Raw genomic sequence first — 72,089 nt, 5'->3', positions numbered from 1 at the left:
ATGGCGAACCACTGTTGCCAGCATTCTCGCAAAGAAGAGAACAGCTGTCAGTGTGCCGAGGAACCTTGATGTGTGGATCCAGAGTGGTGATTCCACCCAAACTCCAGGATAAAGTGCTAAAGGAGCTTCACGAGGGGCATCTGGGTGGAGTGAAAATGAAGAACCTAGCTAGGGCGTTTGTATGGTGGCCAGGTATCGATGGAGACATCGAAGACATGACCAAGAGCTGCCTAGGATGCCAGAAGGTCCAAAATGCTCCGCCACAGGCCCCTCTACATCCATGGGAGTGGCCCTCATCTCACTGGCAAAGGGTGCCCATCGACTTTGCTGGTCCATTTATGGACTCAATGTTCTTAATCGCAGTTGATGCACACTCCAAGTGGCCGGAGGTAATAAAGATGTCCTCCACCACCACGGAAAAAACCATCACAGTATTAAGGACCATATTTGCCAGGAATGGGCTGCCGGAGCAGATATGTTCTGATAATGGACCGCAATTTGTGTCCGAAGAATTCAGAAAGTTCTTAAAGAACAATGGGGTAAAGCACTACACGTCCGCCCCATACCATCCCGCCACCAATGGATTGGCTGAAAGGTTTGTCCAGACCTTCAAGAAGGCCATCAAGGCCATGGGTAATGAAGACATAAAACTTCAGCACAAGGTGGATAACTTCTTATTTGCATATAGGAATGCAACGCATATGGTTACTAACCAAACTCCCGCCATGATGTTCTACAATAGAAACCGAAGATGCCGGCTGGATTTGGTCAAGCCCAACATCCGAAGGGACGTGGAGAACCGACAGTTTCAGGGCATGAATGAAAGGCCAACTAGGGCCTTCCAGATAGGCCAACCGGTTTTGGCCCGGGACTACCGTACCGAGAAATGGCAGCCTGGAACTATCTGCACACGATTAGGACCACTGATGTATACCGTGGACATCGGAGACAGCATAATAAGGCGCCATGCTGACCAAATCATCAAGTCATCCGAAAAGGGACAACCTACACCACCACTCTATACATCTAACGATGAAGTAGAGATACCCATATCTACCTCCGATCCGGTGATACTGGAGCCCGATGAAACCGACACTGGTCTTCAAGCCGAATCAGCCTTGCCAGAAGAACCTACGACACCACCAGAAACTACTACACCCCCGAGGCGTTATCCGGACCGAGTCAGGAAGCCTCCTGAGAGACTAACTTATAATTAATTAATACAGCAATGTATATTATTTTGCATATAACATGTAATTAATAATTACTTAAAATATGATGTACTAGTTAGCTAGAAGGGGAGGAATTGTGGTGTATGTGCCTTTAAGAGCAATTATGGTGTATGTGCCTTTAAGAGCCCCAGGTGTGCGTAATGCCGGTAATTGCCACTTGGGCTATATAAGCCTGTGTATTGTGTATATCCTTTAGAAACCCCCCCAGACTTGCTTAGTAAATACCTATGAACCAACTCCTGTCTTCAGTGTCTTTATCTACACACGGACACTACATCCACCATCTTGCAGAATGTAGAGATACAATTTCCGCACTTTCTTGCCGTTGTATTCAACAGGCACCCTTATTTTTCCTCTGGGGTATACGTTTTGCCCCGTATACGTCCTCAAGACAATGGATGTCTCTCTCAAGGGTATGTGTGAGAATAGCCGCTCGTAGTTTCGTCGATTCATGATGGTTAGAGCTGATCCTGTACCCAATTCCATTTTGACTTGGGACCCTGCTATCATGAGGGTGACCCAAATGGTTCGGTGATCCTCTTTTGTGATTACGTTGTGAAGTTTGAGACAGCTTAGTCTCTTGTTCCCGGATTCACTATCGCTCATCTGGTCTTCGGAACTACTGTCCGTCATCTTTTGTACTTTCCTGTACGGTTCCTTAGTAGCCTTTTTGTTGTCGTTGGTCTTCTTCCCAGACCTGCAAACTCGTGCAATGTGTCCCATCTTTCCGCATTGCCTGCATATTTTGTCCTTGGACCAGCAGTCCTTCTGGTTATGGTTTGCTCTGCTGCAGCGATAACATTTTGCAAATCCCCGTTTCATTTCGTGGGTGCTGTATTCCTGTGGCTTTTGTTGTATTTCCGCAGCTCCCCTTGCTGCTGCTTCGTACGATACTGCCACGCTGAAAGCCTTATCTAGCGTCAGCTCTTTCTCTGAGAGTAACCTCTTCTGGGTTCCTTCACTCAGGAGTCCACAGACAAATTTGTCCCGTAAGCTATCTGCCAGACCTGCTCCGAACTGGCAATGCTTTGATAGCTTGCGTAGTTCCGTTAGGTAATCAGCATTGCTCTCATTTTTATGCTGATTTCTCCTGTGGAATTTAAATCTTTCTGCTATCAGCAGCGGTGTAGGATTTAGGTGTTCCTGTAGGATAGCAACATTTTCGTTAAAACTCTTCGCCTTCGGTTTGGCTGGAGTAATCAGGTCCCGCAATAGGCCATACGTTCTTGTGCCCATTAAATTTAGCAATACCGATGCCTTTTTCTCATCGGCTATTTCGTTTGCCTCACAATATACCTCGACTCTTTCCACATACGTGGTCCAGTCTTCTATTGCATTATCGAAGGCAGTGATATCGCCAGTCTTTGGCATCTTGAAAATCTAAGATGGTGCCTCCCGCGCTTGGCCTTCGTCCCCGATGGATCAAAATGGCGCCTCCCGCGCTTTTCCTTCTTCCCCGCCGAGTTAAGATGGCGCCTCCCGCGCTTTCCCGCCGCTGCCGCTGCTGCCAACGCTGTTGCTGGCGATTATATTTATTTTACTATCCTGTAATGGCGACGCCCTATGGTATTCGCGCCTCCCCGATCGCTGCAGCCAATGCCGCTCTCCGCGGTATTTTTATTGTTCTATCGCGCTTCAATATTTGCTCCATTAATTGAAGAACCATTCCCGTCGTGGAGTGGACCCTCTGGGATACTTCCCTCCCTCTTCTTAGGTCCGAATGCTGCCCGGCTGCGAAGCACCGGCCGCGCCCTGTGTGCTCCACCCTCTCTCTCCCTCTTTGCTTCCCGATTCGCTGCCCGGCCCCGTTGCAGAGCCATCCGATCGAGCTCTAGCCCGCCGCAGCCCAGGAAGGATCAGTGCACTACCTGCCACCAGCCCGATTAGCTGGGAAACCACAGACTGGAGACCAAGCCTGGCTCTCGACAGTCTCTCCTGCACTTTTCAATTCGATGATTTGGAGGGCGGTTGCCCACGGTCGACGCCCGTTACTCGAGTTTCTTTGGATTATTTTTTTTTTTTCTTTCTTCTGGCTTCGACCTTCAATAACATCGTCTGAGGTGCTGCCGAGCTGCAGGTAAGTTCGTTTCTTACTCGTCGCCAGTATTATGTCCGTGTATAATTGAGACACGGACTGCAGGAGTTGATTATAACAAGCCTTTACTGAATGGAGACAACCTGGAAACTGAAACTACAGAAGCCTGCTAGGGCCTTTTATACAGGGGTGATCACTGCCGGTACTGCAGTCTGAGACCAGTTATTCCCTTAAAGGTACATACACAACAACTTCCACCCTAATTGGCCTGCTGAGCCCGCAGGGTGGACTTAACAAGCTCAATCAGAGGAAAATCCCTTTGATTGGTTAGGTGAGGATGGAGGCGGGACATTGACACGACAAGCAGCAGTCCCACCTCCAACTCGCCTCGATTCACAAAATCCAGCCCATAGGGTCAGCTATCACATGTACGCTGACAACACCCAGGAAAGTAGGCACAGACTTGCATAGAACACTGCTGGTCATCGCAGACCATTTGTATATTTGTGATTGATGAAAGCTACTACATTATGGGCAGGAGCACACAGGCATGCATTCTGAACTTGGGGGAAACCAGAGCCCTATTTTGCTACTTCCAGATGCCAATGGAGAAAATGGGGTCGATTTTAACTCAGGTGCGGGCAATTGTCGGGTTCCCCGAATTTCGTGATTCCCACACGAATCTAAATGGATGTGTGAGATTGATGCAATTTTAACTCAATTGGCCAATTGATTTCCAACGTGTGGGAAGCCTTTGCAAATGGGTTTTTCGTGACTGCAAGTCCCCTCTGATGATGTCATCATTGCTGCTGCATTTAAGGTCCACAGCAAGCCTTGCTTCCTCTGCAGGCTTCCAAGCTTTCCCCTTATGATAGCACAGGAGCCTGCAGGAACAATGGCCAGTGGGAGGGCAAGAGCTGTGCCTAAATTTGATGAAGCATCACTGCAGGCATTGTTGGATGGGGCTAGGGCCCACAGGGTGGTCCTGTTCCCTTCTTCAGGGAGGGAGAGGCCTCCCAGTCAGACCAAGGCTGTGTGGCTACAGGTGGCTGGGGAGGTCAACTCTTTGGGGCTCACACGGCACACCTGGATGCAGTGCAGGAAAAGATTCCATGACCTTCATCGCACTGGAAAAGTAAGTATGAAGTTTCCATCACCCTCAATCTGATCCCCATTGCCTTTCCTCACCAGCACTCAGCTTTAGCAATCTCTTCCTTCACATTCCACTTGACACTCACATCCATGCACCCTTAGCCATTCCCTCTCTCTCTATGCTCACATTCACCTAATGATTCGATCATGCAGCCCTCACGCCCCCTCTCACTCTGATGTTTTGAACACAACTGACAACACACAGGGAGGGCCCTTGGTCTTGCAACCTCACTCCATCATTGTCTCCTTCTAAGTATCTATGCTATGCAATCTCTACACTCACTCCTTCATTCTCACTCAACCTCCACTTGTCTCCCTCATTGCAGGAGAAGAGAGTTCACAACAGGAGAGAGCGAGCCAGGACAGGAGGAGGGCCACCCTCATTAGCCCAGCTCACCCCCTGGGAGGAAGCCGTCCTGGAGATTGTCGGGGCTGATACAAATGCGGAAGTTGGGAAAGGACAGACAAGTGCATCCCCGCAAGCTGGTGACAGAATAGTTTTCCTTCTCTCTCACTGACATTGCATGAGTCGCTGATAATGATTCGGAAGCTATATCATATGGACTTATGATCATCTGCAAAATGCAATGTGCATGTAACCTTGGCATCACATCTTTAACTTTTACCTTGACTCCCCCACAGGACCATCGAGAGCCCCCATCCCCACTGTGCAGGAGGAAGAGCCTGAGATTCCAGACACCTCAGAGGAATCTGCAACCTCTGAGGGCGCAGCATCAGCAGAAATAAGCGCACCCAGCACCAGCGCAGACAATCACACCTCGGGGGGACCTTCGGGACATAGAGTAGTGTTGTCACCTGGTGTATCACAGCTCACAAGTGAGCATCAGCAGATTGTGGAGAAAGGAACAGCAGTGTAGAGTCCTCGTCGGAGGGTGCAGGACTCTGCCAGCTCGGCTCAGCTGCATGTCGACCCTCTGCCTCTGGGTCCATCCATAAGATCAGAGGTGATGGAACTCCATGCACAGATGCAGGAGTCTCTGGCAGGTTTTGTCTCCAGGGTCGCTGCGAGTGTGGAGCGAATGGAGGAGACATGGCGAACATGAGCAGAGCCCTTGTGGAGTCAGTGGCGCATCAACGCATCAACACGGAAAGGATGGCTACCTACATGGAAATGATTGCTGCCTCCGTGGTAAGGCTGGCTATGGTAGAGGAGAGGAGTGCTATGGCCATGGAGGAGGTTAGTCGCCAGGATATGGAAAACATGGTGAGTGTTCTGAATAGAATGACATCTCTTGAGGAGCGATGGGCATCTATTGAACAGAGAAACCAGACCTTCATGGAAGTCCTTCTGAGTAGGACTGCCATTGCAGAGACGGGTCCCCATGGCCCCCCTGATGTGCAGCAAGGTGCTCTCAAGCCACTTGCAGGTGCGGAGGGGGAGCTGACCCATGAGAGGGAGGTTGGTGGCAGGCCTCAAGGAAGTGGGGGTTCCTCTCCAAGCGCTCACACTTCCATGCCACTGCAGAGCCCTCGGTCAGAGCCGGAGTCCACACCCAAGTGAGATAGATGTCTCAACCCCTGCACAGCCACAGGAGCAGCAGACTGCTGACGAGCCCTCACAGGCTCGCCACCCCAGAGGACACCCGCCAAAGGTGTCAAGACAGGAGCAGCAGGAAAGTGAGCAAGAGGCCTCCACATCTGCTGAAGCCGCAGGGGAACCACTACGTAGGATCACGCGTAAGAGGAAAATAAAGCACAAGTAGTCACAAGGGTAGTCACTTGGGTGAAATGTTGTGTATATTGTAAAAATGCCATCAGTTGGTTCTTGTGCATAAAAATTTTGATGGCAACTGTTGCAGTTCTGGCGTGTGTCATTTCGCGAATGGGGCTTTCACATTGAGGGCTTAGGATTACTTACAGTTGTCAGGATGCTGGTCAAATAGCTAGGAATCCGCAGGGTTTGGCCATTGTCGATGCTCAGGTAAGAAGCTGCGAGGCTAAAGAGTTTGATTTACTAGGCTAAGCAAATCTGGCCAGGATGAGTGCGTTCCTTGCATCCCGGGCAGCAATGTTCTCGCATAATGCTGCCGCTGGTTGATGGGCCTCTGCAGGATGCTCGTTTTCGCCCTCCTCCTCATCATCATCATCATCATCATCATCTGAGGAGGGTATGTGAGGAGCCACTTGGTCCTCAGGAATCTGCAAGCCACGACGCTATGCCATGTTCTGGAGTGCACAGCAAACCACGACAATTCTGGAGACGCTGGCTGCTGAGTACTGTAGGGCTCCACCTGATCTATCCAGGCATCTGAAGCGCATCTTCAGCAAGCCAATGGTTTGCTCGATTATGGATCTGGTGGAAATGTGGCTGGAGTTGTAGCGCTTTTCAGCTTTGTTGGCTGGCCTCCTCAACAGCATCATTAGCCAAGTCCTCAGGGGATAGCCCTTGTCTCCATGTAGCCATCCGTGAAGTTGGGCTCGCGGCCTGAATAGCGGAGGCACACTAGACTGGCGCAGTATGAAGGAGTCATGGCAACTGCCAGGGTACTTGGCACAAACATGCAAAATCTCCTTCTTGTGGTCACACACCAGCTGAACGTTAAGGGAGTGGAAGCCCTTGCGGTGGACAAAAATACCTGGATTACAATGGGGTGCCCTAAGGGCCATATGTGTGCAGTCAACGATGCCCTGCACCCTTGGAAAGTCTGCCAGATGAGCTAATCCAACCGCTCGCGCCGTCACATTTGCGTGATCCCTGGTGAAGTGGATGTAACTGTGCGCGAGGGCAAAGAGGGCATCAGTTACCTGCGTGATGCAAGTGTGTGAGGCCGACTGGGAGATGCCGCTGATGTTTGCTGATGATTCTTGGAATGAGCCGGAGGCAAAATTTGAGTGCGGTGGTGACTTTGATGGCCACTGGTAAGGAGTGTCCACCTGGTCCTCTGGACAGCAGGTCTTGCTGTATCATTGCGCAGATGTCAGACACTACCTGTCGCGAAAGTCGGAGCCGCCTTTGGCACTGCTGCTCAGTCATGTTGAGGTAGCTGACCCTGTGTCTGTAGACCCTGTTTGGGGGTTATCTCCTGCGCCGACGGGCTCCCATGCGCTGGCCCCTTCTGGCCTGTGCTGCCTCAGGTGGGTGAGCAGCAGCCTGTCACACCTGCTGCTGCTGCTGCTTTTGCTGGTGCTGCTGTTGTTCCTGGTTCTGCTGCTGCCGCACCTGGTGCTCGAGCTCCTCTAATGCCCAGAAGGGAAGGAGAAAAATGGTCTCCCATGCTTTTGTCATATGCCTCCGCTGAGGAAGCGCTGAATGAGGGTGGCGAGAGGGGTTTCCCAGGAGTTCACACTGGAGATGTGTGTGAGGCTCCAACCTTCCACAGGTGTGGTTAAGCCTGGTAAAAGTTGCCCCAGACCTGAAACAACAAAGTCCTGCCACCTGCAAATGATGACTGATCAAATCTCCTCTTTAACGGTTGACCTGCAGCTGATAGTCAGCAAGCCAATAGTGCTTACACCAGGTTTCACAGGCGTGATCCCCACCAGGCGTGCTTTACATGGGAAAAGGGTTAAAAATGCAAGGGCCTGTTAAAATGGCATTATAAAGGCCAATTATTGCTGATTAAGGGCCTTAAAGACCAGTCCCGCCTGTTGAAGGTGGGACTGATTCGGGACCATCAGACACGCCTGGGTTAAAATGGCTCGAGGTCGGGAACCAGGCCGGGGCGGGTGGTCCTGCCCGCCAGTTTTAGTGATTTTAACCCCCCGCACACCTCATAGCTGCCTCACGGCTCAGTTAAAATCAACCCCAATGTGTTTGCTGCAGCAGACAAGGCATTGGTTGCCTGTTTGGTACTAACATGGATTGCAGATTGGTTAATGTTACTGCTATGCCCTAGGAAGCCTGGAAGGAGCCAGAGACAAAAAAAATCAGTGCTGTAGTAATCTGGAATGCAACAGGGAGTGCTGTTTGCCCTGGCTGCAGATCATCTTGCATGATGTGAAACAAGTTTGTCAATGCTTCCCTGGAGAACTGTAGGTATGTTCTCCTGCCCCTATACTATGACAACAATAACAACAACTTGTATTTATAGAGCGCCTTTAACGCAGTAATACGTCCCAAGGTGCTTCACAGGAGCGTTATAAAACAAAATTTGACACCGAGCCACATAAGGAGATATTAGGGCGGATAGCTTGGTCAAAGATGTAGGTTTTAAGGAGCGTCTTAAAGGAGGAAAGAGAGGTAAGGAGACGGAGAGGTGTAGGGAGGGAATTCCAGAGCTTAGGGCCTTGGCAGCAGAAGGCACGGCCACCAATGATGGAGCAATTGAAATCGGGGATGCTCAAGAGGCCAGGTTTAGAGGAGCACAGATATCTTGGTTGGGAGGATAAGGGCCTCTTTCCCCTGTTAGGCCCTCCAGCAGCAACTCCGTTTTTGGACTCATTCAAGAGACAGAGGATTTAATGCAGTGGCAGATGTAAGTTTTTTATTCTGGATGGATGAGTTAAGATGGGCCGAATGGCCTCCCACATCTGTGATCCTGTGAGTTTCATTTCATTTAACCAGCTGTGCAAGCAGTTGTGATAACATCTTACTTTACACCACAGTAGATATAAAATCATAGTTCTTTTCTGATGACAAAATGCTCCAATCATCGTCAAAGAAAGGAACAGCCTTTGTCTGACAACTGTATCTAGAACATAGAGGTGATTAAACATCAGGCAATTATTCCCTAAGATACTGCTGCTGTTATTGCATATTAGCAACAATCCAATGACCAGCTGCCAGGTGGAACAAGAGACATTATCCAATAAATCATTACTGACTAAAAGCTTACAGGCATGCAAATTGGATTTCAGTTAAAAGTGTATCAAATTTCAGAGATAACAAATTATACACAGAATACATGGAGTTGGTTCACATTATGTAACAAACAATAGAATTGTGGACAGGCAGATATAATAAAACCAATTTCTATTTTATTTTTTAAAATAATGCTATCAATGAAAAATAACTTAGGAAGCTACAGGTATTTTTTATTGACTGATAGTTTGACTGTATTTTTTTTAAATTCACTTATGGGATGTGGGCGTCGCTGACAAGGCGAGCATTTATTGCCCATCCCTAGTTGCCCTTGAGAAGGTGCTGGTGATCCGTCTTCTTGAACCGCTGCAGTCCGTGTGGTGAAGATTCTCCCACAGTGCTGTTAGGTAGGGAGTTCCAAGATTTTGACCCAGCGACGATGAAGGATTGGCGATATACTTCTAAGTCAGGATGGTGTGTGACTTGGAGAGGAACTTGGAGGTGGTGGTGTTCCCATGCGCCTGCTGCCCTTGTCCTTAGGGGTGGAAGAGGTCGCGGATTTGGGAGGTGCTGCCGAAGAAGCCTTGGTGAGTTGCTGCAGTGCATCTTGTAGATGGTACACACTGCAGCCACAGTACGCCGGTGGTGGAGGGAGTGAATGTTTAAGGTGGTGGATGGGGTGCCAATCAAATGGGCTGCTTTGTCCTGGATGGTGTCGAGCTTCTTGAGTGATGTTGCAGCTGCACTCATCCTGGCAAGTGGAGAGTATTCCATCACATTCCCTACTTGTGCCTTGTAGATGGTGGAAAGGCTTTGGAGAGTCAGGAGGTGAGACACTCACCGCAGAATACCTAGCCTCTAACCTGCTCTTGTTGGCATAGTATTTATGTGGCTGGTCCAGTTAAGTTTCTGGTCAATGGTGACCCCCAGGATGTTGATGATGGGGGATTCAGCGCTGGTAACGCTGTTGATTGTCATGGGGAGGTGGTTAAACTCTCGCTTGTTGGAGATAGTCGTTGCCTGGCACTTCTGTGGCACGAATGTTACCTGTCACTTATCAGCCCAAGCCTGAACGTCGTCCAGGTCTTGTTGCATGCGAGCATGGACTGCTTCATTACCTGAGGAGTTTTGAATGGCGCTGAACACTTTGCAGTCATTAGCAAATATCCCCATTTCTGACCTTATGTTAGAGGGAAGGTCATTGATGAAGCAGCTGAAGATGGTTGGGCCTAGGACACAGCCCTGAGGAACTCCTACAGCGATGTCCTGGGGCTGTGATGATTGTGCTATGTTGGCCATAAAACAATAAAATAACTCCAAACATAGATACCCATAAAAAATATAGCCTTTCTAAGGATTTCAATAAGAATTGGATTACAGCAAAATCTATATATATAAATCGGTACTTCTGTCATTCTGTCATTCTGTCTGTCTATCTGTCATTCTGTCTGTCTATCTGTCATTCTGTCTGTTATCGCCTGTGCGTCCGGCGGGCTATGCGCTCGAAAGTTACAGGGCGTAACTACGCGCGCGTTACCTCCAAAGAAAGGTTACGCTTCCGAGACGGTTTTAAGCGTATTTACGTTTCGGCCGGGCTAAAATTGCGCCCGCGGTATCCCAAAAACCTTCAACGTTCCGCTCATTAGCATCTCATTATCCGCTCATTAGCGACAGAGTGACCTCGAGCTCGACCAATCGTACGCCGGGTTGCTGGCGTGTGCCGCCGGGCCAATCGGTGCGTGTGTGGCCGGGCCTTATCGTTCTGAACCGAGGTGAGTCGCCGCCATCTTGATTCCAAACTTTTCCTTTCTTTTTCCCGCTTTCTGCGTCTTAAAAAAAAACATTGCTTTTAAAACACATATTGTTTTAAAAAAAAATGATTTAGAAATGAATTAACTTATCTAATTTCATTAATTTTCCTACCTTTCCCCGTTTTTCCAGGTAGGCCTCGAAGCCTCGGCTTCTCCTTCGCACCCACGCCCGAGCTAGGCACCTCCCGGCCCCACTCGAAGGCTGGAGGGCCGAGCCTCAGCCCAGCGCCGCTAGGGTGCGCGCGCAGCAGGAGCTGAGACGCGGCGTCTCTCTCTGTCTCGGCCGAGGGGCGGGGCTTGCTGAGCGTCAACCGTCACCCTGGCAACCGGCCCCCCGGCCGTCTCGCACAGCCGCAATCGGCGGTCTTCACCTCGGGGGAGGGCGCGACCCTCGGGGGGGGGGGCCCGCGACCCTCGGGGGGGGGCCGCGACCCTCGGGGGGGGCCGCGACCCTCTGCGGGGGCCGCGACCCACGGGGGGGGCCGCGACCCTCGGGGGGGCCGTGACCCTCGGGGGGGGGGGGCCGCGACCCTCGTGGGGGGGGGGGGGCGCGACACTCGGTGGGGGGGCCGCGACCCTCGGGGGGGGGTGGGGCGCGACCCACGGGGGGGGGCCGCGACCCTCGGGGGGCCGTGACCATCGGGGGGGGCCGCGACCCTCGTGGGGGGGGGGCGCGACCCTCGGTGGGGGGCCGCGACCCTCGGGGGGGCCGCGACCCTCGGGGGGGCCCCCCCGCCCTCCCCCCTGCCCCCCCTCCCCCCCTCTCCCCCTTCCCTTCCCCCCTCCCCTTCCCCCCCTCCCCTTCCCCCCCCCCGCCCTCCCTCCACCCCCCCAGTCGCTCTCTCTCTCTCTTCCAACAACAACATGCCCTCGAAAAAGCCTCGGCACCGCCGGGCACTTCAGCTAGTATGCTATAATCTAGTTTCTCAACATATATGAATCTCATAAAGAATAATGTGATTACTTTTTATAGAGATTGGCTGTGCTTTATTTTTGGCGAAATTATTAATTGTTTTTGCCCCTAATCTTTTGTTGATCGCCCATTCATGTAGTATCCTTAGTTAAAAGAGTAAAGATGATTTAATCCCATGTTCTTCTGATATTTTTCTATAACCTACCAGCCAGAGTTGGGCTAGAGTGTCCTGAGGTAACTGTATCCTTGATTTTATTTATCTGATGTCGGAATATTATCTGGCCTCTGTTTGTCCCATGATGGTATAACGGAGATCAGAAATTCAGCGAGCAAGGAATCACGGACAATTCCAATGTCCCACCAATAAGTAGCACAATGCATTGGAACAATGAGATGTCAGACCACTGCATTGACCATTAAGCCAATACATAAGCTGGGAAAGTCCTCGGAGCTACTTCGGCACAGCTGCCATTACTTCACTAGAAATGCTGCAAACAGGGCTTGTAAGGAAAGACATATGTTTGGAGGGCGTTGGGAAGATGTAAACAAGATGGCTTTGGTCTTCACAATGTTTAACTGAAGGAAATTGCAACTCATCCAGGACTGGATGCCAAAGAAGCAGTCTGACAACACAAACGTATTAGATGGGTCAAGATTGGAGATGGAGAGGTAGAGCTGGGTGTCATCAGCGTAAATGTAGATCCTGACCCCATGTCTTTGGATGATGTCGCCAAGGGGCAACATGTTGATGAGGAAGAGGAGGGGGAAAGCCATAGATCCTTGGGGACTCCAAAGGTAATGATGTGGGGCAGGAAGAGAAGCCATTGCCGGAGATGCTTTGGTTACGATTGGATAGGTAACAGGTGTCTCACTCAGCTGGCTAATGGTGAAATGGTATGCAGGAGGATGGTGTGATTGAATATGCTAAAGGCTACAGAGAGGTCAAGGACGATGAGGAGGGATAGCGCACCATGATCATTTGATTTGTGACTTGGTTGGGCCCATTTCAGTGCTGTGGCATAGGTGGAAACCTGATTGGAGAGATTCAAACATAGAGTTGCGGGAAAGATGGGCTTGGGTAGTGACAACAAAGGTAAAGAAGAATGCAGCAAAGGCAGATGAATAGATGGTCTGAATCTTAACAACAAGGATATCCATGAGCTCATTGCATTTGATGTAATATATAATTAACTGCTATAATTTACAAAATGTTGTTTATAGAAATCCTGGGGGGAGTTTTTTGCGGGGCTCAGTGGGCGCGCTCGGTGGCGGGTTGGGTGGGAAAAAATGTTTTTGGACAGTGGGTCAGGACCCCGCTGTCAACCTGCTGCCACATGCCTTTCCCAGATGTCAGGTCTGTCAGGGCTGAACAGACCCAACACGTAGCAGCGAGGGTGGTGATTCAGGTCAGTATGACCTTGTTAACAGCCCATTAAGAAGTACTTTGAACTCACCTTACCATTTTACAAGGTTGTCCATGGGGTCCACACTGCTTGGGGATCACGTCAGGTAAGGAGGTCGGGAGTTGTATGATTATGGAATCATCTCTTTATTTGACAGCTGCAAATGTGCTATAAAAGCTCCCATCTCACAGCTGTTCATTTTCCAATCTCAAAAGCTGTTGCTTACTGCATTTGGAAGACAGATTGAGCTTTATGTAAGTTGCAAGTGTTTGGAGCAAACTCTCTATCCAGTGTCACCTCATTGGAATAACCTTTCACCATTGACAGATCGCTTCTGTCACCTCAAGTTCACCTGCCATCTATTACATCAGCATTGGTGCCCTTGAAACGATCTCACCTTGGTCCTCAGAATCCCATCACGATCAGCCCCAACACCAGCATCACCAGGCACATCAGCAGCAGCAACAACAACACCAACCTTCTCCGCAATCAGCTAATGCTGCACAGGACAGAGGGCATCAGCACCCAACCACATTGCTGCCCAGGTCGCCAGGGATGGCCTTACCATGGTCAGATTTACATCACGTGACGCTGTACACCCTGGCTACCACATGATGCGCCAGGTTGGCACCAGCCTACACCAACACCATAAAGCATCCCTACAATGCCCAAGCCATTCCTTTCACACTCATCACCATTGCGGGAGGTACCGTTATGTCTCACCATTCACTGCAACTCACTAAGCCACTTTCAAAGGTGCACACAGATCTGTCCAAGAATGCAAAGTGTTGAAAATATTTTTGCACCACATTAACAGTAACTTTACATGAACATTGCATAAAACACCCAAGTGCCTACCCTTGTGTGTTGTTAGTTGGTATGATTGGACTAAGATGAGGGTGAGTGTGAGGGGTGGCTAGTGAGATGGGGAAGTGATAATGTAGATAGAGAGGGATGGGTGGAGGTGCAAGGTAAGTTGGTGTAAGGTTGTGCAGGAGTATGGTAGGGAAGGCAGGGTGATGGGGATGTGATGAGTGGCACAGCAGGATGAGGTTGTGTATGGCTTTGCAGTAACGTTTCGTGATCTACTGAGATCATTGAAAGGTTTGCGCCACTGCAGCCTGGTCCTCCTGATGACATCCCTGCTTGTGTCCTCCTGTGCAATATGTAACAGGGCTGCATTGGTCTCCTGGGGAGATGTCTTCTGCCCATGGGAAGGGAAGAAAACCTCCCTGTGTGCTGTGACTACATCCATAAGCATATGGAGGGAGTCATGGGAGCCTGGGTGCAGTGCTTGTCAGTGTTTGCAGCACCTCAATGCTGTAGAACACTGACAGCACAAATGTCAAAATTAATTTGCACATGGTCCCTTTAAGGAAACCGGCTGATGATGCGTCATCAAATGACGTCATCAGAGGCGATTCCTTCAATTGGCCGGCAAACGCGCTGGGCGGGCTTAACAAGCCCAATCAGGGGAAAATCATTTTTGACAGCAGGCTGGAGCCAGCAGTGAGGCCAGAACCTGCCACTGATGTCGCCCGCCACAGACCCGCCGAGGTAGGGGGAATCGCGGCCCTTGTTTCAAGTAGAACATTTAGAACTACAGAACCATAAAAGCTTACAGCACAGAAAGAGGTCATTTGGTCCATCATATCTATGCCAGAGTTTTTGCTAGAGGAATCCAAACTAATCCCAATGCACAACTTTCTACCCATAGCCCTATATCTTCTTTTCATTTAAATGTTCATCTATTCTTCCCTTAATTGATGGAATGGTTTCTGCCTCAACTATCCTCAAAAGGATTATATGCACCAACAATGCTCTATGTATAGAAATTTCTCCAATTCTCTCTCCTAACTCTCAGTGCAGGTTTTAAATTGATGACTCCTCATGACTGATGCCCAACTAGGGAAAATAGTATTTCCTTATTCATCCTATCAAAACCCTTCATAATTAAAAAAAACCTCTAATAAATCTCCTTTAGCCTTCACTGCTACAGCAAAAATAACCTTGGTATTTCAAGTGTCTACTCAGAACTAATTTGTTACTCCTCGTATTATTCTGCTGAATCTACTTTGTACACTGTGGCTTTAGTGTCCTTTCTGTACTGAGATGCCCAAATCTGCACAAAGTACTCTGTGGCTTAACCTTGTACAATTTTTTTAATGTGTTCTTAGGATGTGCGTGTCCCTGGCGAGGCTGCATTTATTGCCCATTCCAAGTTGCCCTGAGAGGTGGTGGGCCTTCTCCTTGAATTGCTGCAGTCCTTGTTGCTCCAACAATGGTGTTGTGGGGAATTCCAGGATACTGATCCAGTGACAATGAAAGAATAGCAATATATGGTGAGGTCGGCGATCAGAGCGTGGGGGGGTGGAGGAGAGGCCATCGCGGGGGGCGGGGGGGGGAGAGAAAACCGTAATCAGCACAGGGGAGGCTGACGACTTTCTTGAGGCACTGGGGGATGCATTCCTGCTCCTCCTGGCCCACAAGGGCCCTGGAAAAGACACTTACTTTCTTGAGCTGGCAGCTCCCACCTCCCTTTTGCTGCCAGGTTTCCCGAGCCCTGGGAAACAAGCGACGCATCTGTAAAATTTAAATCGGGCTCCCAATTACACTGTGGGAGCCCAATTTAAGTACGTCATTGAAGTTTCCCATCTCTCCATGGCGGGACACTCGATCACCATGATACCTGCCACTGTAAAAATGACGTACGTGGCGTGTTGGGGTCGCGTTCCCTGTTTTTTCATTTTTAACCACCCACCAACCCCCCCACCCCATGACCCTAACCCGCCCATTGGGGGGTGGGGTTAATATTAAGGCCAGAGTCTCCCACTGCGGATCCACTAACCCGTTTGCTGACATGTCCGCCCCCCACAGTTTGAACCATATCCTTTCATATCTCACTGAACAGTGCCTTTTTCCAGTCCAGTCTATTTTCATATTGAACCAAATTACAGGAAACTTTGTGTTATCCGGAGGCTAAATGTCCGGCAAGCTCGAGCCACTGGCAAAAATCAGGAGCCGTTTTTTTTCTTTTTGTTTCTTTTCGTTGCTTTTTTCTCAACAGTCAAGCTCTGCAAGGTCTGTAACTAAGCAACAGCTTCAGCTAGAGACGCTACAGAGATGCTTGCCGACTGTTTAGAAGCTGTTGCTAAGCAACAGGGTTTGTTGATTCACACGGAGCTGAAAATCTCCGTATGTTTCAAAATTAACTCTGGAGTGTCTGGCAGTTTTGAGGGAACGGCAACAGCTCGGTCCCGTCGGTGCCGGATAGCACAAAGTTTCCTGTATATTGTGACTGCTAATTCCAATCGTTCTCCTGCTCTCACATTGGTCATTTGTTATTTGTTCCACTTCATTCCCCAGAATTAAGTCAAGCAAGCAGGTTTAACTATACAAAAATTATTGGAACACTAATTTGAATGTTTATTTTGTAACTCCAGTGTTTCAAACTACAGCTTGGGTAATCGCAAGACATACTGTTCAAATTGAAATAAATTCAGGAATCATTTCGTAAGTATTCAAGATGAGCTTTCACAATATCAGATGATCAACCCATATTAGTGCAGGATTGGCTTCACTGAACAACCAGAGTTGTGCCATATCAAAGTCAACCCATGAATTATATTAACTATTGCTGCATGTTTGAGCATCTCTTTCTGAACGCTGCTCTCTCAGTGAATGACATCATGCCTCTTGCCTAGAGACCTTTGACAATAAAGGGGAAGAAATTCACTATCGCCCCGTTTGGGGCGCTAATTTTTAAAAGTTTGAAATCATTAGCACTAGGCGCTAACGATTTCAAACTTGTGAAAAATTTGCTGTTTGTGCTCCAAGAAGGAGGTGGATGCAAATCAAGTGCTCCACTTCCTTCTTGGAGCGCAATCGGCAGCAGGCGGGGCTGAGACTTCAGCAGCTCTGCACACTGGGCCGTGAAGCATTACCGCGTTCAAAGGCTCCTTCCCTCCCTTAAAGGGAAGGGCCATCGCTGCAGGCTCTGCAATAGAAAAATTACCTACCTGGATCACCAAGACAGCCGTGATCCCGCGCAATCAGCCCGGCACTCAAGCCCCCGAAGCGGCCGGCCGCCCGATGCACGCCTCCTTGTTTTTGACCGGCGCTGCTGCAGGGGGCGGAAGTCAATTTCGGGTCTGGGGCGTTAACAGGGCGATGCACACAGCAATGATGTCACGATCTCTAGGCGAAGGAGGTTGGGGCGCAATGCCGTAGCACCGCCACAAAACTCACTCCGAGTTGATGTCAGCGCCATGCCCGGTTGCAAAGTCATTTGCACTCTGTTAGCGCCCCCGGGGGTACTAATGGGAGGTGCAAAGACCCCCTGTTGCCTGGAGAATGCATTTAGGTCCTAGCCGGATTCTGTACATGTGCCTTTGAGAAGGATTTGAACATTTAAGAGCAATTGTTGGGATTTGAAAAAGCCAAGTAGCTGTTAAGTACAAATGATAATATTATTCTTTATTTCTAGTTACTTTTTAAAAAACTTTGTTCTTCCTCACCTGTAAAGTGATGTTGTCATGTTACAGTGAAGCCACAAAGTAAAAAAACAAGTACTGAAGGCACCAAAGCAAAATTTCAATAACACTGGACCTAAATAATCAGGATTGTGCACACTTGAAGCAGTCAGTTTCTGGTGAGATAACACTTAGCGAGATGCGAAGAGGATGATGGGGAATTAGGGAAGATGCTGTGGTGCTATTCACTTTGGAAATAAATTAAGTTAATGTTCAAAGAATCATCGAATATCAATGTGAACATCAATAAAGAAACAATGGGCCCAATTTTTAACTTCAGGTCTAAATAAATTCTAAATGGTAAAGAACGAGTGTAAACCTTAGCTGAAAGGTCAAGTGCAACTGGCCTTGGGCACCTGGAGCAATGGATCGGGGCCAGCTGCCTCTAGGTCAGCTGAAGACAAAATCAATATTTTCCTGCATTCAATTACACTCCCTTAGGAGATTTAAATTTAAACCTCCCACCCCGGCCAACCCCCCCCCCCCCAGCCCCACCTCCAGCATTTCTTGCATCCAGTGTTGTGAATGACAGGAAACATGTTATATAAAGTTTTTTCATCATTGCTGTATTATTTGAATATGCATGCACAGATTTGGGCAAAATATTCAGCACCTGCAGTCACTTCAAGTGGAACATCCCTGAAGTGGAGGCAGGTTATGGGAAGCCAGCAGAATGGCTTCCTGCCTAAATTTCCACTCCGGATCCAGGAGTAGAAGATCAGCCAAGAATGCTTTACCATAAGTGACTATCGAGGCAGGGATTGTAGGGTTGAAATTCCTTGAGACCCGATGCTATCCAGTGCTGACTCCACCAGAGTTTGCGGGGTCTACTTCAGGCACATCTCCAGGGCGTGCCTGCTACATGTGGCCTGCTACTCCGGCATCGGCCTTCCATTGAGGTTGGGTTACCCAGATCCCACCCACCTCCCCCAATCTCCACTTGGCCCCCTGAGAGAGGGGACCAATCTAGAATTTATTTTAAATTACACGGCCCCCATCTGTCCATTTGGAGGCCAATACCCCTCAGCTCACTGGACATACCGTCCCCCACAGATACAGTCTGACTGGGGCCAGTGAGTGTGAGCTTCCCATGCCTGGGCCCATCCCCTTGGCATAATTTGCCTTGAAAGGCGCAGACGAAAGTCTCACCCATCATGAGACAAATCAGAAACTCCCAGAAATGGTCACATCATTTAAACGGGAATTGGATAAATATTTGAAAAGGAACAATATAAAAGGGTTTGGGGTAAAGGTAGGGAATGGGATTAGAAAGAACAGCTCCAGTTGAAGAGTTGGTATTAGCATAGGGATGATAGGTCAAATAGCCTCCTTCACTGCTGTAATTTTTATATTTTACATTGGCCCAGAAATTTGGGTCGGGGGCTTCCCGCGGGTGCTTTAAAGTATTTAAAAATAATAAACCTGTGGAAAAAATGTTTTAATTTTAATTAATTGACCACTTACCTTTTAAAATGCAGGCCTTATGCCTGGTTTTTACATTTCTAAAATGTAAAGACTTACCCTCACGGAAAAACCTGTAAAAAAAAATGTAAGTTCAAAGTGCACGTGCAGACTCCTGCGCGCATGCGTTCGACCTCTGAACCCCTTCCTTCGGAGGAACGGAAGTGTCGGTTTCCCGCGCATGCGCAGTGCATGCAAGAAACCGGCACTTCCATTGGGTCCACGCGTGAGTACCCCGTGCGTACTCACGCGTTGGGACCCGAATTTCTGGGCCATTACTTTCTTTTCCCATGGCCCTTCCTTTTAGGACTGGTGGATTGTCTGCACCATCTAACCTCTGACCTATGACTTCTTCTAAGTGCATTTTTTGTGAAAGGAGTAAGTATATTATAGACTAGCTGTAGGGTTTCAGTGAATCAATTAGCTCTTGGGTTGCCTCAAGAGACAGGCCTGCAACTGATTCAGCCACGTCGGGTGCTGCTGCGGCTAACTGGCTCAGCCTGCTTTCTGATAATCTACTGTCATTTGCACATGGAGGTTGGAAAATGGCTGCACATAACGTCACCCTGAAGAGGTGGGCACTGATCTGCAATAGGAACAGATTTGTCGACAACAACAAGGACTGTGAATGCCTGCCATGACGTTTCAATCTGATCAACCAGGGTGAAGCTGGACAATGGAGCCTCAAGCGAATTGGAGCCTATGGACTCTACAGCAGCAGTCGACGCATTCGTGAGAGATACTCCCACTGTGCTTTGGGCCTGTAAAGCTGAGGCTCTGTTGAATTATAACATTCTCCCGTGATAGCTGGCAGTGTCGACAATTACCCTTCTATGATTGCACCGATTCAGCTAATGGACCTCTCCATACTCCTTGCTAGTCCTGACTGGGTATATTGCATTGATTTGGGCTGCACAGCCACGAATGAGTTTAATTTCCACTGTGCACTACTTCTAGTGCATCAGTTTATACATTTGCATAAATTTTCTCTGCATTATTTTGATGCACTCAGTAATCAGTTTCAAATAGATGAGCTAACAACTATGTTAAAATAGTACAGAGAGGAACTTACGCAAACATGTTAACTGGTGCACTAAAACAGGCACACAGAGGAAATTAAATCATTAGGAGATGTGTAAACCTACAGTTGACTTGCACAAGCCACTAGGATATGTGCAAGACCTGGGATGACTTGTCCTTTAGATTATCTTACCCTGTAAAGGGAATTGGTCCACCAACATTCTGTGATTCCCTCATATACAAGCTTAAAGTGGGAACTCATCATAAGGGGAGGCTTTCCTGGATCTTCACCCAATTGCACTGGATCACCTGGGTTCAGCAAATATTGGAAAATTGGACAGGTTGGAGCACATGCCTGTAAAGGAATCAGTTGAATTTTCCGATTTTACTGCATCCAGATGATCACTACACCTTGGCACAGACCCAGAAAAATCTCCCTTAGAAGTTTTCTATTTGTTCTACAAGCACAAAGTGCATGTTGTGTTGTTTGCTATACCATTGGACAGATATCCAAGTATTGCTTAGTAAATGAGCCATATGGAGCAGGGAAGTCCCAGGTTAGATTCACAGTCTGTTCTGAGTTAGCTTTAATCAGCTGGAGCAGGGATCAATAATTGTCCTCACCGCCTCTGCATTCAGGAGTGGGAAATTGGCCAGGATTCTATTATGTCCGTGTATAATTGAGACACGGACTGCAGGAGTTGATTATAACAAGTCTTTACTGAATGGAGACAACCTGGAAACTGAAACTACAGAAGCCTGCTAGGGCCTTTTATACAGGGGTGGTCACTGCCGGTACTGCAGTCTGAGACCAGTTATTCCCTTAAAGGTACATACACAACAATTCCTCCCCTTTTAGATAAACAGTACATAACATTCATTTAACAACTAAATAATAACTAATTACAATTACAATTACGGTTGCTAGATACATTGGTTGAAGTTAAGCAATTATAAGTTCAGTCTTTGAGGAGGCTTCCTGATTCTGTCTGGATAACGCCTCTTTGGGATATCAGGTTCTTCTGGCAAGGATGCGTCGGGATCAATGTCGTTGTTTGGTTCGTCTGCTTCCAATATCACCGATTCTGCGGTAGATGCAATTGGTACTTCGGTTTCATCGCCAGGTGTATCAGATCGTGGTGTGGAGTTGACGTTTTCCAGTGACTCTAGAATCTGGTCAGCATGGCGTCTTACAATGCTCTCTCCAACATCCACGGTATACATTAGAGGTCCTTGCCGTGTACAGATCGTTCCTGGCTGCCATTTCTCTGTGCGGTAGTCCCGGGCCAAAACTGGTTGACCTATCTTAAAACTCCTGGTCGGCCTTTCATTCATATTCTGAAACTGCCTGTTCTCCACATCTCTTCTGACGTTTGGCTTAACCAAATCCAAGCAGCATCGTAGTCTTCGATTGAAGAACATCATGGCTGGAGTTTGGTTGGTAACCGCATGTGTCGCATTCCGGTAGGCAAACAAGAAGTTATCCACCTTGTGTTGTAGGGGTATATCTTCATTACACATTGCCTTGATAGCCTTCTTGAATGTTTGAACAAACCTCTCGGCCAATCCATTAGTGGCTGGATGATATGGGGCAGATGTGTAATGCTTAACACCATTGTTCTTTAAGATCCTCCGGAACTCTTCAGACACAAACTGTGGTCCATTGTCAGAGCAAATCTGTTCAGGCAGCCCACTCCTGGCGAATATGGTTCGTAAGACTGTGATAGTGTTTTCTGTGGTGGTTGAGGACATTTTTATTACCTCTGGCCACTTTGAATGTGCATCCACCGCAATTAAAAACATCGAGTCCATAAAGGGACCAGCAAAATCAATGTGCACCCTTTGCCATGGAGATGAGGGCCACTCCCATGGATGTAGAGGGACTTGTGGTGGGGCGTTTTGGACCTTCTGGCATCCTGTACAGCTCTTGGTCATCTCTTCAATTTCTCTATCGATTCCCGGCCACCACACAAATGCTCTGGCTAAGTTCTTCATTTTTACCCCTCCCAGATGACCCTCATGAAGCTCATTGAGCACTCTATCCTTCAATTTGGGTGGAATTACTACTCTGGATCCACACATCAAGGTTCCTCTGCACACTGACAGCTGTTCTCTTCTCGGCGAGAATGCTGGCAGCAGTGGTTCGCCATGTGCTGGCCATCCCTTCACCGTTAAATCATAGACCCAGGAGAGTGTCGGGTCATTTCGTGTTTCCTTTTCTATGTTTGCATTCGTCACACGAAGACATTCGACTATAGTCGAGTGGAATAACTCCACTGGATCCACTGCCAGTTCTTCTTCCACCGTCGGCAACGGTAGGCGTGACAATCCATCAGCATTCCCATGCTGTTTAGTTCCTTTGTACTCGATGTCATATTGGTGTGCCCCTAGGAAAAGGGACCACCTCTGTAGCCGTTGTGCCGTCATTATCGGTACGCCCTTCTGAGGGTTGAAAATGGAGATGAGAGGTTGATGGTCAGTTAGTAGAGTAAATTTCTGTTCGTGCATGTAGTGATTGAACTTTTTCATCCCCCACACCAGGCTGAGGGCCTCTCTGTCAATCTGGGCGTAGTTACGCTCGGCTGAAGTTAACGAGCGTGACGCAAAAGCTATCGGCCTCTCTGAACCATCAAGGAATTTATGTGACAGTACCGCCCCAATGCCGTAGGCAGACGCATCACACGCCAGTCTTATCGGTAATGATGGGTTGTAGTGAGCCAATACTTCTCTTGAAGTGATTAGGTCCTTACTCTTCTGAAAGGCCCGCTTACATTCATCGCTCCATTTCCATGCTACTCCCGTTCGTAGTAGGGCGTTCAGTGGATGCAGAATTGTGGACAAATTCGGCAAAAACTTATGGTAGTAATTCACCAATCCGAGGACTGACCTCAGTTGCGACACATTTTCAGGCGCTGGAGCCTTAATTACCGCTTCAATTTTGTCAGGGGACTTATGCAACCCCTCTTCATCAATCACGTGGCCACAATACGATATCTGTTTCTTAAAAAACTCGCACTTGGGGCGATTGGCTCGTAGCCCATGTTCACCTAGTCTAGTGAGCACCTGCTCCAGGTTGGCAAGGTGTTCACTGTCATCTTCACCTGTCACTAGGATGTCGTCTAAGTAACACTGAGTCCCCGGAATCCCTTGCAGGACTTGTTCCATCGCTCTTTGCCATATCGCCGGAGCTGATGCTACTCCGAATACCAATCGATTATACCGGTAAAGACCTTTGTGAGTGTTTATCGTGAGATACTTCCTAGAGGATTCTTCAACCTCCATCTGCAAATATGATTGTGCTAGGTCAATTTTTATAAAACGCTTCCCTCCAGATAGTGAGGCGAAGATATCTTCTATCCTTGGAAGAGGATATTGTACTGTGTGAAGGACTGGGTTCACCGTCACCTTGAAGTCCCCACAGATGCGAACCTTCCTTGGCTCATCAGACTTATTGTTTAACGTTTTCTTCATGACAGGAACGATGGGTGTCGCCCACTCGCTCCAGTCTACCTTAGATAACACGCCTGCATTCTCCAGATTCTCCAGCTCTGCCTCGATGGCTGGGCGAATTGCATATGGTACCGGTCTTGCTTTGAAAAACTTGGGAATTGCATTCTCCTCTATTTTTATCGATGCGGTTACGCCTTTAAGAGTGCCCAGTTCTTGTTGAAATACCTCTTTGGCGTCAGCTAAGATTGTTGACAATCGTCCAGGAGTGACGTCGTCATCCTTTTTACCAGCCACCATCAGTGCCTGAATGGAGTGCCAGTCTAAACTTATCTTTCTGATCCATTCGCATCCCAATAACAGTGGTCCACCATCTTGCAGAATGTAGAGATACAATTTCCGCATTTTCTTGCCGTTGTATTCGACAGGCACCCTTATTTTTCCTCTGGGGTATACTTTTTGCCCCATATACGTCTTCAAGACAATGGATGTCTCTCTCAAGGGTATGTGTGAGAATAGCCGCTCGTAGTCTCATCGATTCATGATGGTTAGAGCTGATCCTGTATCCAATTCCATTTTGGCTTGGGACCCTGCTATCGTGAGGGTGACCCAAATGGTTCGGAGATCCTCTTTTGCGATTACGTTGTGAAGTTTGAGACAGCTTATTCTCTTGTTCCCAGATTCACTATCGCTCATCTGGTCTTCAGAACTACTGTCCGTCATCTTTTGTACTTTCCTGTACGGTTCCTTAGTAGCCTTTTTGTTGTCATTGGTCTTCTTCCCAGACCTGCAAACTCGTGCAATGTGTCCCATCTTTCCGCATTGCCTGCATATTTTGTCCTTGGACCAGCAGTCCTTCTGGTCATGGTTTGTTCTGCCGCAGCGATAACATTTTGCAAATCCCCGTGTCATTTCGTGGGTGCCGTATTCCTGTGGCTTTTGTTGTATTTCCGCAGCTCCCCTTGCTGCTGCTTCGTACGATACTGCCATGCTGAAAGCCTTATCTAGCGTCAGCTCTTTCTCTGAGAGTAACCACTTCTGTGTTCCTTCACTCAGGAGTCCACAGACAAATTTGTCCTGTAAGGTATCTGCCAGTCCTGCTCCGAACTGGCAGTGCTTTGATAGCTTGCGTAGTTCCGTAAGGTAATCAGCATTGCTCTCATTTTTATGCTGATTTCTCCTGTGGAATTTAAATCTTTCTGCTATCAGCAGCGGTGTAGGATTTAGGTGTTCCTGTAGGATAGCAACAATTTCGTTAAAACTCTTCGCCTTCGGTTTGGCTGGAGTAATCAGGTCCCGCAATAGGCCGTACGTTCTTGCGCCCATTAAATTTAGCAATACCGATGCCTTTTTCTCATCGGCTATTTCGTTTGCCTCGCAATATACCTCGACTCTTTCCACATACGTGGTCCAGTCTTCTGTTGCATTATCGAAGGCAGTGATAGCGCCAGTCTTTGGCATCTTGAAAATCTAAGATAGCGCCTCCAGCGCTTTGCCTTCATCCCCGATGGATCAATATGGTGCCTCCCGTGCTTTTCCTTCTTCCCCGCCGAGTTAAGAAGACGCCTCCCGCGCTTTCCCGCCGCTGCCGCTGCTTCCAACGCTGTTGCTGGCGATGATATTTATTTTGCTATCCTGTAATGGCGACGCCGTATGGTCTTCGCGCCTCCCCGATCGCTGCTGCCAACGCCGCGCGCCACGGTATTTTTTTTTTCTATTGCACTTCAATATTTGCTCCGTTAATTGAAGAACCATTCCCGTCATGGAGCGGACCCTCTGGCACACTTCCCTCCCTCTTCTTAGGTCCGAACGCTGCCCGGCTTCGACGCACCGGCCGCGCCCTGTGTGCTCCACCCTCTCTCTCTCTCTTTGCTTCCCGACTCGCTGCCCGGCCCCGTTGCAGAGCCACCCGATCGAGCTCTAGCCCACCGCAGCCCAGGAAGGATCAGTGCACTACCTGCCACCAGCCCGATTAGCTGGGAAACCACAGACTGGAGAACAAAGCCTGGCTCTCGACAGTCTCTCCTGCACTTTTCAATTCGATGATTTGGAGGGCGGTTGCCCACGGTCGACGCCCGTTTCTCGAGTTTCTTTGGATTTTTTTTTTTTCTTTCTTCTGGCTTCGACCTTCAATAATGTCGTCTGAGGTGCTGCCGAGTTGCAGGTAAGTTCGTTTCTTACTCGTCGCCAGTATTATGTCCGTGTATAATTGAGACACGGATTGCAGGAGTTGATTATAAGAAGTCTTTACTGAATGGAGACAACCTGGAAACTGAAACTACAGAAGCCTGCTAGGGCCTTTTATACAGGGGTGGTCACTGCCGGTACTGCAGTCTGAGACCAGTTATTCCCTTAAAGGTACATACACAACAGATTCCACTTGTGATCTCTATCCAGTGATGCCAACTGGAAGTGCGCTTGCACATTGGGGTAGATTTTGACTTTGTGCGATAGTGTGAAACTGGTGATCGTGAATCGGCAGCCTGCTTTACATCTCTCCTGATTTTTATTATCATTGACTTCAATGGAAATACAGCAGAGATGTAAAATGGGCTGCTGATTCTGTCACTCATTTTGCACTATTACGCAAAATCAAGACCCACCCCATTGAGTGAGAACGGGATCAGTTTTGGCTATGATATCTCTGAGTTCAAAAAGTCTGCCTATATTCACCATCAATGCCCACACATGATTAAGGTTTAATATTGAACAATGTGATGGCATCAGCTATAGTATCCAATTACTTACTCCACAAACTGATTAAACATTTAACCAGATAGCCTAGAAAGTGTGAGTTGAAATCTCCAATTTTTTGATAGATATTTAGAAATTGTAACAGGAAATATTTGATTGAAGCCAAATATCTGGCTATTTACAGTGGGTTTTACAGTTACTGACTTGTCCTTCATTAGCAACATCCTCCTTTATGTAGCTCAGTTTACAAAGTTCATTCTTGCAACATTTTTAATGGAGACTTTAGCTTTTTTTTCTGAATTGACCCAAGTATTTCCTTAACTATTCATAAAAGTACTTACAAACGTTCCTGTACTGGAGCCTGTGATTTAGATGTAAGTGGTTACTTTCCTGATCAGAGATTAGAACCAGTGTGAAATGGCTCCCAAATGGCTGAGGAGTATCAGTGACTGGATAAGATGTGGAAGCAGAAGGCTGCCTTGCTGGAATACTTACAGCTAACACTGCCGCACTTACTAAATTCAATTAAAGTGAATTCTCCTGCGTGTAACTGTGGCGGCCATATCTTATCTATTACAATTAAGGGAAATTTTAGCATACAGTCTACTCCAGGGCTACAGAAACCCATTGTTCCCGTTCTTAGTTTCACATCATCAGGAAAAGTTTTAGATAAGGCACAGTGAACTATGAACTATTACGATATCACATTTAGTCAAAGATACAATATCAATGCTGTCTGTACGTAGTTCACGGATTGTGGGTTCTTGGTCTGCTTTAGAACAGCAGCAAGTTTAACAGAACTTACATTAGAAGTATTTTAAAATAGCAGCAGCATTAATGAATTTTTGCCTTCCAATTGTAAAAAAAATGTAATTATCCGCACAAGTATATTGGCCGACAATCATTTCTTCAGAATATATGCCAAAGAATTTGAATCACTGCCTAAATATGAAGGATGGTTACGATCCACAGACCCTATCCTTTGATGCAAATTTAAGATTAATGTCCAGTAAAGTGTTTGGTCAAAAGTTTCCGCTCTGGGCACAAGCGATGGTTCTGGCGCAAATTTTGCACAAAATTGAGTCCGTTTTGAAAAGTGTTTATTTTTCCCAAGTTTCCGTTCAAACTAATTTGCATATTGCCAAATACAATCTCTGCCATGAACCACTGCAATTGGGCAGCATTTTAAAACGTTTTTAAAAAAAAATTTGCTTTAAAAAGTATTCTTTGACATATTTAAGAGTGGTAACTTGGTAAAGTTTGATTAATACAGTTGAGCATGGATTTATCACAAAATATAAGCATTTTAAATCACAGTGTCAATCCACCACCTGTGAGTAATCTGATTTTAAATGACTTTAAAAAAAATATACAAAACTATTTTCTAGCTATATTGGGGTACAGTAGTCAGTTCCTTAGAAAATTCAAAAAAAAATTAATTCAAAACCTTTCAAAGCATACCTACTCGTGCCCTTGCACCCAAAAGACCCAGCTTAATTTTTGGAGCCTCCTTGAAGGCTTGCAATTAACAGAAACTCCCAAAGGTGATTAATCCAGTTTTGTGGGCGGGGTCTTTTTTTAGCACGATGTTTTTTAAAACTAGCGCAAAAGATCGCGGAAACTCGAGTGGTGCTGAACACAATTTGCGCTTAAAATTCAATTTCAATTTTATTTCAATTTCAATTTTATTTGTCACATAACCAAATACAACAAGTGAAATCCAGTCAGTGAAATGCTTTTTCCTTAACGAGCCGAGCGCACCAAGCAGCAAAGGACACTTAGCTGCTGGTACGCACGGAGCTCGCAAGGACGGCAGCCATCTTCATCGGCGCCATCACAATAGGGTCCGCTCTTGCCTCGCTCTGCCTTTCCCGCACTTCTGCCCGACAGTCTTCAGCCGCCGTGGTACAGACGCCATCTACTGGGCCGACAGCGACTCTTTAATGTCCTCTCCATGGCGCTGGTGACTCTAATAGCCTGCGTGTCTCCTCCACACACCTGGCCTGCACATTACCCCTGGCTGTCCCACTTGGCGTGTGATCTTTTGCGCTGATTACGCCGATATTGGGCGGATTGTGCTGAAAAAACCAGCGTAATTGAGCAGAAACTCCAAATTGAATGTTTTGTTTTATTTTTGGGCACTATTTGTGTCTGGATTAATATTTTATAATTTAGTGTAAATGGTCAGACGATCCAAGTAAGGAAGTTCTTACCTGGTTTGGTGAAAATTTTATAAAGAAATCAGTAAGTGTGAAATGCTACAACAATCATTAAATCTTAATACTTTCAGTAATTTGCTCTCCATCTTTATTCTCTATGTAACTGAATGAAACTTAAACCAGATGTCAAATTCTCTACATAAATATAAGCCGTATTTACAGGCTGATGTGATATTATGAAGATAAAACCATTTTATAATTTTTATAAAAGTGTATTGGTTGATTTAAATTATCAGAAAGAAAGGTGTTTTGGTGCAGATTTGGATTTCAGTAACACCTGTATAAAACATCTATGGTTGCAGTAATATATTTAAAAACACAGGGTCAGGTTTTGCTGTCAAATAATGGTGAGGCTAATGGTGTTTGCTGTTATTTATTCACAAATGGTACAGCAATGTCAGGCGAGGGGCAGATGCGCGGTTAAACTCAAAAATTCAAAAGTTGCTGTCCGACTTGCGCTGCTTCGCTGTTAGCTTCACAAAAAACGGCATCACACTGTCTGCCTCACCTTTGAAAAGCATTGAATGGCATGAAGTTGCTGTATTTATGTGACAGATGTGAACCAAACTCGCCACAGCAAATTAAGTCGTCATTTGAAGTCTAAGTACGCAATTAACGAAGTGATAAGTGTTAATTACTGCCAATCAACCTCTCTGGCACTAAAAATTAACTATTACATGAATAGAGTCTCATTCCTTCAGGTTTTAACTGTTGGAGATTTTTTTAAATTTACTTTTCCTTTCTGTCTCTTTTCTCTCTCTCTCTTAATCCAATCCTGCTTTCTCTCTCTTTATTTCTCTTTCTGTACCTGATTTGACATTGAATTCACCCATTCTAATTTACACTTCCTTCTCAGTCCTTTCACTGGTTATTTCACAATCCTTCCATCTGATTGGTTAAGGTGATATATAGTTGCTTTCCCTGTTCACTCAGGTCCCAGATGTCCTGTTTCCCTCACTGCAACATTATAAGGTCCACTTTCAGCAACTTACCACATAAAAAAATTAAAAACATAAATGTGCAAAGGCAAGTCTAACTAATAGCAGACACCTTTAGATGCCCTGCTACAGCAAAATTTGGTCCTCTTGGCCCGGATTTTGTGGCCAGCGGCGAAGGAACGATGCTCGCCGCTGACTTCGAAGAAAGCTGCCCACAACGTTTAGTGGGCTCTCAAGCATTGATTTGCCCGATTACGACATCAATTCCAATCTGGTGCCATCTATGGAGGATCTGTGGCATCCAGCCACAGTCATGTTATCAAGCAGGCTGAGCAGCCAGTCAGATTGTAGAATTCTCATAGACAACAAACCAGGAAGTAAAAAGCACCAATTATAATTCACTTTTTAATCATTTTACAGAATGCAAAATAAAGATTGGGACATACACATGGGATTAAGGTAGCAGCTGAAATAGCATAAACAAACTTTTAAAAATTAAAATTAAAATTATTTTTTATTATTTTAAAAATCATTGAATTTTTATCATGGAATGGAAGGAATGACACTCCACACTTATAAAATTAGTTTTTTTTAGGGCTAGAGAGGTTGTTCAGCAGTAATTATGACTTAGTACACTTTTAAAAGCTCAGCTACACCTCATTCAACAAGGCTTAACATTATCAATGTTTTTTACTGCGAGAATAATGCATAAAAAGTTGAAGTTCACGTCAAATCACTGATTTTGTGTTGATTGCATCTGCAAAGACTGCAACAGCACACCCAGTAGAGTAGCAGGATATCACTGACAACAACTTCCGGATTTCCACATTTAACTAGTTCCACTGGTTCCCCCTTACCTATTCTGCTAGTTGCACCAGATTCATCAAACATGATTTCCCTTGCAAAAATCCATGTTGACTCTGCCTAATCCTATTATTATCTTCTAAGTGCCCTGTTACCACGTCCTTACTAATAGATTCTAGCATTTTCACTTCTACTGATGTCAGGCTAACTGGTTTGTAGTTCCCCATTTTCTCTCTCCCTCCTTTCATAAATAGGGGGGTTATATTTGCCACCTTCCAATCCGTAGGAACCGTTCTAGAATCAATGGAATTTTGGAAGATGACAACCAATACATCCATTATCTCTATAGCCACCTACTTCAAAACCCTAGGGTGTAGGCCATCAGGTCCAGGGGATTTATCGGCTTTCAGCCCCATTAATTTCCCCAATACTATTTTTTTTACTAATACTAATTTCTTTCAGTTCCTCATTCTCACTAGACCCTTGGTTCTCCACTATTTCCGGGAGGCTTTTTGCGTCTTCACAGAATCACAGAAACCCCACAGTGCAGATAGAGGCCATTTCAGCCCATCGGGCCTGCACCGACACATATCCCACCCGATCCCCGTAACCCCTACACCAACACATATCCCACCCTATCCCCGTTACCCCACGTATTTAATCCCCCTAACACTAAGGGTCAATTTATCATAGCCAATCAACCTAACCCGCACATCTTTGGACTGTGGGAGGAAACCGGAGCACCCGGAGAAAACCCACACAAACACGGGGAGAATGTGCAAACTCCACACAGACAGTCACCCGAGGCCGGATTCGAACCCGGGTTCCTGGCGCTGTGAGGCAACAGTGCTAACCACTATGCCACTGTGTTTTCTTCTTCCATGTTGTGTCAGCATGTGATGATTTCTAAAGTTGACAGCTGCAAATAATCTGTTAAAGCTCCCATTTCATAGGTCTTCACTTTGCAAGGTTAGGAGCTGTTGCTTACTGCATTTGGAAGAGAGATGAGCTTTATGCAGCTTGCAAGTGTTTGGAGCAAACTCTCTATCCAGTGTCACCTCATTGGAACAACCTCTCTCACCATTGACAGATCACTTCTGTCATCTCAACCTCACCTGCCATCTATTACATCAGCATCGGTGCCCTTGAAAAAAATCTCACCTTGGTCCTCAGAATCCCACCATGATCAGCCCCAACACCAGCAGCGCCAGGTACACCAGCAGCACCAACAATAACACCAACCTTCTCCACAATCAACTGATGCTGCACAGGACACAGGGCATCAGCACCTGACCACATTATTGCCCGGGAGGCCAGGGGTGGCCTCACCATGGCCACATTTACTTCACTTGATGCTGTACACCCTGGCTGCCACATGATGCGCCAGGTTGGCACCACCCCACACCAACACCATAAAGCATCCCTACAGGGCCCAAGCCATTCCTTTCACATTCATCACCATTGCGGGGGGTAACGTTATGTCTCACCATTCACTGCAACTCACTAAGCCACTTCCAAAGGAGCACCCAGATCTATCCAACAATGCAAAGTGGTGAAAATAAAGATTTCAATGTTTGACAGTAACTTCGCATGAACATTGGCTAAAACACCCAAGTGCCTACCCTTGTGTGTTGTTAGGTGATATGGTTGGATGAGGATGAGGGTGAGTGTGAGAGGTGGCTAGTGAGATGGGGAAGTTCAAATGTAAATAGAGAGAGATGGGTGGAGGTGCAAGGTAGGTTGGTGTGAGTAAGGATGTGAAGGAGTAGGGTAGGGAAGGCAGAGTGATGGGGATGTGATGAGTGGCACAGCAGGATGAGGTTGAGTGTGGCTTTGCAGTAACGTTTCGTGATCTACTGAGATCATTGAAAGATTTGCGCCACTGCAGCCTGGTCCTCCTGATGACATCCCTGCTTGTGTCCTCATGTGCAATGTGCAACCAGGCTGTGTTGATCTCCTGGGGAGGTCTCTTCCACCCATTGGAACAGAAGAGGACCTCCCTACATGCTGTGACTCCCTCCATAAACATATGGAGAGAGCCATGAGAGAGCCTGGGTGCAGCCATGCACCTCTGTGCAGTGCTTGTCAGTATTTGCAGCACCTCAATGCTGTAGAACACTCACAGCAGAAACTGTCAGAATTAAATTGCGCATGGTCCCTTTAAGGAAACCGGCTGATGACGCGTCATCAAGTGACGTCGTCAGACCCGCTTCCTTCAATTGGCTGGCAAATGCCCTGGGCAGGCTTAACAAGCCCAATCAGTGTAAAATTCTCTTCACAGAGCGGGTTGGAGCCAGCAGCGGGGTCGCACCCCGCCACCGACCCCGGCCGCCCCGGACCCACCCTGGTAGGCGAAATCACTGCCTATGTTTCTGCATATTAGTTTTGAACTTACCCACCATCAAACGCAGGCCATGATTTTGGTTCTGGACATGGTGAAACAGCTTATCATGGTGTACATTATCTAGTCTCTTTAGAATCCTAAGAACAGCAATCATATCATATCTCTACCATCTCTTTTCCAGTGAGAACATGCCCATGTTCTTTTATGGGAGATTTGGACAAATATTTGAAACAGAGCAAGATATAGAGCTATGAGGAAAGAGCAGGGCAGTAGGATCAGTTTTGAATTACTCTAACAAAGAGCTGGCACAGACTCGATTGGCCGAATGGCCTCATTCGGCACTGCAAGTTTCTATGGTACCATGGCTCTATCTCTCAGAAACAATCCAAAGCAATTCACCTACATAATTAGATGGCTGTTAATCATGAAAATATATGGATTATGATGTGTTTGCAGTTGGCCTAACTGAGGAGTTTAATGTTGAAATAGCCCTCCGCACTCCAGCCTACTCCCTCTCATAATCTCCCGCAGCTGAACACGCATTCAATGGCATGAAGGACCCCCCACCAGTGCTACTTAAAGGGATCACCAACTACTTGCAGGTTAGTTGCTGCAATTCTACATGTTTTGGGTGCTTTCTATAGCTGTTTCAAGTTTCAAATATCTACAAGGAGTGGTCTGACAGGTGCTGAAGTACTTTTCTGCTGCCTTCAAGGCTTCTGTACAGACCAGTGAGTCCCAGACATGGGTGGACTAGTAGGCATTCCTCTTGGCATTCAGCAAGATTGAGAGAAAGAGCAGAGGCCTTGCAGAGCAGTACAAGCTGCTAGAAGAGCGAGGAGGAGGAGGGGGAGAAGGGCTCTCAGCAGGAGACCCCATCCACCCAGGGTGTTTAGGGAGCAATTTTCCTACCTGAACTTCAGTGACGACCAATATCTGAAATGTCTGTGCTTCACTAAAGAGGTCGTCACTGAAATTTACCAACTGCCGCAGCCATGCCTCAGAGCAGGGCAAGGACCGCATTACCAGTGGCTGTGAAGGTGACCGTGGCTATGAACTTTTATGTGTCTGGCTCCTTCCAGGCTGCTGCTGGAGATATTAGCAACATTTCACAGTTTTCCATCCACTGTTGCATAAGGGAGGTCACTGAGGCTCTCTATGCAAAGAGAGATAATTTCATTTCATTCCTTCTTGCCAGAGAGAAGCAGGTGAATTGAGCATGAGGGTTTGCAAGAATTGCAAGCTCCCCCATGGTACAGGGTGCCATTAACTGCGTGCACATTGCTTTGTATGCGCCTCATGTCAACTCTGCCATATACCGGAACCAAAAGCGGTTCCACTCCCTCAGCGTTCAGCTGGTGTGTGACCACAGGCAGCGCATCATGCAGGTCAACGCCCGGTATCCTGGCAGCAGTCACGATACATTCATTCTGCTGCAGTCCTCTGTGGCAGCTGTATTTCAACCACCACAACACTACTGGGCGACAAGGACTATCGGCTGATGACATGGCTCATAACTTCTGTCCGCAACCCACGCACACATGCACAGCAGGCATACAATGAGAGCCATGCTGGCACAAGAAATCTGATAGAGTAGACCATTGGCATCCTGAAGCAATGATTCCACTGCCTGGACCGCTCTGGAGGAGCCCTGCAGTACTCGGCTGAGCGGGTCTCAAGATTTGTCGTGGTATGCTGCATGCTGCACAACCTTGCAATCATGAGGGAACAGCCCTTGCCAGCACCTATCAGGCGAGAAGCTGAGAAGCACGAGGAGGGGGAGGCGGAGGAGGAGGAGGCTGAGGAAGAGGAAGAGGAAGAGGAAGGGAGGCTGTAACCTAAACTGTCCCTTTCTGCTCGGGCTGTACATAAACAACTAATTGAAGAGCGATACCAAAAATCTCAACCCCAATTCCCCATTCACCATCAGTCCCACACTCCTTACCTTCCCTCTGTCATTGAGCATCATATCGTCCTCTTCTCCACAATGCAAAAATAAAAGCCAGCACAAAATACACATTCCAATCCAAATTTATAAATTAAATCATGCCATATTGCAGGCAAAAATCAACTAATCACCCTTGTGCATTCCCTTAGTGGCTTTCTTCCATGTGCCTTTGCCTGTCCTAGTGCTCCTATGAGGTGCTACCCCAGTGGCTGCAGCATGTCTGGAGGAAGGTTGCTGACTTTCAGTGGAGGAGACTGCAGATGGCCTTGGAGGACGACCTCGAGCAGCTCTGGGCCTAGAAGGCCCGGCTTCAGACTGCACCATTTTGGCATAGGAGGCAGCAGTTTGGGCTGGCTGGCTGACATTGGGAAGCCTGCCAGAAAGCCTGCATTCAATGGGCCAGAAATTGGTGAACGGGGCTTGCCGCGCATGCAAGCCCCGTATATGCACTTACCCCGCGCTACTGCCGATCAGCTCCAGGGACGCCTGGACTTGGTGTTTGAAAAAGAAGAATCCCGGGCAGCGTATTTCGTCACGCCGCCCAGGAGTGCAGCCAGCGCGAAGCCAGGAGCGTGCAGTGCAAGTGAGACACGCCCCTTGAGGTCTCAGTTTCACTGGACACGCCCCCAATGTTTCTGTCAAGCTGCTAAGCATTTTTACATGCAAAGCAGCAGTTTATATAGGTTTTTGGAAGTTTTTTGAAGATTTTGGTAACTTTTATAAACTTTTTAAAATGTTTACATTATTTTGAGTAATCTGAAGTAGTTTTAAAGAGAATTAAAGCAATTTAAAGACTTTTAAAAGCCCTAAAAGAATTTTTTTAATTCCATTTATTTATTTAGCAATGTCGTCGTCATACGTGTCTTCACACTGTTCCCTTTGGGGAACTGTATGAAGTGGTGGAAGGATTTATGGCCATGATTAACGCTCATTCCGTGACCGTAACCATCTTTGAACCAGCCATTAGGGCGGTTAGTCCTATGGCGGGAGGGTTTTACGGGCTCCCACAAGCTATACAAGGAGGGGGGGCCACCCACACCCACGGACGCAAATATCCCACTAGATGTCAACCCAGAATTTAGAGCCGGAGCTCCGACTCCACTTGCCGGGACTGTCTGGAGCGGGGTTCGAAACCCTACCCTGATCTGGCCCAGCGGCGGGGATCCTACCGCTATGACAAAGGCCCAATCCGATTAGCAATGTGAAATGGCAGCATAGGGCTCCAGTCACGGGGAGGGAAAAGGCGCAGGAAACGTATGGGTGTCACCTTTTGTGCGGAGTGGGCCTTTTGCGTAGCAGTAAGCATCCCCACCGCTGGGCCAGAAGGAGTAGGGTTTTGAACCCCACTCCAGACAATCCCGGCAAGTGGAGTCGGAGCTCCAACTTTAAATTCTGGGTGGACATCCAGCGGGATACTTGCGTCCGTGGGTGTTGGTGGCCCCCCCCCTCAGATGGGTTGTGGGAGCCCGCAAAACCCTCCCGCCATAGGACTAACCACCCTAATGGCTGGTTCAAAGATGGTTACGGTCACGGAATGAGCGTTAATCACGGCCATAAATCCTTCCACCACTTCATACAGTTCCCCAAAGGGAACAGTGTGAGGATACGTACGATGATGACCTCTTGCGCAATGCACCTCCTTGGACCCTCAGTCGCAGATGCGAGGGGGCAAGTCGTGCAATTGTTAAATTTTTCATTTTATTGACATGTAAAATGTTGGCCCAGTAATTCCCTTCCAAATGCGCGAGTACGGTCGGGGTACTTACGCATCTGGCCGGATGAAATGCCGGTGTTCAGCATGCACAGTGCATGTGGGGAAAACCGGCATTTCCTGTCCTCTGAACGAAGGGGTTCAGAGGCAAAACGCGTGCGCAGTAAAATTCGCCGCTTTCATTCATGATTTCAGTGAGGTCAAGTCCTTACAACTTACACATGAAAAAAGCATGGGTACAGTTGCTCCAGAGGCTGCGGAGGAAGATATTTCTTATCGTGGAGCTTCTGAAAGTATGTATGTCTGTATATATTCCTTTGCGTGTTATGTATATATTCCTTTACTTATGTGTATGAATGTATTATTTAATTATGACTTTCAGAGAAAGTAACTTATTGGAAAATCATAATTAAAAACATACATTCATACACATTAGTAAAGGAATATAAAACATACATACATATACGTAAAGGAATATATGTGGACATACATACATAACTCATTCTCACATTCCATTCACACAGCCACAATTGCTCCTTCTACCTACCGTTCTGAAAACCCTTTAAAAAAAAAAAATTTTAAGTTTAAAACTTACTTAAAATTTCTTAAAATAACTTCCCTCCCTTTCCCAAACAAAAATATTGCATTTCAGAAGCTCCACGATAAAATATATCTTCCTCCGCAGCCAATGAACAACTTTACACTTGCTTTTTTCAAGTGTAACTTCTAAGGACTTACCCTCACTGAATCCATCATTGAAATCCACAAAGTTCACTGCGCAAGCGCTGCCTGTGCAGTCGCACGCGCTGTGAATAGACCTCGGGTCTGGAAATGCCGGCGTTCCCCGCATGCGCTGTTCCTGCTGAACACCGGCATTTCCAACGGCCAAATGCGTGAGTACCCCGACCGTACTCACGCTTCTGGCCGCGAATTTCTGGCCCAATGTCAAGGAGTATGGAGGAGTCCAACACCAACTTGACACAGGGCTTTGCGCAGAGTTTGGAGCCCATCCTTTCCAGCATGAAACAGGTGGCAACCTCCATCAACACACTTGTGGAACCAACAATGATGCAGCGGGCACTGCGGGTGGGAGGATGAATGCTGTCATCCAGAGAGAGGACTGCAGGTTTGTGCTCCATGGAGCCACTGCCACTCTCCCAGGGCGGCCCCTCAGCAATCTGTTGGAGAACAGATTGCTGGACTACAGTGACACCCTGGAAGTCCTTTTGAACACAGTTATCCAGAACCAGGATGGCTGCAGTCAGAGCTTCCACTGCAGCACTCAGACCTTCGGTGGCTGCTGCTCATGCTGCAATGCAAGCTAAGACATTGGCCATCAGACGCTGCATCATTCTTGGTTCCACAAGTGTGTTGATGGAGGTTGCCACCTGTTTCATGCTGGAAAGGATGGGTTCCAAGCTCTGTGCAAAGTCCTGTGTCAAGTTGATGTTGGACTCCTCCATGCTCCTTGGCATTGAATGCAGGCTTTCTGCCAGGCTTCATAATGTCAAGGAGCATTTGGGTGTATACACCCATAAGCCTTTGTCTGTAGCCTGGTCCATCAAAGTCGTCATCTGAGTCCTCTGCAGCAGAACTAGTGTGCGACCTCGCCCTCTGGCAAGCTGGCACCTGCATTATCCTTTCCCCCTGCCCTGGCTGCAGTGCACTTGTGTCCAGTGTCTCATAACATGCAGATTCCATCTCTGTGCTATCCTCTAAATTACTCGCAGTGTCAGTGTCTGGGCTGGTGACTGCGACTGTGAAATCAAGTGATGGTGTGTCTTCATCTTCACTCTCTTACTGCGCTTTCACCACTGCCTGGGCAGGTTGCAGCTCTTGGATATCTGAAACGATAAAGGGACATGGTTCAGGTTGTGGTGAAGGGAGAGGAAAAGTAAGAAGTGCATGCTTACACCATTTGCAGCTTGAGGGTTAGGGATGAGGGAATATTGGGATCTGAAAAGGAGGATTATGTATGTGGATACCGCCACCTTCAATGGCTTAAACCCCGCTGCTTGCCACAGCCTCAGCAATGATCCTTCCCACAATAGCCTGCACCGTCTCCTCCATGGGGGTTAGAACATGCAGGCACACCTCTCCATCTCCGGTTAGTTCCTGCTACCTCCGGTTATGCGCTACCTTTCCCTGCAAGAGAGTGGGAAGTGTGTCAGTGACTGTCATGCAATCTGTTTGGGTGATGTGGCTGTCATGGTTGAATAGCTGCCAGTGTGAGCAAGCTGTGACGTGTGGGAGTGAGGCTTGCAACAGTGCTAAGTGTGTGAGGGTGAGATGAAGCATATGAATGTTAGGTATGAGTCCTGTTTGATAGAGATTGTTGGTAGGTGAGTGATGGGGATTTGGTGAATTGAGCAGTGGCTGAGGCTAGTGATGCAGTTGGTAGGATGTGGCATTTGAAGATGCATTCATTGACCTTGGCTACTCGTGTGGGGTCATTAAACTTCTTCCAGCACTGCATTCAGGTCCTTGGGGCTACATTCCTGGCATTAACCCCGGAGGCTACCTGTTCCCACAGCCTTCTCATCGTGTGTCTGCAGAGCTTTCTGCCCCCCTGAGGACACAGGACATATCTCCTCCTTTCCAACTCCTCTACCAAGACCTCCAGTGCCGCATCCAAAAACCTGGGGGCCCGCTCTCTCCCATAGTCAGTTATTCGTCTCTCTTTCCCAGGTCAGGATCAATTGCAGAACGACTCCCAGCACCTGCTCCACCCACAATGCACCTCCTCTTTAAGTGGTGCAGGCTAATGTTAAATAGGACAAGTTAGTAACGACATTGGGCTCCCTGCTCATGCGTACAGCCAATGAACAGCACGGCAAGTACTGGCTGCACTCAGAAATCATTATAATTAGCAGACAGCATGAAGTTGGCATGCTGCCTGCATTCCACTCAATGGGCGCGAGGTAATCACGTATCATGATCCCCACGCCTGTTTTTGGGGGCTAACCCTTCATGGCTGCGGGGGTGGGTTTGAGGGGGGCGGAATGGGGGGAGGAGGGAAGGAGCGTTTAGCCATGATGGTCAAGCCATCGTGGTATGGAATAGGCTTGATGGACCAGCTGATCTTTTCCTGTCTGTCATTTTCGGATGTTCGTAACCACGAGTGTGATGGAGTAGCACAAAGTGATTATAGCTTTATACCCATAATAATCCTTCACATGTGAGTTCCCAATCTCAGCTGTCCTATCATGGGGCTGTTAAGTGGACTCTAGGAGCTTCTCCAAAGGAACAGGATTGAAAACCTGTAAAAGTGTCATCCAGAACTACTCCTGAATGCCTTCAATCAGTAACTTACAGAGTTGCACTGACAAAGGCCTGGAAAGGAGTACCTGAGTAAACTGTGAGCTAAATGGAAGAAAAATAAAACTCAAAAATAAAATGTTCAATTCCCTCTCTCTTTTATCTAGATTTACAGCTATTTTCAACACATCCATGGGTACCTGACACTCAAGAAAGCAAATTCCAAAATTTAAATCTGTATAATAGTTACGTCAAAATTCTCTAAATGTCTAAACTAACTTTCTTCAGTAAGCTTCAGATGGGATTGTCCACCTAAAGTGGAAATATTCAAACCATGAAACTACTTTTGTAACCATGTTTAATGTATTTCCTTTTTATAATTCAGAAGCCAACTTATGAAAATAACTAAATAAATGAAATTGTAGCATCCAACTTATAGGAAACAGCCTGCTTATGAAAATTGTACTCATTAATTTTAACTTTTCTTCATGTAAAAGTCAAATTTGTTTTTGTAGAATGCTGAGGTGTGCAAGATTGAATAAGGTTGATAGGGTGAGATGAAGAGGGGTGGGAGGAGGCTCGTGTGGAGCATGAACACTGGCATGGACCAGTTGGGCCGAATGGCCTGTTTCTGTGCTGTAAATACTATGTAATTCTATGTGACGTGCACATCTAAATTTTCAGGACTATTCAATAAGTTAATTCAGGCCAATTTACTAGATCCAACTCTTTCATAGATTGGCAAGAGTAGCAATTTAATTAGATATCCGTGTGAACAGTCAAGTGTTTTATATAAATACCAGAACGACTGAATTTTTCGGCCTCAGTTTACCTTCCTTTTCCAGTCCGTGACTTCCTTTAGAACGATCTGTTGCATAGTGAATCCAGTCACGAAGAAGCAAGAGGAAGTTTTTAATTAATGTCTGTTAAAAATAGTTTTTCTCAAGACAAACCATTTCCTTTGTGATCTATAAAGCTGTTTGTTTGCTTTGAGGTATCAAGATGGTTTGATTCTTACCGGAATGCTGCAAAACATGCAGCAGAAATATTTTTTCACATGGAGTAGTTTGGTTTGATAGTTTAATGCAGTTTAGCACTAAATTCCCATTAAACATGTTCTAGACAAAAAGTTTCACACTCAATATCACCTCAGCTGAGGTCAGCTAATTCACAGCAGAGCAAGGATTGAGCCTCGTACCTTAGAATATTGAAGCACAAAAACAGGTCGTTCAGCCCATCAAATCTGCGCTGGCATTATGGTTCATCAACCATCAAGTTTAATGCCACTCTCCTGTTCACTTCCCATGCCCTTTACTATTCCCCTTTTACAAGTGACTATCTAATTGCCTTTCAAAAAATTTATGGACTCTGCTTCAACAGACTTTTGCAAAAAATAATTCCACATCCTAATCATCTTCTGCATACAAGACATTTTTTCTAACCTCCCCGCTAACACTTTTTCAGCTTATCTTAAATGTGTGCTCCCTGTTACTATCTCATGGACAGTGCAAACAATGTGCTATTAATTACCTTATCATAGCATTTTATAATCTTCAATACATTCAGGTAATTTCTTAACCATCTCAGATCTAGTGAAAAAAAACTTCACAAATCTCTCTTCATGGTAACATCCGAGTGAATCTATGCTGCACCTTTTCCATTGCTTCTTTTTCCTTCTTATAATGGGATATCCCAAACTACAGCCTCAGATCTTGTATGAGTTCAACATTACTCTCCTTGCTTTTGCATTCTGTGCACTTAATATGGTTCAGCAAGAAAACAAGAAAACAAAGGAAATAATCGTGGACTTCAGGAAGTTCAAAGGCAGAAGTCACACCCCCACCCACATCAATGGGGCGGAGGTGGAAAGGGTGGCCAGCTTTAAGTTCCTCGGAGTCCACATCACGGAAGACCTCTCCTGGTCCCTCAACACCTCCTCTCTGGTGAAGAAGGCTCAGCAGCGCCTATATTTCTTGAGGAGGCTGAAGGGATGTAATCTGTCACCCCCGATCCTCTCTAACTTCTACCGCTGCACTATAGAGAGCATCCTGACAAACTATATCACGGTATGGTACGGCAGCTGTAGCTCCCATGACCGGAAAGCCCTGCAGCGGGTAGTCAAAACTGCCCAACGCATTACCGGCACCCGGCTACCGACCATAGAACATATATATCAGAAACGCTGCCTACGGAGGGCACGGTCCATCATCAAAGACCCTACCCACCCCAGCCACAGTCTGTTCGCCCTCCTACCATCTGGAAGACGCTACAGATGCATTCGCACCCGTACGACCAGATTTAGGAACAGCTTCTTTCCCAGGGCTGTCATCCTACTGAACTCCACAAATAAACACTAAAGCCTGCACATCTGCCGATGCACTTTATTATGGTCATATTTATGCTAATATATATGTACAAATGTATGTTGAAATGTTTAAGTGTCCTAATCCAAATTGCACACTCTCGGGAGCCGCAAGCCTACATTTCGTTGTACTGCACTTGTGCACTAACAATGACAATAAAAGTTGATTTGATTTGATTTTTGATTTGATTAAGTGAAGTCAGTTTCTACTGAGCCATTGGAGGATCAGTTTTATTAGTCATGACAGAAACTTGTTTAACCCCTTTTTAGGATCTGCAGAACCCTTTTAATTGTGGCTAAGTTTCTATCTTGCCACATTTTTCAGATTGCTATTCTCTTTCTGCAGTCTGCTGCATTTCACTGTACGTTAGAAATGCTATTTTTTGGCAGTCGTTCAATAGCTCTCTGTGGTTAGTGGACTTGTTTCCCAGAAAATCATGTTTCATTTATCCTTGTATTCTGATCAACAGAGCCCTGTTTCTGTGAAATGTAAACATGTTTTGTTCACCAGTAGCAGCATAAGCCACATCTGTTTTTGTTGGTGAAGTCATTATTTTTACTTGCTAGGGGGGTAACTTTGAATAACTTCAACTAACATCCAATTATACAACACCTGGCAGCTCAACTATCTTCTTCCTTGGGCTTAAATGCAGTGAACTTGAACATAATTCCTGTTATCAGGCAACTGAGAAGACTAATTGGTAAAACTTTATACTTTTTCAGATCACTTGAATATACAATAATCTGCTTATTTGATTGTAATTGTAGATATAGAACAGGAATATAAAAACTTTACTCCAGCTTTTCAGGGGTGGGGGGATGTTAACGAGTCGTAAAGGCCACTAAGTGCTTCTTGGCATGTTCAAGATAGGGTTGTGTAAACACCTTATCACTTTCATGAGGAGATTATTTTGAAATGTGTACACAAAAGATGTCCATCCTAACTGCACTCAGGCACTGACAAACCCACCATAAACTCCATGTGTTCCTTCAGTCAACAAATCATAAAACCCAGGCTATTAAAGCAAGGTGTGGAAATAGAGACAAATTATATGGGTCAGTCTGGAATCAAACTAGTTGAAGTGCAATTAGAGTTGTTACAGAAATCAGAAATAAAAGTATGTTCTTGCTGTAGTGTATGTACATTTTAAGAGAGACCTACTTTTACAGCTCCTGTATACTGTAGTACCGGCAGTGACCACACCTGTATATAAGCCTTGAGCAGGCATCTGTATTTTTAGTCTTTAGACTACCCTCCTCCAGTAAACACCTGTTGATTGTTAATTTACAGCCTCTGTCTAGTTATTGGAAAACACCATACTTTAAGATTCACGGATTCAACAGTGGCGACGAGGTCGATTCGAATCTACCTGCAACTCTGCATTTCCTTTCAAGGATTCGCTCCGGGAGGACGGTGGAAGAAAGTCGAGGCCAGAAGCACGGGCGTCGACCACGAGCAACCACCCAGTCATCCGGCAGAGAGTGAACATCGCAGGGGAGGCTGTTGAGAGCTGGGCTTGGTTCTCCAGCCACGACGATCCAGCAACAGACTGGCAACAGGTACAGCACAGACCCTTCCCGGACAGCGGCGGCTGGAGCCGACCGACGGCACAGGAAAGGCCGAGCAGCGTCGACAGGGTAAGAGAGAGGGTGAAGCACACAGGACGCAGCCGGGGGTTGAAAACCGAGCGGCATCGATGGAAAACAAAAAGAGAGAGAGGGAAAAGCACAGCCGGGGTTCAGGACCGAGCGGCGGCAACGAGAGAGGCACACAGGAGAATGCACAGAGCGCAGCCAGGGCTCAAGGGCTGAGCAGCGTCCGCGGGGAAAGAAAGGAACCGTGGGAGATGCCATTTGAGCTGCGGAGAAGAAGGGAGAGCGCGGGAGACGCCATTTTAGAAGCCGCAGCGGAGAAGGAGGGTGAGCGCGGGAAGAAAGGAAAGCGCGGGAGACGCCATTTTGAGCCAGCGGAGAAGAAGGGAGAGCGCGGGAGATGCCATTTTAGACAGTTTAACCACACCCAGGGATGCTGAAGAGTGGCAGTGTCACTGCGTTCGACAATGAAGTCGAAGATTGGGCGACATATGTGGAACGCATTGAGGTGTACTGCAAGGCAAATGAAGTGCCAGATGCTAGGAAAGCACTGGTTTTGTTGAATTCCATGGGTGCAAAAACTTATGTGTTACTGCGAAACCTAATAACCCCAGAGAAGCCAGTGGATAAGGATTTCGAAAGCATAGTGGAAATCCTACAGGGCCACTTAAACCCCACACCACTGCTGAAGGCAGAAAGATTTAAGTTCCACAAAAGGAACCAGCATAAAGACGAAAGTAATGCTGAGTATTTAACGGAACTGCGCAAGCTTTCGAAACACTGCCAGTTTGGAATGGGACTAGCAGATACGTTAAGGGACAAGTTTGTGTGTGGGCTTCAAAGTGAAGGAACCCAGAAACGGCTTCTATCAGAAAAGGATCTTACGCTGGACAAGGCTTTCAGCATAGCAGTATCACACGAAGCAGCCGCACGGGGCGCTGCAGAGATACAACGGAGACGGCAAGAATATGGCACCAATGAAATGTCATATGGAGCAGGGAAGTGTTATCGCTGCGTCCACGGATGTTGCCTGACCTGCTGAGTTTTTCCAGCATTTTCTGTTGTTATTTTAGACCAGAAGGATTGTTGGTTCAAGGACCACGAGTGCAGACAGTATGGAAAAGCAGGACACATAGCAAGAGTCTGCAGGTCAGGGAAGAAAACCAGCAGCAAGAAATCTCCAGAGGAGAAGTACAAAAAGGTACATAAGGTGATGGACAGTAGTTCAGACGAACAGAAAAGTGATACAGACTCCGGAAGCAAGGAGTTGGGTTGTCTGAAACTACATAAGGTAATCAAAATGGAGGATCACCAGACTATCTGGGTCACGCTCAAGATAGACGGAGTCCAAGTGAAAATGAAATTGGACACAGGATCAGCCCTAACAGTCATAAACCAAAGGGACTACAAGCGGCTATCCTCACATATACTCCTGAAAGCGACAGAGATTGTCTTGAAGACGTATACGGGGCAAAAAGTCTACCCCAAAGGAAAAATAAGGGTGAACGTGATATACAAAGGCCAGGAAATACCAAAAATGGGCCTATATGTATTGCCAGATGAAGGACCACCACTACTAGGACGTGAATGGATCCGGAAGATACAATTAGATTGGCATTCCGTACAGGCACTGAAGGTTGAGGCCAAAAAGGATGATGAAGTCACACCTGGATAACTGTCAAAAATGCTAACTGACGCACAAGAAGTGTACCAGGAGGGACTCGGAACACTAAAAGGCATAACAACGACGATTAAAATAGAGGAAAATGCAAGCCCAAAGTTTCTGCAGGCCAGACCGGTGCCTCGGGCTGGTGAACTACTACCATAAGTTCTTACCAAATTTGTCTACAGTATTACACCCACTGAACACCCTACTGCAAACGGGGGTATCATGGAAGTGGAATGACGAATGTAAATGAGCTTTCCAGAAGTGCAAAGAATTGATCACATCAAAAGAGGTGTTGGCGCATTTCAACCCAGCACTACCAATTCGGTTGGCGTGTGATGCATCACCCTATGGTATTGGAGTGGTGCTGTTGCACAAATTCCCAGACGGGTTGGAGAGGCCAGTAGCCTTTGCATCTCGGTCACTAACCTCAGCCGAGTGCAACTACACCCAGGTTGACAGGGAGGCCCTCAGCCTAGTATGGGGAGTAAAAAAATTCAACCACTATGTGCATAAGCAGAAGTTCACCTTGCTGACTGACCACCAACCACTTGTCTCCATCTTTAATCCAAAGAAGGGCGTTCCGGTGATGACTGCACAACGGCTACAAAGATGGTCCCTTTTTCTAGGGGCAAATCAATATGAAATAGAGTATAAGGGCACTAAACAGCATGGAAACTGTAGTGTATGTGCCTTTAAGTCAGAACTACTTTTACAGCTCCTGTATACTGTAGTACCGGCAGTGACCACACCTGTGTATAAGCTTTGCGCATGCCTCTGTACCCCCAGTCTTGAGACTACCCTCCTCCAGTAAAGACCTGTTTATTGTTAATGTACAGCATCCGTGTGATTATTTAATAACAGCATATCCACTGAACCACGGATCCAACAGTGGCGACGAGTGTCGATTCGAATCTATCTGCAACATAAAAAAATAAAAGAAATAGTCGAGGCCAGGAACACGGGCGTCGACCACGAGCAACCGCCCAGCAGTCAGGCAGAGATTGAACTTCGCAGGGGAGGCTGTGGAGAGCCGGGCTTGGTTCCCCAGCCACGACGAGCAGCATGAGACCGACGACAGGTCCAGCGCAGACCCTTCCCAAGCAGCGGCGGCTGGAGCCGACCGACGGCGGAGAGAAAGCCGAGCAGTGTTGATGGGGTAAGACAGAGGGTGAAGAGCGCAGGGCGCAGCCGGGGGTTGAACACCGAGTGGCGTCGCGAAAAATAAAACAAACCGGAGAGAGTGAGGGTAGAGAAACAGCCGGGTTCTAGACTGAGCAGCGTCAAAAATATAAGAAGAAGAATGCGCAGAGCACAGCCAGGGCTCACGGGCTGAACAGGGTCCGCGGGGCGAAGAAAGGGGAGACGCCATTGAGCCGCGGAGAAGAAGAAAGAGCGCGGGAGACGCCATTTTTTAGAAGCCGCAGCGGAGAAGAAGGGCGAGCGGGGGAAGGAAGGAAAGCACGGGAGATGCCATTTTGTGCCAGCGGAGAAGAAGGGGAAGCGTGGGAGGCGCCATTTTGACAGTTAACTCACACCCAAGGATGCCGAAGAGTGGCAGTATCTCTACGTTCGACAATGAAGTCGAAGATTGGGCGACATATGTGGAACATATTGAGGTGTACTGCAGGGCGAATGAAGTGCCAGATGCTAATAAAGCACTGGTTCTGTTAAATTCCATGGGTGCAAAAACTTATGGGTTACTGCGAAATCTAATAACCCCAAAGAAGCCGGTAAACAAGAATTTTGAAAGCATAGTAGAAATCCTACAGGACCACTTAAACCCCACACCGCTGCTGATAGCAGAACGATTTAAGTTCCATAAAAGGAACCAACACAAAGATGAAAGCAATGCTGAGTACCTAACGGAACTGCGCAAGCTATCGAAACACTGCCAGTTTGGAGCGGGACTAGCAGATACGTTAAGGGACAAGTTTGTGTGTGGGCTGCAAAGTGAAGGAACCCAGAAACGGCTTCTATCAGAAAAGGACCTTACGCTGGACAAAGCTTTCAGTATGGCAGTATCACACGAAGCAGCCGCAAGGGGCGCTGCAGAGATACAACGGAGACCGCAAGAATATGGCACCAATGAAATGTCCTCTGGAACAGGGAAGTGCTATCGCTGCGGTAGAACAACACATGACCAGAAAGATTGTTGGTTCAAGGACCAAGTGTGCAGACAGTGTGGGAAAGCAGGACACATAGCAAGAGTCTGCAGGTCTGGTAAGAAAACCAACAGTAAGAAATCTCCACAGGAGAAGTACAAAAAGGTACACCATGTGATGGACAGTGGTTCAGACGAACAGAAAAGTGATACAGACTCTGGAATCGAGGAGCTGGGTTGTCTGAAAGTACATAAGGTAACAGAAATGGAGGATCACCAGACTATCTGGGTTACACTCAAGATAGACGGAGTCCAAGTGAAAATGGAATTGGACACAGGGCCAGCGCTAACAGTCATAAATCAAAGAGGCTACAAGCGGCTATTTTCACACATACCCTTGAAAGCTACAGAGATTGTCTTGAAGACGTATACGGGGCAAAAAGTCTACCCCAAAGGAAAAATAAGGGTGAAAGTGACATATAAAGGCCAGGAAATACCTAAAGTGGATATATATGTATTGCCAGATGGAGGACCACCACTGCTAGGACATGAATGGATCCGGAAGATACAATTAGATTGGCATTCCATACAGGCACTGAAGGTTGAGGGCAAAAAGGATGACGACGTCACACCTGGACAACTGTCAAAAATGCTAACTGACGCAAAAGAAGTGTTCCAGGAGGGACGAGGAACACTAAAAGGAATAACAGCAAAGATTAAAATAGAGGAAAATGCAAGCCCAAAGTTTCTTAAGGCCGGACCAGTGCCTTATGCGATCAGACCAGCTGTTGAAGCAGAGCTGGAAGGGTTGGAACATTCAGGAGTACTGTCCAAAGTGGACTGGAGTGAGTGGGCTACACCCATCATTCCTGTAATGAAGAGGTCGTTGAGTAATACGCCTGGGGAACCAAAGAAGGTCCGCATCTGTGAGGATTTTAAGGTGACAGTGAACCCAGTCCTTCACACGGTACAATATCCGCTTCCACGAATTGAGGATATTTTCGCCTCACTATCTGGAGGTAAACGCTTCACCAAAATTGATCTAGCCCAGGCGTACTTGCAAATGGAGGTAGAAGAAGCTTCGAAACAATACCTTACAATCAACACTCATAAAGGTCTCTATCAATACAACCGGCTGGTGTTTGGAGTAGCCTCGGCTCCGGCTATCTGGCAAAGGGCGATGGATCAGGTCCTGCAAGGGATTCCAGGGACACAGTGTTATTTGGACGACATCTTGGTCACGGGCAAAAATGACGGTGATCACCTCGCCAACTTGGAGAAGGTGCTCACCAGATTAAAGGAATATGGGCTACGAGCTAATCGCCACAAGTGCGAGTTTTTCCAGAAACAGATCTCGTATTGTGGCCACGTCATCGATGAAGAGGGGTTAGATAAGTCCCCTGACAAGATTGAGGCAGTAGTCAAGGCTCCAGCACCGGAAAATGTGTCACAACTGAGGTCGCTCCTCAGGCTGGTAAACTAATACCACAAGTTCTTACCAAATTTGTCTATGGTATTACACCCACTGAACACCCTACTGCAAACAGGGGTACCATGGAAGTGGGATGACGAACGTAGACGAGCTTTCCAGAAGTGTAAAGAATTGATCACATCAAAAGAGGTGTTGGCCCATTTCAACCCAGCACTACCAATTCGTTTGGCATGTGATGCATCGGCCTATGGTATTGGAGTGGTGCTGTCGCACAAATTCCCTGACGGGTTGGAGAGGCCAGTAGCCTTTGCGTCTCGGCCACTAACCTCAGCCGAGTGCAACTATGCCCAGATTGACAGGGAGTCCCTCAGCCTAGTATGGGGAGTAAAAAAATTCAACCACTATCTGCATGGGCAGAAGTTCATCTTGCTGACTGACCACCAACCACTTGTCTCCATCTTTAATCCTAAGAAGGGCGTTCCAGTGATGACTGCACAGCAGTTAAAAAGATGGTCCCTCTTTCTAGGGGCGAATCAATATGCAATAGACTATAAAGGCACGAAACAGCATGGGAATGCTGATGGGCTATCGCGCCTGCCACTGCCTACTGTGGAGGAAGTACCAGCAGTGGACCCTATCGAGATATTTTATTCGTCAATAATTGAACGATTGCCAGTAACAAACGCGGATATAGAGAAGGAGACCCACAATGATCCGACGCTGTCTCGGGTATATGAATTGACGGTGAGGGGATGGCCAACTCATGGTGACTCACTGTTGCCAGCATTCTCATCCAGAAGAGAACAGCTGTCAGTATGCCAGGGGACAGTGATGTGTGGATCCAGAGTGGTGATTCCACCCAAGTTAAGGGAGAGAGTGCTAAATGAGCTACATGAAGGTCATCTGGGGGGAGTGAAAATGAAAAGCCTTGCTGGGGCTTATGTGTGGTGGCCAGGAATCGATCAACAAATCGAAGACCTAACTAAGAGCTGCTTAGGATGCCAGAAGATCCAAAATGCATCACCACATGCTCCTCTACACCCATGGGAGTGGCCCTCCTCTCCATGGCAACGGGTGCACATTGATTTCGCTGGTCCATTCATGGACTCAATGTTCTTAATAGCAGTGGATACTCATTCAAAGTGGCCTGAGGTGATAAAGATGTCTTCAACCACTACAGTGAAAACGATTGCAGTCCTACGGACCATATTTGCCAGAAACGGTTTGCCAGAGCAGATTTGCTCTGATAATGGACCACAGTTTGTGTCCGACGAGTTCCAAAAATTTATGAGAAGGAATGGGGTAAGGCATTACACATCCGCCCCGTATCATCCAGCCACAAATGGAGTGGCTGAGAGGTTCGTACAAACCTTTCAGAAGGCGATAAAGGCCATGTGCGATGATGAAATTCCACTGCAGCATAAGATGGACAATTTCTTATCAGCCTACCGAAACGCGACACATGCAGTTACCAACCAGACCCCGGCCATGATGTTCTTTAACCGAAGGTTGAGATCTCGTCTGGACTTGCTCAGACCAAATGTGCGAAGAAATGTTGAGGACAAATAATTCCAGCACATCAATGAGAAGCCGACAAGGAGCTTCAATGTAGGGCAACCAGTCTTGGCCCGTGACTATCGAACAGAGAAATGGCAACCCGGAACGATATGTACAAGGCAGGGGCCACTAATGTACACAGTGGATGTCGGGGAGAAGATTGTGAGACGCCACGTCGATCAGATCTTCGCGTCACAGGAACGCGTGAACCCCATGTCTCGAGTACCTGGGGATGAACCCGACATACCGGTAGCATCTACCTCAGACCCAGTAGCAGTGGAACCCGATGAACTACCCGATGGAAAGGGGTCAGAATCGCCTCTGCACCAAGAACAAGAACCTCCGGAAAGGCGCTATCCCGAAAGGGCCAGGAAGCCGCCCCAAAAAACTGAATCTATAAATGGACTTTTGTTGTTTAATGTACATGTTGAAATGTCAATTGTTATTTGAATATTAGGGGTACTACTAATCTAAAAGGGGAGGAATTGTAGTGTATGTGCCTTTTAAGTCAGAACTACTTTTACAGCTCCTGTATACTGTAGTACCGGCAGTGACCACACCTGTATATAAGCTTTGCGCATGCCTCTGTACCCCCAGTCTTGAGACAACCCTCCTCCAGTAAAGACCTGTTTATTGTTAATATACAGCATCCGTGTGATTATTTAATAACAGCATATCCACTGAACCACGGATCCAACAGAAATGCTGATGGGCTGTCACGCCTGCCACTGCCTACTGTGGAGGAAGCACCAGCAGTGGACCCTATCGAAATATTTTATTCGTCGATAATTGAACGCTTGCCAGTAACTAACACGGATGTAGAGAAGGAGACCCGCAATGATCCGACACTGTCTCGGGTATATGATTTGATGGTGAAGGGATGGCCAACACATGGCGACTCACTGTTGCCAGCATTCTCATCCAGAAGAGAACAGCTGTCAGTATGCCAGGGGACAGTGATGTGTGGATCGTGAGTGGTAATTCCACCCAAGTTAAGGGAGAGAGTGCTCAATGAGCTTCACGAAGGCCATCTGGGAGGGGTGAAAATGAAAAGCCTTGCTAGGGCTTATGTGTGGTGGCCGGGGATCGATCAACAAATCGAGGACCTAACAAAGAGCTGCTCAGGATGCCAGAAGGTCCAAAATGCATCACCACATGCCCCTCTACACCCATGGGAGTGGCCCTCCTCTCCATGGCAACAGGTGCATATTGATTTTGCTGGTCCATTCATGGACTCAATGTTCTTAATAGCAGTGGATGTGCACTCGAAATGGCCTGAGGTGATCAAAATGTCCTCCACCACTACGGAGAAAATGATTCCAGTCCTACGGACCATATTTGCTCTGATAACGGACCACAGTTTGTGTCCGAAGAGTTTCAGAAATTTATGAGAAGGAATGGGGTAAGGCATTACACATCCGCCCCGTATCATCCAGCCACAAATGGATTGGCTGAGAGGTTCGTACAAACCTTTAAAAAGGCGATAAGGGCCATGTGCGATGATGACATTCCACTACAGTATAAGGTGGACAATTTCCTGTTAGCCTACAGAAATGCAACGCATGCAGTTACCAACCAGACCCCGGCCATGATGTTTTTTAACCGAAGGTTAAGATCTCGTCTGGATTTGCTCAGACCAAATGTGCGAAGAAATGTTGAGGATAAGCAATTCCAGCACATCAATGAGAAGCCGACAAGGAGCTTCAATGTAGGACAACCAGTCTTGGCCCGCGACTACCGAACAGAGAAATGGCAACCCGGAACGATATGCACACGGCAGGGGCCACTTATGTACACAGTGGATGTCGGGGAGAACATTGTGAGACGCCACGTCGACCAGATCCTAGCGTCACAGGAACGAGTCAACCTCATGTCTCGCGTACCTGGGGATGAACCCAACATACCGGTAGCATCTACCCCAGAAACAGTAGCAACGGAAACTGATGAACTAACCGACGAAAGGGGGCCAGAATCGCCTCCGCACCAAGAACAAGACACTCAGGAAAGGCGCTATCCAGAAAGGATCAGGAAGCCGCCCCAAAGACTGAATTTATAAAAGGACTATTTCAGTTGAATGTGCATGTTAAAGTGTTAACTGTTATTTGAATGTTATGGGTACTGTCAATCTAAAAGGGGAGGAATTGTAGTGTATGTACCTTTAAGAGAGAACTACTTTTACAGCTCCTGTATACTGTATTACCGGCAGTGACCACACCTGTATATAAGCCTTGAGCAGGCATCTGTACTTTTAGTCTTTAGGCTACCCTCCTCCAGTAAACACCTGTTGATTGTTAATTTACAGCCTCCGTCTAGTTATTGGAAAACATAATACTTTAAGAATCACTGATTCAACACTTGCTGCAATTCAATATAAATTTGCTCCAGTTTTTTCCCTTTAATTGCCTTACAACAGATAGATAGAACGAGCTTGAATTTATGAGCCATATGTTCCGATGCCTACGGGTGTGTACGGGCTGTGTACACTCCCGTAGGGACGTCGGAAATGCCGGTTTCAGGCATGCGAAGCGCACGCGCTGTAAACTGGCATTTCCTATCTGTCAAGAATGCTCTTGACAGATCGGACGCCTGCCCTGGAGAAGGGTCTCTGCGGGCGGATAGTTCCGCTTTCTGGAGAACCACCGCCCGCAGAAAACCCTTAGAAATCTTACGCCTGGTAAAAGTAGGCGTAAGGCCTGCTTTTAACAGCATAAGAGTTGAAAAAGTAAAAAAACCTTTTTTCACTTGTTTATCATTTAAAAATACTTTTAAAAAAAGGTAAGTTTATTTTTAGCCCCATAAAAAACTTTAATTATTTTTTCAAAATTTTATTTTTGTTTAAAATATTTAATTTATTGTAATTTGAACTCATTTCAAAAAATGATGTTTTTTTTAAATTTATTTAATGTTTTACTGTGTTTTTGGGGTGATCTCCATTCATATATTTGACAGATCTATCTGTCAAGTGTATGAAGGGAGATTCCCTTCTCCTATTGGCTCCCCACGGCCCACGTGATCCCAGAGATGCTTGCGAACTGCACGTGGCCCTGGGATACGTGGACCCTGCACATTTCGAGTTTGGAGAGGCCCAGGAATGGAAGTATACGCCCCTCGGGAGCCCTCCGATAAGTTCATAGATCTTTCCAGATTGGAGGCCTCCGCACGCAGGAAGCCTCCGATCGGAAAATATAGCCCAATATAACACCTTTCAAGTTCTCAGGCTAGCCCAAAGCACTCCGCAGCCAATGAATTTCCTTTTTTCAAGTATATGTTTTGTAGGCAAATGTAGCAGCCAACTTATGCACAGCAAGCTCCCATCAACCTCAAATAAATGAATGACCAGATCATTTGTGTTGTGGTGTTGGTTGAGGGAAGAATGTTGGCTCCCTGATTTTCTTCAAATAGTCGCACAGGATCTTTTACGTCTACCTGAACAGGCAAATGGGGCTCTTGTTTAACATTTCATCTGAAAGGCAGCCGGGTGTGAAATTGATCTTCTCCAGTTGCACAAAAAGGGCTCACAGCGAATCGGCAGCCCGTTTTGCACCACTTCAATGGAAAAGAAAATTGGGAGTGTTATAAAAAAGGTTACCGATTCGCACTACTGGCAAAGACCAATTTCATCGCCAGCATCTCCAACAGTGTAACGCTTCCTCAGTGCTGCATTGAAATGTCAGCCTAGATTATGCACTCAAATCCAGAGGAGGGGCTGAACCCACAACGTCTGAGCCAAGAGTGCTACCACTGAGCCAAGCTGACACCAACATGCACCCATTACTAAACTGTTTGATTCTCCAGGATGGTGGGGAACTCTAACTATCCATCTCCCTGGCAAAGCTTATCAGTGGTGCGCAGTGCTCTTGCATACACCTGCCAAATTTAATTTCTTCTCTTTGAGTTTCTCATCATTGTATAACATTAAAGTTAATGGCTCACCTAAGCAGCACATTGAGTGATAAAATAACACTTTATTAGTACTATGGCAAAAATGCTTTTATGTTTAAGAGTCATAACTTGCCTCCTCTCGTTATTGTCTCCTCAGGGTTTAATTCACAGTGTACTGCCAAGGAGGGGGAAAGGCAGAACTTGTGCAAGGTTTGAATTGTAAGCATCAGACTTCATGGGCCTTAAAAAATAATGTAAAGCAGTATTTAGTCATATGTTTATAATGCCATTAATTCCTATTTCATCTTAAAGTTTAAATATTTTCTCTCCTATCCTAGATAGCAATGCATTCTAAGGGGTAGAAATTGGTCCTTATTGCACCTGTTTTCCAAGCAGATAACGGGGGCAAAAGTTACCTATTTTGCAGGACTATGTCTTGCATGGCAAGGACGCCTGAAACACGTCCGACGCCATATTGGCCTCGGATGAGTTTCAGGCATCCTGGATGCATCCTTAATCAGGCATTCGGCCCCTTGCATGTGCGAATGAGTGGCCTAACATCTTTTTAAGGACAGTTCAGCAAAAATTTTCAGCTCAGAGCAGAGCAAATGCTGGGTCCTCTCCACTCAGATTTTCGGGGGTTTCCTGCAGCCCAACAAGTGACTACCACCAAAAAGTACGTTTTTTTTAACTTGTCTTTTTGTGGAGCTGGGAGGAGCAGAAGTGCTCTTCTAGGCTCCATAGCCCTTCTGAGGGCCAGTGACTGCCTGATATCGACCCCCCCCCCCCACCCCCACCCCCCCACCACTGCCCCAGCCGATTTTTCTCCTCCTTTCAAGACTTACCTCAGGGCCGCTGGCAGTGAGGCAACTGCCAGGACAGTGGTGTACCATAGGGATCGGTGCTGGGTCCTTTGCTGTTTGTAGTGTACATTAATGATTTAGATATGAATGTAGGAGGTATGATCAGTAAGTTTGCAGATGACACGAAAATTGGTGGAGTGGTAAATAGCGAGGAGGGAAGCCTCAGGCTACAGGATGATATAGACGGGTTGGTCAGATGGGCAGAACAGTGGCAAATGAAATTCAACCCTGAAAAGTGTGAGGTGATGCATTTTGGGAGTACTAACAAGGCAAGGGAATATACAATGAATGGTAGGACCCTAGGAAGGACAGAGGATCAGAGGGACCTTGGTGTGCATGTACATAGATCCCTGAAGGCAGCAGGACAGGTAGATAAGGTGGTTAAAAAGGCATATGGGATACTTGCCTTCATTAGCTGAGGCATAGAATATAAGAGCAGGGAGGTTATGATGGAGCTGTACAAAACGCTAGTTAGGCCACAGCTGAAATACTGTGTGCAGTTCTGGTCACCACACTATAGGAAGGATGTGATTGCATTGGAGAGGGTGCAGAGGAGATTCACCAGGATGTTACCTGGGCTGGAGCGCTTCAGCTTTGAAGAGAGACTGGACAGGCTGGGGTTGTTTTCCTTAGAGCAGAGAAGACTGAGGCGGGACCTGATTGAGGTGTACAAAATTATGAGGGGCATAGATAGAGTAGATAGAAAGGAACTTTTTCCACTTAGTTGAGGGGTCAATAAGCAGGGGGCATAGTTTCAAGGTAAGGGGCAGGAGGTTTAGAGGGGATTTGAGGAAAAACTTTTTCACCCAGAGGGTAGTTGGAATCTGGAACTCACTGCCTGAAAGGGTGGTAGAGGCAGGAACCCTCACAACATTCAAGAAGCATTTAGATGAGCACTTGAAACGCCATAGCATACAAGGCTACAGACCAAGTGCTGGAAAATGGGATTAGAATAGACAGGGCTTGATGGCCGGCGTGGACACGATGGGCCAAAGGGCCTCTTTCTGTGCTGTATAACTCTATGACTCTGTGCTGTATAACTCTATGACAGCAGGCGTTCTGTATCTTTGGTCACAGTGCCCTGCATAATCATGGAATTAAACTGCTTTCTGTTTGCAAAAGAGGTCATATATGTACCTGTCAGCTCCTCAGATCATTTAAATTCAATTTCTAGTTTAAAGTTAACTCGACTATAAGATCTCAACTGACTTCATGTTTAGAGGTTTTTTATATTGAACAACTCATCCTTAAAACTGGGCTGAAATTATTGTGATGTACCGAGGAACTGCAGGGTTTGAACAAACCTCAGTAATGGGCCCACACCTGTTAATGTATTTGTAATTTGGGATTATGAAAACATGTCCTGTAATGCAGGACACAACCATGATGCTGCATGACCATAATGCAGATCTGTTGGCATTCAGAACCAAGTATATGAAGAGAGATAGAAGGTACAGCACACCTATGCCTGGTAGCCCACTGTATCTATCATCCATTGAATATGCTGAATTCACTCCATCACTGCCAAGAAGGTGTGGGTACAAATGAACTGTTTGGCAACAGTTAGTGTAAGTACGTAGTACTGACAAAGGCTGTGCACAGATCTGATTATGTAAGTGCGCTTTAGCATGCTTTATTTCAATCTTGATTCGTGCAAAAGATGATGATGGCTGTCGAAAATTGCATGCTGTTGACAGAAACAAACTGGTGCAGGCAGTAATTGTGCTACGGATGGAAGAAAGCAGGGGACATGAAGATTAGTTTTGTTGGATTAGTTCAGTAGGCCATATGACCCAACAAGCCTGCTCTGCCATTCAATAACATCATGGCTGAACACCTACATCAACTCCACTTTCCCGCCATATCCCTTAACTCCCTTAGTGCCCAAAAATCTATCGATCTCAGTCTTGACCATCGACTGAGTATCCACAGCCCTCTGGGGTAGAGAATTCTAAAGATTCACAACCCTCTGAGTGAATATATTTCTCCTCATCTCAGTCATAAATGGCCGACCCCTTATCCTGAGAATTTGCCCCCTAATTCTAGACTGTCCAGCCAGGGGAAACAGCCCCTCAGCATCTACCCTGTCAAACTCCCTTAGAATTTTATACGTTTCAATTAGATCACCTCTCATTCTCCTAAACTCCAGAGAATATAAGCCTATTCTACACAATCTCTCATCATAGGACAGCCCTCTCATTCAAAGAATCAATCTGGTGAACTGTCGTTGCACCCACTCGAAGGCAAGTATTTCCTTTCTTAGGTAAGGAGACCAAAACTGCATACAGTACTCCAGGTGTGGTCTCACCAAAGCCCTATATAATTGCAGCAAGACTTCCATGCTCTTATATTCCAATCCTCTTGCAATAAAGGCTGACATACCATTTGCCTTCCTAATTGCTGCTGTACCTGTAAGTTAACTTTCTGTGATTCGTGTACAAGGACACCCAGGTCCCTCTGAATACCAACATTTACTAGTCTCTCACCGTTTAAAAAATATTCTGCTTTTCCATTCTTCCTACCAAAGTGGATCATTTCACATTTGCCCACATTATACTACATCTGCCACCTTCTTGCCCATTCACTTAACCAGTCTATATCCCTTTGCAGCCTCTTTGTGTCCTCCTCACAGCTTACTTTCCCACTTAGCTTTGTATCAGCAAACTTGGATATATTACATTTGGACCCCTCATCTAAATCATTGTTATAGATTTTAAGTAGTTAAGGCCCAAGCACTGATTCTTGTGGCACTCCACTAGTTACACCCTGCTATCCCGAAAATGACCCATTTATTCCTACCCTCTGCTTTCTGTCCATTAACCAATCCTCAATCCATACGAATATATTACCCCCAATCCCATGAGCCCTAATCTTGTGTATCAACCTCTTGTGTGACACCTTATTGAATGTCTTCTGAAAATCCAAATATACTACATCCACTGGTTCCCCCTTATCTACCCTGCTAGTTACACCCTCAAAAAACTCTAATAGATTTGTCAAACACAATTTCCCTTTCATAAAACTGTGTTGACTCGGCCTAATCATATTATGATTTTCCAAGTGCCCCGTTACCAAATCCCTAATAATAGATTCTAGCATTGTCCTCACTACTGCTGTCAGGCTAACTGGCTGATAATTCCCTGCTTTCTTGCTCCCTTCTTTCTTGAACAACGGGGTTACATTTGCTACCTTCTAATCCACAGAGACCATTGTAGAATGTAAGGAATTTAGGAAGGTCAAAACCATGCATCCACTATCTCTGCAGTCACCTGTTTTAAAACCCTAGCATGTAGGCCATCAGGTCATGGGGATTTGTTGGTTTTTAGTATCATTCATTTATTTTTGTTTACTAATATTAATTATGTTAAGTTCCTCACTTTCATTAGAACTGGTATATTCTTTGTGTCTTCTACTGTGAAGACAAACACAAAATATTGTGCTATTCTCTTACACCCCATTATAATTTCTCCTGTCTCTGCCTCTAAGGGACCCACTTTCATTAATCTCTTCCTTTTTACATACTTGTAAAAGCTTTTCCAACCTGTTTTTATATTTCTTGCTAGTTTACTCTCATTTTCTATTTTCTATTTTCTCCCTCTATCAATTTCTTGGTCCTCCTTCGCTGATTTGTAAAACCCTCCCAATCCTCAGGCTTACAACTCATTTTGGCTACATTGTAAGCCTCTTCTTTTAATCTAATACTATCCTTAGCTTCTCTAGTTAGCCATGGCTAGGGTCTAAATTAATCATCAGAACCCCAAAGGTAATAATTTCTGGATTGTTACATGAGCCATGCGCAAATTGGCATAGGGACAAACAGATCAGAGAGTTAAATGCGTGGCTCAAAGAGTGGTGTGAGAGGAAGGGGTTTCAATTCATGGGGCACTGGCATCAGTACTGGGGAAAGAGGGAGCTGTTCCACTGAGACGGGCTCCACTTAAACCGGGCTGGGACCAGTGTCCTGGTGAATTGAATAACTAAGGCTATAGATAAACTAAAAAGGTGGGGGGAGGGGGCAGGTGAGAGGAAATGTAATAATCAAAAGAGAAAAGTCAAGGCAAGAGAGCAGTGTAGTAAATTAGATAAGGATAAACAGTGTGTGACAGGAAGGGACAGAGGGGGTGAAATTGGGTATAGCCCCGCTTGGGGCGCTAGAATTGGTGGTGCGCAAAATCTATCGCCAGGCGCAACTCATCGCCACCTCGAGCGATATTGGGTTGCATTGCCCCTAAAGGTGATTGCGGCGTAAAATCAGGCGCTGCACGGGACTCCTAAGGCGCTAACCTGGCGGCGCTACTCAATATCTGGGCGGCCGGGCGCAGCGCAGGTGCTCTCAATAATCAATGACCACGAGACATGCTGGCGCCGGCCAGCTCTTCAAGGGGCGGGTCATTTAGGATCAGCAGCCACACTCATCGCCCTGTAGGCCTCAAAATCGGCGCTGTTCATTCTGTGGCGTTACAAACTTTGACCAGATGGAGAGGGTGAGGCAGAGAGCGGAGCGCTTTACCAATGGGGCATTAGATGCTTTGGTTGGCGCAGTGGAGCGCCGGCGAGCAGTGCTGTACACTGACAATGGCAGGAGGCCTCATCAGAACGAGTACCGCAGAGCTTGGAGGGAAGTTTCGCAAATAGTCAAATCCAGCAGCGTGGTGGCCAGGACTCCTGTGCAATGCAGGAAGAAGTTCAACGATCTCACTCTGGTCATTAGGGTGAGTGGCTTTTTGGCAATCTTCTTCATCCCTCCATCTGCACCTGACTTTATGGCCAGAGGGTGCGCGATGCCCCAATGGCCATCTGTCAGCCAACACCCATGTCCCTTTCTGGGAACACACATGCACATTCAGCTCAGGGCATACTGTAAGGGCTGTTCCACCATGGGGGGCATGAGATGACCACTCAGGGCATACTGTAAGGGCTGTTCCACCATGGGGGGCATGAGATGACAACTCAGGGCATACTGTAAGGGCTGTTTCACCATGGGGGGCATGAGATGACCACTCAGGGCATACTGTAAGGGCTGTTCCACCATGGGGGGCAAGAGATGACAACTCAGGGCATACTGTAAGGGCTGTTTCACCATGGGGGGCATGAGATGACCACTCAGGGCATACTGTAAGGGCTGTTTCACCATGGGGGGCATGAGATGACAACTCAGGGCAGCATGTTTCATCACATAAGAACATAAGAACATAAGAAATAGGAGCAGGAGTAGGCCAATTGGCCCCTCGAGCCTGCTCCGCCATTCAATAAGATCATGGCTGATCTGATCCTAACCGCCAATCCACTATGACAGGACTATCTCCTGAATCTAACAGAATTAGACACACGAAACAGGAGCAGGATCAGGCTACACGGCCCCTGGGCCCGCTCCGCTACCCACAGGGCCATGACCGATCCGCACCTAAACTCATGTCCAAATTCCTGCCCGCTCCCCGTAACCCTTAATTCCCTTTTCTTCTAGGAAACTGTCTATTTCTGTTTTAAATTTATGTAATGATGTAGCTTCGACAGCTTTTTGGGGCAGCATATTCCATGGACCTACCACCCTCTGAGTGAAGTAGTTCCTCCTCATCTCAGTTTTGAAAGAGCAGCCCCTTATTCTAAGACTATGCCCCCTAGTTCTAGTTTCACCCATCATCTGGAACATCCTCCCCGCATCCACCCGATCCAACCTCTTCACAATCTTATATGTTTCAATAAGATCGCCTCTCATTCTTCTGAACTCCAATGAGTAGAGTCCCAATCTACTCAACCTCTCCTCATATGTCCATCCCCTCATCCCCGGGATTAACCGAGTGAACCTTCTTTGTACTGACTCGAGAGCAAGTATGTCTTTTCTTAAGTATGGACACCAAAACTGTATGCAGTATTCCAGGTGCGGTCTCACCAATACCTTGTACAACTGAAGCAATACCTCCCTATTTTTATATTCTATCCCCCTAGCAATGAAAGCCAACATTCCATTGGCCTTCTTAATCACTTGCTGCACCTGCATACTAACCTTTTGAGTTTCGTGCACCAGGACCCCCAGATCCCTTTGTACTTCAGCACTTTCCAGTTTCTTGCCATTAAGATAATAACTTGCTCTACGATTTTTCCTGCCAAAGTGCATAACCTCACACTTTCCAGTATTGTATTCCATCTGCCAAGTCTCTGCCCACTTACTTAGCCTGTCTATGTCCCCTTGCAGGTTTTTTATGTCCTCCTCTCTCACTACTTTCCCTCCCATCTTAGTATCATCTGCAAACTTTGATATGTTACACTCGGTCCCCTCCTCCAAATCGTTAATATAGATTGTAAAGAGTTGGGGACCCAGCACTGACCCCTGCGGAACACCACTGGTTACTGATTGCCAGTCTGAGAATGAACCATTTATCCCAACTCTCTGCCTTCTGTTAGATAGCCAATCCTCTATCCATGCCAGAATATTACCCCCAATCCCGTGATTTTTTATCTTAAGCAATAATCTTTTGTGTGGCACCTTGTCAAATGCCTTTTGGAAGTCTAAATACACTACGTCCACTGGTTCATCTTTATCCACCCTGTATGTTACTTCCTCAAAGAACTCCAGCAAATTTGTCAAACATGACTTCCCCTTCATAAAACCATGCTGACTTTGTCTAATTAAACTATGATTATCCAAATGTCCTGTTACTGTCTCCTTAATAATGGACTCCAAAATTTTACCTACCACAGATGTTAGGCTAACCGGTCTATAGTTTCCAGCCTTCTGTCTACTGCCCTTTTTAAATAAGGGTGTTACATTAGCAGTTTTCCAGTCTGCTGGGACCTTTGCTGAGTCCAGGGAGTTTTGGAAGATTATTACCAATGCATCCACAATCCCTACCGCCACTTCCCTCAAGACCCTTGGATGTAAGCCATCAGGTCCAGGCGATTTATCCGCCTTGAGTCCCATTATTTTACCGAGTACCACTTCCTTAGTGATTTTGATCGTGTTTATCTCCTCCCCCCCTATAGCCCCCTGCTTGTCCAGTGTTGGGATATTCTTGGTGTCCTCTACTGTAAAGACTGATACAAAATATTCATTCAGTGTTTTTGCCATCTCCATATTTCCCACCATTAATTTCCCGGTCTCATCCTCTAAGGGACCAACATTTACTTTAGCCACCCTTTTTCTTTTTATATAACTATAAAAACTCTTACTATCTGTTTTTATATTTTTTGCTAATTTACTTTCATAATCTATCTTCCCTTTCCTAATCAATCTTTTTGTTATTTTTTGCTGTCTTTTAAAGTTTTCCCAATCCTCTATCCTCCCACTAGATTTGGCTACCTTATATGCCCTTGTTTTAAGTCAAATACTATCCTTAATTTCTTTACTTAGCCACGGATGGCTGTCTTTTCTTTTACACCCTTTTCTTCTCAGTGGAATATACTTTTTTTGGAAGTTGTAAAATAACTCCTTAAATGTACACCACTGATCATGTATCGTCTTACCCTTTAATCTATTTTCCCAATCCACTTTGCTCAATTCTGCTCTCATACCTTCATAGTCTCCTTTATTCAAGCTTAGCACGCTTGTTTGAGATACAACCTCCTCACCCTCTAATTGAACATGGAATTCAACCATGTTATGGTCACTCATTCCAAGGGGATCCTTTACTAGTACATTTTTAATTAATCCTGTCTCGTTACACAGGACCAGATCTAAGGTTGCTTGCCCCCTGGTCGGTTCAGTTACATACTGCTCAAGAAACCCATCCCTAATACACTCAATGAACTCATCCTCAAGGCAGCCCTGCCCAATTTGATTTGTCCAGTTAATATGATAGTTAAAATCCCCCATAATTATAGATGTTCCCTTATTACAAGCCTCAACTATTTCCTGATTGATACTCCGTCCAACCGAGTTGCAACTGTTCGGAGGCCTATAGACTACGCCCACTAGTGTTTTTTTCCCCTTATTATTCCTTATCTCCACCCAAACTGTTTCATTATCCTGATCTTTAGACCCAATATCATTTCTCTGTATTACAGTGATTCCTTCCTTTATTAACATAGCCACCCCACCTCCCCTTCATTCCTGCCTGTCCTTCCTGATCGTTAAATAACCTGGTATGTTTAATTCCCAGGCATTGTCACCCTGCAGCCATGTTTCTGTAATGGCCACAAGATCATACCCATATGTAGCTATTTGTGCCATTAACTCATCTATTTTGTTACGAATGCTACGTGCATTCAGATAGAGAACTTTCAAATGTGTTTTTTGACACTTAGTTCCTGCTTTTGCCCTTTTTATTACTTTACCTTTTACTCCATACCTTCTGCCCCTTCCTGACACGCTCTGGTTTTTCATTTCCCCACTGCTACCTAAGTCTATAACCTTCTCTGTTGTCATTTTTATTATTTGTTCTCTAGGAACCTCCCCCCCACTAGTTAGTTTAAAGCCCTCTCTACAGCCCTAGTTATATGATCCGCCAGGACCCTAGTCCCAGCACTGGCCAAGTGAAGCCCGTCCCAACGGAACAGCTCCCTCCTGCCCCAGTGTCCCAGGAAGCAAAACCCATTTCTCCCACACCAGACTTTGAGCCACGCATTTAACTCTCTGATTTTATTTGTCCTAGCCAAATTCGCTCGTGGCTCAGGTAATAATCCAAAGATTATTACCCTTGAGGTTCTGTTTTTTAATTTGACCCCTAGCTGCTCATACTCCTTTAACAGAACCGGCTTCCTAGTCCTATCTATGTCGTTTGTACCAACATGGACCACGACGACTGGATCCACCCCCTCCCACTGCAAGTTTCTTTCCAGCCCAGAGGCGATGTCCTTAACCCTGGCACCGGGTAGGCAACACAGTCTACGGGACTCTCGCTCTTGGCTGCAGAGAACTCTATCTATCCCCCTAATAATACTATCCCCTACCACTACAACATTTCTATTTACTCCCCCCTCTTGAATGGCCCCCTGTTCCACGGTGCTGTGGCCAGGTTGCTCATCCTCCCTGCAGCCCCTGCTCCCGTCCCCACAGGGAGTAAGAACCTCGAACCTGTTGGTCAAGAGCAAGGGCTGCGGCTCCTCCAACACTACCTCCTGGTTCCCCGTACCTGCCTCACTCGTAGTCACACCGTCCTGACCCTGGCCATGGGCTACATCTGAATTAATTAACTTCATAGGTGTGACCACCTCCTGATACACAAAGTCCAGGTACTTCTCCCCCTCCCTGATGTGTCGCAGTATCTGAAGCTCAGACTCCAGCTCATCAACATGGAGCTGGAGATCCTGTAGCAGCAGACACTTGTCACAGATGTACTCACCGTTAGCCTCAATGGGGTCTACCGGCTCCCACATCTCGCAACAGTAACACATCACCTGCTCCATTCTATGTAATTAATTTTAAAAAAAATTATTGTTAGTTATGGACACCCTCTTCCCGATTATAGATGCTAGTATCCCCTTTAATTAATTGGATTTAAATTAAATCAATCCCTCTAATTACACCAGTTAAATGGTTTACCAACTGTCTCCACTACAGCACAGAGACCCTAGAAAAAAACTGCAGAATTTAAGATTGTAATAAAAAGAAGAAATACTCACCAACCAATCCAACCAATCACTTACCTCCTTCCTGGTGACGTCACACTTCGATTACTTTTTACCTCTCTCCCCTGCTGTTGAATTGGTATGCCTCGCCTCGCCCCTCCTTTTAAAGTTGCCGCGCTGCCTCTACCTCACGCAGGTCCGCTCTGGTCGGGCGTCGCTGATCACTTCCCGTCCTTTCTCCTGCAGGCCAAGCTGGCCAGGAACTGGAGGGAACAGATTCATACCGGAGGAGGCCCTCCTCAGCTGCAGACACTGACGGACCTGGAGGAAAGAGTCCACCAGATTGTTGGAGGCCGGGTGAGTGGACCTGTCACCACTGGAGCTGCCGACCCCATTGTGCACAGCGATGGTGAGGTCATCACCTTTTTGAACTGCCTCCTTCCACTTGTTCCCCCCACCAGCATTCTTTTTCACTCTGGACCCATGTCAAAGCATTGCAGCACTCTTGCATCCCTTGCTGCCACCCTGTCCTTTCGCTAAAGCCACTCTTCAACCTCCCTGCTTTCAGATGCTGCATCACCAGCTTGGGAGCCGGGCCATCAAGCTGCCAGGGACACTGACTCCAGAGGCGACGAGCAGGAGGAAGCCGGACCATCCGTACCACCCTCAGGCGAGCCAGCCCATCTGGAGACTGGGGATAGTACTTCCCTGGAGGGGAGCGGGGGGGATGGCTCTGAGGAGGAACCAGTTGCAGGAACCAGTGGGCTCCAGCAACGCAAGGGGGGTAGGGAAGCTCGGGAGCCGTCTCCCCGGAGGGCGAGTCAGGCCACGATGACTGTTGCACAGAGCGCAGAAGAGGTGTGTTCCCTCGCAGAAATGAGCGCCCAGGCTCGGCTCAGGCACATTGAGCTGATGGCTGCAGTGGCAAGGATGCCTGAATCCATCGAGACACGGGCAAAGAGTGTGCAAGACTTCGGGGCAGCACAGGCGAGGAGTGTACAAGACTTCGGGGCAGCACAGGAAAGGAGTGCCCAGGGCTTTGGGGCAGAACAGGAAAGGAGTGCCCAGGGCTTCGGTACATCACTGGAAAGGACTGTCCAGGGCTTCGGTGCATCACTGGAAAGGACTGTTCAGGGCTTGACCGAAGCACTGGAAAGGACTGTCCAGGGCTTCACCAAAGCACTGGCACCTGCCACGCAAGTGCTGAGTGCTGCCACGCACACTCACTGGCCTCATGCAGAGGCAGATTGAGGCCACGCAAGTACTGACTGCTGCCACCCTCGATGGATCAGGCAGGATTACCCGGGGCCCTTGCAGCAGGCCAGCAATCTGTGGACCAGCCAATTGGTTCGCATGCTACGGTGCTGCCCCATCAGAGTGCCAGTGTGTCGGCCGACCACGGAGCAGGTGTCCGCTCTCAGGATGTCAATATTCCTGATGCCACCGCTGGCACGTCTCCATTGCAGCTGCCATCATCTGCAGGACAGACTTCTTCCACCCATGCCCAGTTGGAGCAGTCAGCATCCAGGCCCTCCAAGCCCAGAGTCCGTCCAGGCCGTCCCTCAGAGGCATCTGCGCTTTTGGACAGTCAGCAGGCGTCCCCCAGCCTTCATGCAGCCACTGGGGTCCCATTACGGAGGAGCTGCAGGGAGGGAAGGGGCCGTTCTCGCAAGAGAAGTCGATCACCATCAAAGGGGAAAGAGTAGAAGGTGCTGCTGAGACGTCTAGAAATCAAGGCCGTGGATGCTGGTCTGAATGTTAGTAATGTTTTGGATAGTCTCCTGGGTGTGCGAGGCAGTTGGTCTGAATGTTAGTAATGTTTTGGATAGTCTCCCGGGTGTGCGAGTCACTTATGTGTTAGTTTTTTAGTTAAGCCTTCTGGTGCCATTGCTTTGTCATGTTGGAAGGAAGCACATTTTTCAAAATAAACAAATTATTTTATTGACATTGGCCATGTCTGCTCTTTACATTCATACTGGCCTTCATAGGCTTTGGGTTATCCGAATGGTTCCATTCCTGGTCTTCGATTGGCACCAAGCATTCCGTCAGAGGGGCCTAGAACTGAATCCTTATCAGCCTCTGACGGACGGCCCTTCCAGTTTCTGGGACCCTCCCGTCTTGGTCCTCCTCCTGCTCCTCCTCCTCCTCTGCTGGTCCTTCAATGTCTGCTGGCATTGGCTGGGTGCGCAGGGTGGCGAGGTTATGGAGCATGCAGCAGACTAAGACGAAGTGGGAGACTCGCTCTGGTGAGTACTGCAAGGCGCCTCCCGAATGGTCCAAACAGCGGAACCGCTGCTTCAGCACGCCGATTGCGTGCTCCACAATGTTCCTCGTCGCCTGATGGCTGATGTTGTAGTGCTCTTCTGCAGGGGTGCTGGGTGAACGGAGTGGGGTCATCAGCCATGGGCACAGAGGATAGCCCTTGTCACCGAGAAGCCAGCCTTCTGGGTGAGCCGGGGCCTCAAAGGTCTGCTACTGAAGTCTGGCGCAGGATGAATGCGTCATGGCTGCTGCCTGGGAACTGAGCATTCACCGCAAGGATCAGCTGCCGGTGGTCACAGACCAGCTGCACATTCAAGGAGTGGAACCCCTTGCGATTGCGGAAGTCCTCCGGATTCAAAACAGGCGCCCACAAAGCCACGTGCGTGCAGTCAATGGCGCCCTGCACCACGGGAAGTCCGCTATTGCCGCGAAGTCCTCTGCGCGCTCCCGCTGCTTCTCCGGTGTCACAGTGAAGGAGATGTACTGCCGCCGCCTTTTAAACAGGGCATCTGTTACTTACTGGATGCAGCTATGCACCACAAACTGGGAGATGTTGGCAATGTCCCCAGTTGCTGCCTGGAAGGAGCCGGTCGCATAGAAATTCAGTGCTACTGTAATCTTGACAGCCACCGACAGAGAGGTCCTGCACCTTATCTGCGGCTGAAGATCTGCCTGAAGCAGGTGGCACAGCTCAGTCATCACCTCCTTTCTGAATCGCAGCCTCCTAAGACACTGCTCCTCCGACATGTTGAGGTAAGAGAACTGCTGCCTGAATACCCTGGCAGCGTAAGGTCTGGTGTGGCGACATCTGTTGGCCCGCCTCCGTCTGGCCATTCCTGGCCCTCTCTCCCTCTGTCTCTGTGCCCTTTACAGATGGTCGAGCATCAGGACGTTCCCCTCCAAAGCAGCCCCCATAATAATAGGTAACAAGAAATTATACAGGGTGTAAAGGCTCACCAGCAGCAGGGTGATGGTCTGAAGGCTGAAGGTCCTCTGGCAGCACTGGGTCACTAGTGATATGGCTCTCAGAGTGCAACTCTGCAACTCTGTGAAAATCCCAAAGAAGTTGTGCTCCCAAAATGGCTGCCGCTTTTATACCAGTGCAGTCCCCTTTAAAGAGCGCCCCCCTAAGCCTGAGAGCGACTGGGGAACGTTCCAGTAAGCTGTCCTTATTAGCACCAGACGGAACGAAGGGGCGCACTGTTAGACCCGTGATTCTGAGAGGATGATGTTTTTCAATAACCACACGGATGCTGTAACTTAACAATCAACAGGTATTTACTGGAGTAGGGTAGTCTCAAGACTGGGGGTACAGAGGCATGCTCAAGGCTTATATACAGGTGTGGTCACTGCCGGTACTACAGTATACAGGAGCTGTAAAAGTAGTTCTCTCTTAAAGGTACATACACTACAATTCCTCCCCTTTTAGATTAGCAGTACCCATAATATTCAAATAACAATTAACACTTTAACATGTACATTAAACAACAATAGTCCATTTATAGATTCAGTCTTTGGGGCGGCTTCCTGATCCTTTCGGGATAGCGCCTTTCCTGAGGTTCTTGTTCTTGGTGCGGAGGCGATTCTGGCCCCTTTTCATCGGTTAGTTCATCGGGTTCCACTGCTACTGGTTTGGAGGTAGATGCTACCGGTATGTCGGGTTCATCCCCAGGTACGCGAGACATGGGGCTGACTCGTTCCTGTGACGCTAAGATCTGATCGACGTGGCGTCTCACAATGTTCTCCCCGACATCCACTGTGTACATTAATGGCCCCTGCCTTGTGCATATCGTTCCAGGTTGCCATTTCTCTGTTCGGTAGCCACGGGCCAAGACTGGTTGTCCTACGTTGAAGCTCCTTGTCGGCTTCTCAATGATGTGCTGGAATTGTTTATCCTCAACATTTCTTCGCACATTTGGTCTGAGCAAGTCCAGACGAGATCTCAACCTTCGGTTAAAGAACATCATGGCCGGGGTCTGGTTGGTAACTGCATGTGTCACGTTTCGGTAGGCTAATAAGAAATTGTCCACCTTATGCTGTAGTGGAATTTCATCGTCGCACATGGCCTTTATCGCCTTCTTAAAGGTTTGTACGAACCTCTCAGCCAATCCATTTGTGGCTGGATGATACGGGGCGGATGTGTAATGCCTTACCCCATTCCTTCTCATAAATTTTTGAAACTCTTCGGACAAAAACTGAGGACCATTATCAGAGCAAATCTGCTCTGGCAAGCCGTTCCTGGCAAATATGGTCCGTAGGACTGCAATCGTTTTCTCTGTCGTGGTTGAGGACATTTTTATCACCTCAGGCCACTTCGAATGAGCATCCACTGCTATTAAGAACATTGAGTCCATGAATGGGCCAGCGAAATCAATATGCACCCGTTGCCATGGAGAGGAGGGCCACTCCCATGGGTGTAGAGGGGCATGTGGTGGTGCATTTTGGACCTTCTGGCATCCTGAGCAGCTCTTGGTTAGGTCTTCGATTTGTTGATCGATTCCCGGCCACCACACATAAGCCCTAGCAAGGCTTTTCATTTTCACTCCCCCAGATGACCTTCATGAAGCTCATTTAGCACTCTCTCCCTTAACTTGGGTGGAATCACCACTCTGGATCCACACATCACTGTCCCCTGGCATACTGACAGCTGTTCTCTTCTGGATGAGAGTGCTGGCAACAGTGAGTCGCCATGTGTTGGCCATCCCCTCACCGTCAAATCATATACCCGAGACAGCGTTGGATCATTGCGGGTCTCCTTCTCCATATCTGCGTTCGTTACTGGCAATCATTCAATTATTGACGAATAAAATATCTCGATAGGGTCCACTGCTGGTGCTTCCTCCACAGTAGGCAGTGGAAGGCGCGATAGCCCATCAGCGTTTCTATGCTGTTTCGTGCCTTTATATTCTATTTCATATTGATTCGCCCCTAGAAACAGGGACCATCTTTAATACCGTTGTGCAGTCATCACTGGAACGCCCTTCTTAGGATTAAAAATGGAGAAAAGTGATTGGTGGACAGTTAGCAAGGTGAACTTCTGTCCATGCAGATAGTGGTTGAATTTTTTTACTCCCCATACTAGGCTGAGGACCTCTCTGTCAATCTGGGCGTTTCATTGGTGCCATATTCTTGCGGTCTCTGTTGTATCTCTGCAGCGCCCCTTGCGGCTGCTTCGTGTGATACTGCCATACTGAAAGCCTTGTCCAGCGTAAGATCCTTTCCTGATAGAAGCCGTTTCTGGGTTCCTTCACTCTGCAGCCCACACACAAACTTGTCCCTTAACGTATCTGCTAGTCCCACTCCAAACTGGCAGTGTTTCGATAGCTTGCGCAGTTCCGTCAAGTACTCAGCATTGCTTTCGTCTTTGTGTTGGTTCCTTTTATGGAACTTAAATCATTCTGCTATCAGCAGCGGTGTGGGGTTTAAGTGGTCCTGTAGGATTTCTACTATGCTTTCGAAATTCTTGTTCACCGGTTTTCTGGGGTTATTAGGTTTCGCAGTAACCCATAAGTTTTTGCACCCATGGAATTTAACAAAACCAGTGCTTTCCTAGCATCTGGCACTTCATTCGCCCTGCAGTACACCTCAATACGTTTCACATATGTCGCCCAATCTTCGACTTCATTGTCGAACATAGAGATACTGCCACTCTTCGGCATCCCTGGGTGTGATTTAACTGTCAAAAATGGTGTCTCCCGCGCTTCCCCTTCTTCTCCGCTGGCACAAAATGGCGTCTCCCGCACTTTCCTTTCTTCCAGCGCTCACCCTTCTTCTCCGCTGCGGCTTCTAAAAATGGCGTCGCCCGCGCTCTTCCTTCTCAATGGCGTCTTCCGCGCTCTCCCTCCTTCTCCCCGCGGACACTGTACAGCCCTTGAGCCCTGGCTGTGCTCTGCGCATTTTTTTTGTTTTTTTTTTCTGTGCGCCTTTCCCATTTCCGCCGCTCGGTCCTGAACCCGGCTGTTGCTTTACCCTCTCTCTCTCCGTTTTGTTTTTCCTCGACGCCGCCCGGTTTTCAACCCCCGGCTGCGCCCTGTGCGCTTCACCCTCTATCTTACCCCGTCGATGCTGCTCGGCTTTTTCTCTGCCATCGGTCGGCTCCAGCCGCCGCTGTCCGGGAAGGGTCTGCGCTGTATCTGTCGCCAGTCTGTTGCTGATCGTCGTGGCTGGGGAACCAAGCCCGGCTCTCCACAGCCTCCCCTGTGATGTTCACTCTCTGCCGGACGACTGGGCGGTTGCTCGTGGTCGACGCCCGTGCTTCTGGCCTCGACTTTCTTCCACTGCCCTCCCGGAGCAAATCTTCGAAGGGAAATGCAGAGTTGCAGGTAGATTCGAATCGACACTTGTCGCCACTGTTAGATCCGTGATTCTGAGAGGATGATGTTTTTCAATAACCACATGATGCTGTAACTTAACAATCAACAGGTATTTACTGGAGTAGGGTAGTCTCAAGACTGGGGGTACAGAGGCATGCTCAAGGCTTATATACAGGTGTGGTCACTGCCGGTACTACAGTATACAGGAGCTGTAAAATTAGTTCTCTCTTAAAGGTACATACACTACACGCACCACTGAATTTCTGGTCCGGGGCACCAAAAAGGCGTTGCACACTGAAAGGACGTCATGATCTGCCTGCGGCTGCGAGCGGCCGCTAAGATTTAGCGCCGACGCTAAAAGCCAGTCAATATGGCAAGAGGCGCTGGGTTCACTGCGCCCGGCTGAAAATTGGCTAACGCCCCACTTCTCGGCCTCTTCAGGCGCTAATCGCTGGCGCTACCAACCAAATTTCTCCCGCAGAGAGTTTAAAGATAATAGTGCATCAGCGAAAAAGGTGTAAGCAGGGAATAATGGTAAAAAGTTCAAAATAAAGGCTCTTTACCTGAATGCACAAAGCATCCGTAACAAGATAGATGAATTAGTGGCACAAATAGAGATAAATGGGTTTGATCTAATAGGCATTACAGAGACATGGTTGCAAGGTGACCAGGGTTGGGAACTCAATATTCCAGGATACTTGACATTTCAAAAAGACAGGCAGACTGGAACAGGATGGAGGGTAGCCCTGATAATTAAGGATGACATAAGTACAGTAGTGAGAAAGGATCTTGGCTCAGAAGATCAGGAAATAGAATCAGTATGGGTAGAGATAAGAAATAACAAGGGGCAGAAAACAGTGGTGGGAA

The sequence above is a fragment of the Somniosus microcephalus genome, chromosome 2 (genome assembly GCF_052327205.1).
Source record: "Somniosus microcephalus isolate GS21.2 chromosome 2, FLI_Smic_1.0, whole genome shotgun sequence".
NCBI lineage: Eukaryota > Metazoa > Chordata > Chondrichthyes > Squaliformes > Somniosidae > Somniosus > Somniosus microcephalus.
This window is presented reverse-complemented; position numbering follows the sequence as displayed.